The following is a 72,089-nucleotide window of genomic DNA, read 5'->3' on the forward strand; positions in this document are numbered from 1 at the left end:
ATTGTTAAATTTCTTTTTGTAGCTGCGTGTTCTAAGGCACCATGATCTAGCTTCAAGAAGTGGGGCACTGCCCCTTGAGTTATCAAAGAAATCTTCCTTCCTGATCTGCATTTTCCACTTTCGGTATAATTCCACACTCTGTTTCTCTTCCATCGATTTTATCCAATGTTTACCTTCTGTGTTTTTCACCTGTTGCTTAATGCGCTTTATTTCTCCGTCATTGTGACTAGCATACTTATTAGTTAGTTTCCTAGTTCTTTTCCTCCATTGTGAGTCAACGCTTTTTAAGTAGAGGTATTTAAATACTTTAGCTGCCCATTTGTTACTGTCCAATTTCCTCAGGCGTTCCTCATATGATATTTTACTCTGAACTTCCCCTACTTCAAAAGATGCCCAGCCCATATCTTCCTGTGCCGCCTCCTTTGTAGTTTTGCCGTGGGTACCTAGTGCTAATCGTCCAACGGATCTCTGATTTATTTCTAATGTCGACTGTACCTCTGATTTTAGGCACAAAACCGCATTTCCAAAAGTAAGTGCGGGCACCATAATTCCTTTCCAAATACTCCTCAAGACCTTATACCTATTGTATCCCCACAATGCCTTATGCGTTATCCCGGCATTCCTTCGCCCTTTGGCCTTAAGTGATTGCTCATGCTTTCTAATGTATGCCAATCCTTCGTTTACCTATACCCCAGATATTTATATTCTTCTACTCTAGGTATTTCATGGCCTTGTATTTTAAGACCCTGATCAGTTGAGCCGTTGAAAATCATCAGACCCGACTTAACTGCGCTGAAACTGAAGCCTAGAGCGTCCCCTTCCTCTTCGCAATACTTAACTAGAGTTTGCAATTCTTCCAAAACTCTCAGCTAGCATCACCCATGTGTCACCCAAACGTCACCCATGTGTCACGTTATTGAGCATCGATGATCTGCAAAAACATCCTCCCGCAGCGTTCAGCTCCGCCAACGGTGGCGCCGAGTTATTTGAGGCGGCCGGCGGGGTCGGGTTGCAATCACAGGGCAGAGCAGTGCACTCCGACAGGACTGCAAAAGAATGCGCTTTGCTCCCTCCTTCCTCCAGCAATAGATTAGATAGATAGACAGACAGACAGACAGACAGATAGACAGACATGAAGGAAAGAAGCCAACAGTCGGCGAGGCCAAGGAAAGCGTTGGGGATAGCACTTTATGTCTTTTTTTTAATGTTTACTTGGATAATCACAGAAATTAGTAATGTAATCTGTTTAGGGGAAAGTTAATTAAACACAAAGTAGAAGAAAAAACAACGTGCCGATGGTGGGGACCGAACCCACAACCTCCGAATATCGCGTCCGGTGCTCTTCCAACTGAGCTACATCGGCCGCTGTCCCCCCTGCTACTTGTTTGGGTATTTATGTTGTCTGTATACGAACCTTGAGAGTGTTCACCAGCGCCACCCTCAGCCATAGCGGCGGACGTGGAACGTCCTTTGTTACCGCCAGCGTCACGTAGAACGTGATCAAGAGCGAGGGCGAAAGCTGTGCTAGAACCCTCTTACGCTACCTATGGCTTCAAGACTGCCAGAACCGAGACCCCCGTAAGCTTGTAGGGCTCGTGGCGCGCCGCGCTCGAAGGCCGCGCCACTTCCCAATGCTCCCTGCGTGCGTGCCTGTTTCCCTCTCCCCGCTCGCGCGGGGATAACCGGTCCCGCGCGAGGGGGCTATAAAAGAAGGCACGCGCCGCCGTCTCGCATCTCTTGGTCCACCAACCAACCCTGCCTCCTCGTTCCTGCTTGGCTCCTGGCGCTCTCCACGGAAACGACCCGCAGCCACCCGGACGACGACACCGACTTCGACGATCCCCGATCCCTGCGAGATTAAAGATGTTTATCATACGGCCCACTGTGTGTTTGTCGTGCGCATCCCTCGGGTAGAGAAATCGCCCACAACTGGCACCGAACTGGGGCTGAATTAGCACCCATGTGGACGATTTCTCTGCCAGCATGGCGGCGCACGGCAACACGACGGGCCGGTCCTTTGTATGTTAGGCGCGACGCCATTTTGAGTTTAGGGCTATCGTGTGTGCAGATGACGCGGAGTGTAGTATAGTAGTGTTTGTACAGTGTTTTAATTTTGTTTTGGGTTATGTGTGTGTTTTTTAGTGTCGGGCGGTTTGTGTTTTAATTTTTTTGTGCATATGTTAGTTTTATGAAGTGTTTAGCTTTTGTGACTAGCCTCTTGATGCGGGCTAGGTGGTAGTCGTGCGCGTGTAGGCTCCCGGGCGGCCTTAGTTGTTGAGTGCAATGCCTCCGAGAAAAGACGTGCCAGATAGGGCCGCCGCTTCGGACGCCAGTGCGTCCGGAAGTGAGGTGAGGGACGCGGTAGAGTCTGCGCAGGTTACCGATGCGGCCGCCCTGATGAGGCAGATGAACGAAGTGTTGTCGGTGTTCACCCGTATGCTCGGTTCGGTGGCTAGCGCCAACCAAGCCACAGCTGCGGCGACAGTCTCGCGTCCGCGGATAAATGTAGAGGTTCCCTCCTTTTCCGGCTACACGGACGTGAAGTCAGTCCACGAGTTCTTGCAAGAGCTCGAAGACTATCAGACGGCACTGGGTTCCCCAGACGACGTGGTGCTAGCGCAGGTAATCCCCGTGGCACTTGTTGAGAGCGCGGCGCGGTGGAGACGCTGCCAGCCGGCCTTCCAGTCGATGGCAGACTTCACAGATCGCTTCCGCGCCGAGTTCTTGCCGCCCGATTACGAACGCCGGATGCTTGAGGAGCTAGCGTTGCGCATACAGCACCCAGAGGAGAGCCTCCTCGAGTATGTACGCGCAATGCAGGAGCTCTACAAGAGGGCAGATCCCACGGCAACCGATCTAGAACAGGTCACGCGCGTGATGAGGCAATGCCATCCGCGCTTCAAGCCGTATTTGCGGGGACGTGGTTTTGCAAACCTCGAGGCCCTAGCACAGGAAGCGAAGGTAGTACAGGCTGATTTACTCGCTGAATTGCGCTACCAGCCACCCCCCAGGCCAGCCGAATCGCTAGAGCCGCGATGCGCCTGGGCCGGAGGCCAAGACTCCGCGCCGCGCGCCAGAGGCGCAGACGTAATGACGGTAGAGCAGGAAAGGCCAGCGGAAGGCTCCGCGATTCCTCGCGCTCTTGACCCGTACGCGCTCGAGCAGCGGCGTCGAGCTGGGCTCGCCAGCGACGTCCGCACAGGCGCGGAGAGAGGGGAAAGACGTCCCCAACTGCTTCGTGGAACGCGGCATCCCCCGACCGCGCGGCAGGTGAACGATCGGCTTTGCTGGAATTGCAACCAGCCGGGCCACGTGGCACCAGAGCGTCAAGCAAGGCGTATGCAGGGAAACGCGGACCGCCGGCGGCCATAATTGGTAACACCAGCCTGTCGCCGTCGGCGGGAGAATTTCGTGGTAACCACGGCGGAAAATGGGAAATGTACTCCCACGCCGCGTCACCGGGCGACCGCCCCGGGGGCGCAGAGGCTTTTGTCCCCCTCGCCTGTAGAGCGCAAGGAATGTTGTCGCGCTCGAGCCCTTTTATGCTAGTGCGGTTAGTTGGTCAAAGCTACTCGGCACTCGTTGACACGGGCTCAACTCTGTCACTGGTCAATGATGATGTTTTCGAGGCCTGCCGTAGATGTAACATCCGTGTCAGGCCAGCCAAAACCCCTTTGAGCTTAGCAGCAGGGACGACAAAAGCTGAGGGAGCGGTACGTCTGGTCCTACGTTTTGACGGCAGGAAGCGGAGGCATCGCTTCGTCTATCTGCCCGGCTTAGCCATACCAGTGATTCTGGGAAGAGATTTTCTTTCGAGCGAAGGCATTGTGCTTGACATGGGGGAGAACGGCTATCGCTACAGCCCCTTCACCCCTCTCATTCCCTTTGTTAGCGCGCCCAAACAGGAATGCGTCGCTCAGCGAGCGAGCGTCCACGCTTTTGTGGCGGACGGCTCCCCCGCGACACTGAATGGTAGCCCATTAGAAGCAATTATCGCGTCCTTCTCAGGAACCGGTAGTCAGCGCCGAAGGCTCGTGGAAACTTTACTCCCGTTTTCGGATTGCTTCACAGAGAAACCAGGCAGAACCGACTTGCTTCAGCACGAGATCGAAACGGGTGATGCGCGTCCTTTCAGATGTAACCCGCGGCCGTTAAGCGCGCATAAGAGACAGCTTCTCGACAGCGCCCTTGACGAGATGATAGATACCGGCGCGGTGAGACCCTCACAAAGTCCCTGGGCGTCCCCAGTGGTTCTAGCGCCAAAGAAAGATGGTTCGGTCAGGCTGTGTGTTTATTATCGAAAGCTCAACTCACTGACGCCTACGGTTGCGTACCCTTTCCAGTCGATCGAGGCTGTGATGTACGCGTAGGGAACGCAAGGTTCTTCACAGTCCTGGATGCAAGCAGAGGGTACCTGCAGATTGAGGTGGCGGAAGGTGACATTCAGAAAACCGCATTCACCTGCCACCGCGGGCTCTTCGAATTTACTCGACTCCCGTTTGGTTTGTCTAATGCACCGAGCACGTTCATGCGATTGATGGACATCGTGCTGGGCGATGCAAGGTTCAACTACGCGATGGCGTACCTCGACGACGTCGTGATATTCTCACGGTCGTTCGAAGAGCATCTCATTCACCTGAATTCCGTTCTTGATAGAATGAGACGTGCGGGTATAACGATCAACCCAAAGAAAGTGCAGTTGGCATCAAAGAGAGTGAACCTCTTGGGATTTGTGGTTGATGATGGCACTTTGAGACCGAACGATGACAAACTGCAGGCAATTCTGAACTACCCCTGCCCGACGGACGTGAAAAGCTTGCAGAGGTTTTTGGGAGTGGTTGCCTTCTACAGACAATTCATCCCTAGTTGTTCAGAGCTCGCTAGGCCGTTGAACCAGCTTTTGCGAAAAGGCTCGAAGTGGGTCTGGGGCAACAAACAGAACGACGCTTTTGTTGCCTTGGCTCGCGCGATAGCGAACACCGCTAGTTTGCGCCTCCCCGACCTGAACAAGCCGTTTGTCTTGCACACAGATGCTAGTGATGCCGGTGTAGGAGCTGTTTTGCTGCAGGAACACGAGGGCAAACTGCGCCCTGTCGCGTTCGCTAGCCGCACGCTCACATCGGCGGAGCGGAATTACTCCGTGACCGAAAAGGAATGCCTGGCGATAATGTTCGCATTGTCAAAGTTCGACATGTACCTAGACGGAGCGGTTTTCACCGTGCAGACAGATCACCAGGCACTTTCGTGGTTAAAGAGGCTGAAAAACCCCGCAGGCAGACTCGCGAGATGGGCGCTGACGTTGCAACGTTACGCGTACGCCATTGAGTACCGCCGGGGCAGCATGAATAAGGTGGCCGATGCTTTATCGCGCGCACCGTTGAAGGCTGGCAGAAGCGCAGAAGAGGCGCAGACCAGCATTGCTGAAAGCGGCGTCGCCGCTAGTGGAGAGGAGGAGAGGGCGGACGCGAGTGTCGCGCCCTGCGTAGTTAAAGAGAGAAAGGAGGCGGACAGAGTTGCGGCGCGGTGCTGCGAGAGAGAGAAGGCGCAGCAGCTGGTGGCGGCGACTACTCGCCTGCCAAGAAACGAGGCAGAGAGAAATCTGTCATGGGGAGTAGCGGTCAGTAGGGAAGAGCTAATTGAGGCCCAGAAAGCAGACGGTCTATGCCAGCGGGTGCTGACAGAGCTTGCGAGTGGTGCAGCTTGCACCGGGAACGCTGAGGGCAAGTACGACGCGTATCTGCTGGGCGATGACGGCTTACTGCTCCGCTACATCCCCCAACTTGATGAGGAAGAGGCGATTGCATCCCCCTTCCGAGTCGTGGTCCCGAGGAAGTTGCGGAAACGATTCCTCCAGTACTTCCATGACTCAGCGCTGGCAGGCCATGGCAGCGGCATTAAGACTTACGACAAGTTATGCCGTGTCGCGACCTGGCCAGGTATGAGAAAGGATGTGCTGGGTTACGCCCGTACATGTCCTGTTTGCCAGGTAGCCAAGCCTCGGGCGGGGAAACCCGCTGGCATGATGAAGCCGGTAGTTAGCAACTATCCGTGGCAAGTGGTCGCGTGCGATATCATGGGACCCCTCCATCGCTTCGCGCGCGGACACCAATATATCCTGGTAATAACGGACCACTATTCCAAGTGGGTTGAGGTTTTCCCCCATAGGAAGCTTGTGTCAGAACGGATTTGGGAGAAACTGTTGGAGACATTCACTCGTTTCGGTTTCCCTTCCGACCTGATTACAGACAATGCCTCGTATTTCACAAGCAAAGTCTTTGTTGATTCCTGTCGGGCGCTTCAAATCCGCCACAGGAAAACGAGTCCCTACCACGCTCAGAGCAACATAACCGAGAGAGTGAATCGGAATGTTAAAAGTATGCTGGTCGCGACGACCGAGCAGCACAGAGATTGGGACGCACGGCTGTCCGAAATGGCTTTCGCCACTAGAACAACCGTGAACAGGTCAGTGGGTATGACACCTGCTTACTTGAATTTTGGGAAAGATATCGCTTTTCCGCTAGAGAACGCCCTACTTGACGCGGCGGGGCCCGCGCCACCTCCGCTTACACAGTACGCGGCAAAGTTCCGCGAGCGCCTTGAGGCAGCGCAGCGCGCGGCTCGTGAAAACCTCGATGTCGCGCGCATGGAGCAAGCGGATCAGTACAACAAAGGTCGTCGTCACGTCGTTTTCAACACGGGCGACTTGGTACTGAAAAGAACGCACCCGCTTAGTAACGCAGCGCGTGGTTTCGCCGCGTCGCTAGCGCACAAGTGGGTTGGACCGTTCGAAGTTACGGCACGGACTACGCCACTCACCTACCAGCTGCGGTTGTTGGCGAGCGGTGAAACCGCTGGTCCGGTGCACGTCGCAGACTTGAAAGCTTACCACCTTCACAAGGACGATAACTGCGAAGCGGGGGAAGCTCAAAGTGATGCAGCGATCTCCCCCAAAGTAAGGCGTACAGGTAGCAACCCGGTTCGCAACCGACGCTATAACCTGAGGCCAAGGTAGTGCACTACTTTGTCTAACGTCTTTGCTTCTTTCAGAATGCATTCTGATAAGATTTTGCAGCAGCCAGATGAACTACCGTCGCTGGGGCGGCAAACAGCACCTAGCGCATGGTTCAAGGAGGGGCCACTTAAACAGGGAGTACCCCCCTAGTTTGTAGTGGTTTGTGGCCCATCATTGTGACCAGCGCGGCCATGCTGGCCGTCTTCAACGAGTCTCGATTGGAGCCCGCTGCCCAGGCCTGGAGAACGGGCCGCAGGAAGCCAGGTGTGCCCGGGGCGGAAACGCCTGCTGCAATGTGCGTCCAGCATGGCGCCACGTGGAAAAGGGTCAGCAATGTAGACTAGCAGCTCAGGGCCGCTTCCAGGCGTATCCCTGGCCGAGCCCAGCTGCGCTGTGACCCCGAGGATGTGGCCGCTGCCGGAGAGGGACCAGCCGGAACATTCCCGCCATGCCTGCTGCTTCTCCCGTCCCACGGACCAGCTGAGATGGCATCCCGCCAGAGCCAGGCGACAAGCCTTCATATTTTACGCTGACCCGGGCTCGGACATGGACATGGCCCGGCTGTTGGCGGAGCCCGGGTCGGACGCTGAGGGGGGGGGGGGAAGATGTAGGGCTCGTGGCGCGCCGCGCTCGAAGGCCGCGCCACTTCCCAATGCTCCCTGCGCGCGTGCTTGTTTCCCTCTCCCCGCTCGCGCGGGGATAACCGGTCCCGCGCGAGGGGGCTATAAAAGAAGGCACGCGCCGCCGTCTCGCATCTCTTGGTCCACCAACCAACCCTGCCTCCTCGTTCCTGCTTGGCTCCTGGCGCTCTCCACGGAAACGACCCGCAGCCACCCGGACGACGACACCGACTTCGACGATCCCCGATCCCTGTGAGACTAAAGATGTTTATCATACGGCCCACTGTGTGTTTGTCGTGCGCATCCCTCGGGTAGAGAAATCGCCCACAAGCTATAAGCAGATCAATTAAGGGGAAATGAGGGTGCTCGTTATAATACATGAAGGAAAGAAGCCAACAGTCGGCGAGGCCAAGGAAAGCGTTGGGGATGGCACTTTGTCTTTTTTTTTTTATGTTTACTTGGATAATCACAGAAATTAGTAATGTAATCTGTTTAGGGGAAAGATAACTAAACACAAAGTAGAAGAAAAAACAACGGGCCGATGGTGGGTTCGGTCCCCACCATCGGCCCGTTGTTTTTTCTTCTACTTTGTGTTTAATTTCTCCTATCTTCGTGATTCCCTCTTAACTCCTCGCATTCGTACATCACGCCGTCTGTTTAATTCCAATAGCGTCCAAAGACTTCATGGTTCCACTAACGCTTTTAACAAGTCTTTCTTCCCGACCGCAATTGAAGAATGGAACCTGCTGCCCGAACCAATCACTAATGAGACTGAAGCGACTAGGTTTAGAGCAATGTTATTAAATTACCTTCTGGACTGACATTTTGTTTCTGCTTCAATCCATGTTCATGTATTTTTCCCCCCTTATACTGACCTTTTCTGTTACTCACTGTGTTCTCACCTTGCTGCCCGGACCTCTGCCAACAAATGTGATGCCCGTGGTACCAAGGCGACGTTTTATAGCCCTTGTTCATGGCTAGCGCGTTCTTTGCTTCTTTTTATGTTTTGTGTTATCTTGTTGAATTTATATTGACCTTTGCTCTGTACCTATTTTTGTTTACGCTCCCCCCTTAAGTAATACTCCAACAGGGGCCCTCAAGGGTAAATAAATGATGATGATGATGATGATGAAATAATGCGAGCAAATGATGACAACGATGTTATCTGGACGGCGGTCCTAGTCTACAGCTGTACAAGGAAGAAAATGGTTTGAGAACGTGACGGTCTGTAAACGCGGACAGACAACTTGTAACTCGGCGTGCGCGATGAGATATGCGCGCTAGAGGAGGAATATATAGGGAGTGATACGCATGGGGAGTGTGTAAAAAATCGTGAAATAATGACAGGCTAATATTCTAGTCGAAACTAAGAACAAGAAATGGGCATGGGCAGGGCATGAAGTTCGGAGAGGATAATCTATGGTCTCTAAGACTATCCAAATGAATTCCGAAGGAAGGGAAGCGTAACAGGGGGCGGCAGAAAATTAGGGGGGTGTATGAGAATAAGAAGTTCGCAGGGGTCAAGTGGATGCAGCTAGCACAGGACCGGGTTAATTGGAGAAATATGAGAGAGGCCTTTGCCCTGCTGTGGGTCGGGCTGATGATGATAGTAATGATGATGATGATGATGATGATGATGATGATAGGCTGGTAACACGACAGCCGAGCGATAGGGGGATAATCTGGATGCTGCTTTAAGGAAGAAGCGCTGATGTCATAGAAGTAGATTGAATGAATAAAATGAGCGGCGGGATTTTGAAGAAACTCGGCGGCACTACTTAGTTAAGCTTGATGAGGGTTCCAAATGAGGTTTACAAATTCTAGTTTAGACCTAGCAAGTGATTTTTATGCTAGAAGCTTTACATGTTGGGGAGAATAATGAAGATTGCGTTTTAAGGAACATAACCTCCTGTTTTTGACGAAATTATGTTACTAACATGCAGATTCTAAGACAGATTGCTAGAAATTATGTCTAAATACTTGTATGACTGAACTGGCTATACGTAAACATTACAGATTACGTAAGGAAAAAAAAAGAGGATTACGGCGATGATTACGTGAAGCGAGTTCCATTAGCCACTCGTTACACCAGTTCTGAAGAGCATTAAGATCATTTTCAAGTGAAATTTGGTCGGCAGTGGTGAGAATAGTGCGGAAAACTACACAGTCGTCAGCGAAGCGCGCTAGAGGGAAGATCATTGATGTACATGGAAAAAGTAGTGAGTCAAGCACAGAGCTCTGTGGGACGCCTGGCGTTAATCACTGCGAGTTCTTATTGTTAACGCCGACTATCCGATAACGATTAGTAAAAAAAATTTTCAACCCACCTAAATATACAGGGATGTAAATTTAAATGGGAAAGCTTTATTAGTGTCCATTTATGGGGTGCTTTTTTGAAAGCTTTTGCAAAATATAAGAATGTGACTTTCATCTGCAGGTTAGTGTAGAGCATAAATGCATTTCATGTATTAATGTAGCAAGTTGCATCTCGCAGGAGTAACCTCGGCGAACTCCATGCTGAAGGATAGAAAAACTTATTTGACTGAAGAAATATCAGGATGTGGGTATAGAGGACACGTTCCATGATTTTACAGGGGATGCTAGTTGACTATACTGGACTGTAATTTAGTCGCGACTTTTTGTTACCTGATTAGTGGATTGCAACGACCTCCCCTAAATTCCAATCCTCGGGCAGTTTACCTGGGGTGAGAGACTCAGTGAACAATAAGCGCAACAAGGATGAACATAATTATTTATTTATTTATTTATTTATTTATTTATTTATTTATTTATTTATTTATTTATTTACTTATTTATTTATTTATTTATTTATTTATTTATTTATTTATTTATTATTTATTTATTTATACAAACTGCAGGCCAGCACCTTGGACCAAGCAGGAAGAATATTGCATAAAAATACAGATATACCAAGCCAACACACTAAAACAATGTTCAACAGAACACTAAAAACAGATATCCCATTCACTCTACAATTGTTTAAAATGAATTCCCAGTATTTGCATACAAGCATCCGACTCAAATATACCAACGGGGAGGGAATTTCAGTCTGCAACTGTTCGCGGGAAAAAAACTGAACTTATGAGCGTTTGTTTTGGCAGAAATTGAGGCTGATAAATGCTGATGAATGAGTCTAGTTTTTCATACAGTCAGGCAACTGGATAATAATTTTACCTGAGAGGCTGTTGTGAAGCAACACAAGACAACTGATTTTTTTTCCCTGTATTTAGCATTTGGATATTATTTTTGTTAATTAACTGAGTCGGTGAATCACTCCTTTTATATTTACCGAAAATATATCTCGATCGCCTTCCTTTGTACTTGCTCGAATTTACTAATGTATTTCTGGGTATAAGGGTCCCACACTACATCTGCATATTCCAGTATTTACTGCAGCACCTTTAAGCTTTCTTCTAATGTACCACAGCTCCCTTACAGCCGCTAAACATTTATCGGAAGTGTGCGTTGACGATGTAAGATTGTTAGTAAGAGTAACACCTAGATATTTGTACTTACCAACCTATAAAACAGATTTACCGCAAAGCATTAAGGAAATCTACTAGGATATTTTTTTTTTCTGGTAATGCGGAGCAGTAAATTTTTTTCAAGGTTCAGTTCCATCCCCTATTTAATGCACCAACGAGTCACTGCTTCGATAGATTTCTGAAACCAATCATGATCTATTGGAGACTATATTTCCCGAAAAGTTATGCAGCTGTCTTCAATCACATGGACACATCTTCTGGGATAACAGCTACTAAATCATTGATATAAATTAAATATAAAAGTGGCCCTAGCACACTTCCCTGCGGAGCACCAGAAATAACATGGCGAAATTTATAACAGTGATTTCTGATCACAACAAATTGTTCTCTGTTTCTAAGTTAATCACATATCCATTGAATAATGCCAAAAGGGGGACCTATACACTTTGATTTCTGTACTAACTCTTGATACCTTGTTAAAAGCCTTGCGATAGTCTAAAAAGAAAAATCAATTTGTCCGGACATGTCTAATATTTGCGAAAATTTATCTACTGTAGTCACGAGTTGGATTGCAGTAGAAAGCCCTCTCCTGAACCCGTGCTGATGTTCAGATAATTCGTTGTGATCATTGAGGATGTCATGAATAAATCTTGCAACAACGTGGTCTAAAAGTTTCAAACAAGTACTCGTAATTGATACTGTGCGGTAGTTTTATACTAGTAAACGGCCTTCTTTTAGTGAATTGGCATGACTCGTGCTTACCTCTAACTCGAGTGTATTTTTCCTGTTAATAATAATATCGCAAAAAGCTTGTAAAGCATTTAGCTATGTACTCCGCGTAACGTCTCAAACATTCATTTGGAATACCGTCAGGTCCGGCAGATTTTTTTAAGCCAACATTTAAAAGCATTCCTAAAACACCCTCCTGAGTAATTACAAGACCGTCGATCGAGGCTCTGTTCATGCCGCTAGGTTCGAACTCTTCAGGACGTGAAAAGACGCTCTGAAAATAAATGTTGAGCTGCTCCGCAATGCTATGTGCATTGGATATAATTACATGATTAACTTTTATCTTTTCTATTTCTTGATTAGTTTCACTTAAATGCAACAAAACTTTCGGCGTGTCACTTGAAATAAAATCTGCAAGACTGTGCATGTGAGCCGATGATAAAAGTTTGATGTTTTCTATTAGTGTCAAAATTGCTACCGAAGAAAATGTAAGAGGAGGCAGAGTATCCTGAAGAATTGCGGGGTTTCCAGGATATATACGGTCCGTTTCATCAGAAAACATGCTTGAAAAAGCTGTGCTTAAGTTGTGGCGCATCCAGTTTCACAGAGGATAGCACCCGATGCGTCTGTGCGGGGGGTTAAGGACTTGCCAGACGTTACGGGGGTTAGCAAACATTTTGGGAAGATCGGAATAAAAAAGGGTGAATTTGGCTTCTAAATTGGATTTTAAATACATGTTCTCAGCTGCGCAATGCTTGCTCCAAGCATTTTGACTAGGACGTAACTTGGCCGAGCGAAAAAGACGCTTCTTTTTATTTTCGACACGTATCAGTGCATTAATGAACAAGAGGCTTTAAGTGTTAGTGCAAATGTTGTTTGGAATAAACCTGTCGACCAAATCTCAGACTTTCCCCTTGAACAAGGCCCAGTTATCAAGGATGAATCTGTATGAAAGTTAGACTGAAAACCTGGTAGAAATGCGGTAAGTTTGTTAGTTATTGCAGTATAGTCACCTTCATCATAAAGTCGCATAGGTACCGTCTTTGCAAAAAGTAACCAGGCTGATCCGAAGGCTGCCGGAGCAAGCGCGCGGCCGTGTGGCTACGTTGCGCTCGCTCTGGCTTATCGGTGCTCGTCAGCTCCGAGGGTACAACAGCTGACGTAACTTCGCACCCTCACTCTCGCCCGTTGGATGACAAAACCTAGGCGCGTATGATGTGTGGGCTGCGGTTTTCACGTGTGCGAAGCCTGGTTGTGCCCAGCGAGGGCGCTCGTTATAGTGACGGGGCTATTCGCTCTTCTCGGCAACTGCGGAAAACCGAAAAGCAGGTGATAGTAGACACGGTGAGCTGTTGTTCGTTTTTAGGACGAATATGTGCTAGATTTGCCAGACAATGCTGCTCTGGAACAAGGGTTCCGCGAACGAGAAAGTAATCATATGCATCTAATATGGCTTAGCGGGAGAAAGGTTTCATTATAGTTCGTTACTTAAAACAAAACTTACCTACAAGCAAATGCAAGAATTTGTTAGAATCAATCATTGCATTTATTTATACACAGCCTCTCCAAAAGGTTAACACAATTTTGCAGCCCTAAAAGAGAGATAAGGTGGCTTGAACGGGTTAACAAGCTCTCCCATACCTTTGTACCCCTCCACCCGGAAAAAAGGGTGGAGGGGTAGGTGTGTTGATACACCAGGGAACAAATTGGCAAAGAATTAAATCATCTTAAAGAACATATCTGGGTTTCAGGAACGACTGTCGGCGTAAGGACATGGCAAGGGGTAGTTTATTTAGGAGCAGGACATCAATGCAGGCAAGAAAGCAAGGATCTTGTTGAATGTCTCAGTATCAATATAAGCCAGTTTGGAAACGGGGCCAATAATATTCTACTGGGGGACATGAACGGCCACATCGACGATCTGGATGGATACACGGATTATAACGGCAAGCTAATGCTAGATTTCTGTGAGCGACACGATCTAGTCATAGTAAATAGAGAAACAAAATGTGAAGGCCAAATCACGTGGGGACTCCGCAACAGGCAGACGACCATTGACTATTGTCTAATGTCGCAGGAAATTTATAGCAAGGTCATAAAAATGGAAATAAACGAAGAAGGGGAGTGTAGTCTGGGAAGTGATCATAAACGTATTAGTCTGCAGATGGGGCCCTTGATGAAAAGATAAATGGAACTTAGACAAAACGTAAACGCGAAATTAAACGACTATCAAATAGCGCAGGTAGCAGCAGAAATAGAGGAAGCAATAGAAAAAAGCCCCATGGAAGGCTGGAATTATGAACAGGTAGAACTACTCATAAGGAGGAAAATTCAGGAGGTTAAAGTAGCAAACCGCTGGAATGGAAAGAGGAGGCTACGGAGCTGGTGGAATAAGGAAATCAGGGAAGCTATTGAACAACGACGGGCTGCTTCAAGGGAACACCGAATGGCAAAGAAGGCACAGGTATCTCAGGAGGAAATCGACCAAAAATGGGAATCATATCGACAAAAGAAACTTCAAGTGCAGGCCCTCGTCCAAAGTAAAATAAGACAGTCCACCGATCGCTGGATGGCTGATATACACGATGCCTCTAAAGGCGGAGCAAGAAAATTCTGGAACCATATAAGTTGGCTAGGGAAGAAGAATCAAAGAAAGCAGGATCGGATTCAAGATAACGCGGGAAATAGTTTAAAGGGAGATAACGCAGTGAACTACATTACATCAGTATAGCCGAGTCATTTAAGAGTGACGATAGGGTAATCTCCGCAAATCAGGAAGCAACACAAGGTAGCAGAATACAAAACAGCTTAGAACTGACAAATCTAAACTGGAAAAAGGCCGAAAAAATATTCCTAAAAACACATCTACAGGAATAGATGGAATTCCGATCAAGCTGATTAATGAACTCGGTCCAAAAATTAAGGAAACGTTGTTAAAAGCTCTGGAAACAGTCATAACGAATAAGCAAATTCCGGACAGCTGTCGGCAGAGTAAAAGGAATTTGATTTATAAAGAGAAAGGAGATAGGATGCACATAAAATCCTACAGGCCGATTACCATAACATCTGTTATGTACAGGTTAGCCATGCAGGCGGTGAAATTAAAGGTGCAAGCATGGGTAGAAAGTAACAAGATACTCGCAGAACTTCAGAACGGCTTTAGAAATGGTAGGCGCTTAGATGATAGCCTGTTCGTGCTTACCCAATGCATCGAAATATCTAGAGTGGAAAACAGACCTTTGTATTTGGCCTTCCTGGACATAAACGGGGCGTACGACAACGTAAGCAGGGAACTCCTGTGGAACATATTAAAAGAAGAAGGTATCGGTTATGAGATAATAGAGTTCCTACAGGAAATATACCGGGATAACAAAGTAGAAATTACGTGGGAAGGGATAAGAAGTACGGAGGATTTCAAAGTATGCAAAGGATTAAGACAAGGCTGTCCTCTATCACCGGTGCTGTCCATGCTTTATATGATAAACCTGGAACGGAGGATACAAGACAGTAACCTAGGTTTTAACCTGTCATATAGATTAGGTGGAAAGGCGGTAGAGCAGCGCCTCCCCGGTTTGATGTATGCAGACGATATTGTGCTGCTAGCGGCAAGCCTGGAAGAATTGCAAACTCTAGTTAAGTATTGCGGAGACGAAGGGGACGCCCTAGGCTTCAGTTTCAGCGCCGTTAAGTCGGGTCTGATGATTTTCAACGGCTCAGCTGATCAGGGTCTTAAAATACAAGGCTTTGAAATACCTAGAGTAGCAGAATATAAATATCTGGGGGTATGGGTAAACGAAGGATTGGCATACATTGGAAAGCATGAGCAATCACTTAAGGCCAAAGGGCGAAGGAATGCCGGAATAATGAAGCATAAGGCATTGTGGGGATACAATAGGTATGAGGTTTTGAGGGGTATTTGGAAAGGAATTATGGTGCCCGGACTTACTTTCGGAAATGCGGTTTTGTGCAAAATCAGAGGTACAGTCGACATTAGAAACAAATCAGAGATCCGTTGGACGATTAGCACTAGGTGCCCACGGCAAAACTACAAATGAGGCGGTACAGGGAGATATGGGCTGGGCATCTTTCGAAGTGCGGGAAGCTCAGAGTAAAATATTATACGAAGAACGCCTGAGGAAGTTGGACAGTAACAGATGGGCAGCTAAAGTATTTAAATACCTGTACCTAAAAAGTGTTGACTCACAATGGAGGAAAAGAACTAGGAAACTAACTATTAAGTATGCTAGTAACAAGGACGGAGAAATAAAGAGCATTAAGCAACAGGTGAAAAACACAGAAGGTAAAAATTGGATAAATTCGATGGAAAAGAAACAGAGTGTGGAATTATACCGAAAGTGGAAAATGCAGATCAGGAAGGAAGATTTCTTTGATAACTCAAGAGGCAGTGCCCTACTTTTTGAAGCTAGATCAGGGTGCCTTAGAACACGCAGCTACAAAAAGAAATTTAACAATGGAGATGACACATGTGCTGTATGTGGAAACTCCAGTGAAACAATTGACCATATTATACTCGAATGTAATGGTGTCTATCCGGAAGTTGGTGCAGGCGCAATCACTGTTCCTGAAGCTCTGGGCTTTAGAGATATCAGTGGCCGGGTGAATAAACCGGCGGTGGAAACTAGCAAAAAACGACTGGAAGATTGGTGGCTTAAAAGCAGAGAAGTGACATAATGAATGTAGGAACAAAATTTAATAAATAGAATGGTGGTTTAGTTAACCATTCTAAATCAATAATTAAGATATAGGGAGAAAAATGAGCATGATAGCTACTGCTACCACCCTGTTTCAAAGGGGACGCTCCTATATTCCATCCATCCATGGGAAACCGCTGGTTGGTCCCATTCGTCGATTATAAGCACCATTTCCGACAGATCTTCTGTTTCCGCTTGCGGCTCCGGCAGCGATTGAGGCAAACGGCTTAGAGCGTCAGAAATTAGCATTTGTTTTCCAGGTTTACAAATGAGCTTGTACTTGTATGCCTCTAGCAAAAGCGCCCAGCGCTGAATTCGGGCGGCAGCCATGACAGAAGTTTGACGATCCTGTCGGAGTAGACCTAATAAGGGGCGGTGGTCCGTTACAAGCGTGAACTCCCGGCCCAACAGGTAATCGCGAAATCGTGTCACGCCAAACACCAGGGCTAAAGACTCTCGCTCAGTTTCGGAGTAGTTTCTCTCAGCTGAGGTGAGCGTCCGTGATCGGAAAAGGGCCTGTCTTCACCATTTATTCGGTGGAAAAGGCCAGCACCGACACCGTAAGGTATAGAATCGCATTCCAACATCAACTCCAGCTGCGGATTAAAGTACGTTAGCACTGGGGCTGAACACAAAGCATCCTTAGCCTTCTTAAATGCCGCGTCTTCTTTTTCGTGCCAAACCGATTTTGCACCTTTTTCAAGAAGGCTGTACAGGGGTGCAAGCATAGTGGAAAGATTTGGCAAAAAACTTGTTGTAAAATGTAACCATTCCCACAAAGGATCGCAACTCGGCAACATTTGGCGGTAAAGGGGCTAGCCTGATTGCATCCACGTGCTTCTCGAGGGGGTGTAGCCCTTCAACATCAATACGATGACCAAGATACGTCACCGATTGTTCGCCAAACTTGCACTTGTCATAACGAAGTTTGATACCGTTCTCGCGGAAACGCTGTAGCACCGCTTGCAGATTTGCGTTATCAGCATCGCTGCTCTCGGCTACCAGGACATCGTCTAGATAAGCCTGAGTCCCTTTTAGTCCATACAGCACCGATTCAATCTTTCGTTGGAATATCGCTGGCGCTGATGCGATGCCAAAGGGTAACCTGTTGTAGCAAAAGAGCCCCTTGTGTGTGTTTATCACTGCTAATTTCCGCGAGTCTTCATCTAGCTCAACCTGATTGTAAGCATCGCGAAGGTCTAAAGTACTGAATTTTTTTCCTCCACATAGATTTGCAAAAATGTCGTCTATGACAGGCAAGGGGTACTGCTCAACCTCGCACACAGGGTTTAGTGTAATCTTAAAGTCGCCGCAAATGCGCACTGTTCCGTCCTTCTTCAAGACTGGCACGATGGGCGTTGCCCATTCAGAGTGAGGAACTGGTGACATTATGCCAGCCGAGACTAATCTGTCAAGCTCTTTAGACACTTTATCACGAAGTGCAAAAGGAATTTTCCTTGCCTTAAAAAACTTGGGGTTTGCTCCGGCCTTGATGTGCAGTCGGGCTGGCGGACCTTTCGTGAGACTAGCGCCTTCAGTGAACAGGTCGCAGTTTTGCTGGAGCAGCATCGGCACGTCCTCCCTGGCTTGCTTTGATACGGAAGGCTTCGAATACATGGTCAGCACCTGAATGCGTTCGTCTGTCAATTTTTTCAGCAGGTCCCGACCGCAAAGACTGGGGCCATTGCAGTCTAAAACCGTCAGACTGCATTGTACTGTGGTACCTTCATAGGAAACTGGCATGGTCAGTGTACCGAGGAGTGGCAACTTTCCGAGATAGCATGAAAGCTGTACTTCCGACTTTTGCAGCTGCGGCCAGTGATGGGAGTGCACTTGGTAAATGCTTTTGGGAATGACGCAAACAGGGTAGCCGGTATCAATATCCATCATTATTTCGATGCCATTATATGCAAACGATTTTCTGATGGGGGGTATAAGAGAGCGCGTGGTGGTCAAGGACCAGATTTGGGACGCGCTACTATCACTCTCTTCGGTTTCTGCAGTGGCGTCTGTGCTGTTAGTGCTAGCGTCCTGCTTGTCTCATTTGCCGCACACATTCGCGCTAAATGCCCTGGCCGTGCACACTTTTGATTAGTCGACAAGCCTTTGTATTATGACCATGCTTACCGCTACATTTGCATTGTTGCACGCCCTGTGACTTCGTGCGCGATTCGTATTGGCCAGAGAGCTTTAGCAATCTCGCTTGTTCTTGGTCAGTAACAATCCCTTGCGAATCGCGTTCAGCGTTCTCTGCGGCGAGGGCAAGAGCCTCGGCTTCTTCGAGATTCAGATTTTTCTTCGCTAACAGCTGCTTCTGCAGATTCGTGGGTCTGACACCACACACAATACGGTCCCTTATCATTCTGTCTAGCACCGTTCCAAAATTGCAAATGTGTGCCATCTGCCGTATTGCCACAATGAATGCATGTACAGATTCCCCTTCTTGCTGGCAGCGATGGAAGAACTTGAAACTTTCAGAGATTTCATTCGGTACCGGGTCGTAGTAGCTGCTTAGCGTCTCCACAACATCTTTGTAGGTAAGGTCGTTAGGCTTTCGCGGTGCTACCTTCGCGTTCAAAATTTCTATTGTCCTTGTTCCAAGCGCCGCTACCAGCAGGGCTCTTTTCTTAGCATCGTCTATCAGATCATTCGCTTCGAAATAAGCTTGAACCTTGACAAGGTACGGCTGCCACTTATCTTTTTCGTCTTCGAATTCCGGTAGCCTGTGTGCCATGGCTGATCCTTGGCGGTGGGTTCCTTCTGCGTGACTGTCGTGCTTGGGCGTATTGCTGGTTTCCTTGCTGCAGCAGAATCCTCGTCGCCACTGTTGCGTTCTACCGGCCAAAGGCAGGCAGCTACGCGATGAAAACCAGGCAGGTTCACAGAGCGAAAAGACGACGCTTTATTTCCGGCTCGGAAATATATAGAGAAGGAAAGAAAGGAGGGAAAGAAAGAAAGAGGGACTATCTACGCATGCGCTGGTTATCTGCAGCATTGTTGTCAGCAGCATAAGGCTATTCAGGAATTCGCTGGTAGCGTCAAAAGGAAAAACGATACGCCTCCAGTTTTTTGTAAGGCGAGACCAGTACCATATGCATCGCGCGAACAGGTGGAACATGAATTGCTTGAACTTGAGAAGGCTGGTGTGGTGTACAGAGTGGGGCACAGTGAGTGGGCTACACCGCTAGTGATCGTTCCAAAGAAAGTAGAAAAGCAGATTAGGATAAGTGGGGATTGTGACTGGAAATCGGGGTATTGAACTCTTCCACTATCCGCTGCCTCTGCCAGAGGAAATATTCGCGTCACTGGTTGGAGAGAGTGTGTTCACGTTACTGGATTTGTCAAGGCTTACCTGCAGCTTGAGCTGGATGAGCAGGCACGAGAATTGCTGACGGTGAACATGCACATTGGACTGTTCAGGTTCCGGCGACTGCCGTACGGTGTGGCAAGCGCCCCGCAATATTTCAGGCCGTGATGGACCAGGTGTTGCGAAACATACATGAAACTGCCTGTTACCTGGACGATGTGTTAATAGCTGGTAAACACCTAACTGAGTGCTATCACAGTCCGAGAAAGTGCTACAAACGCTCAGTAAGCACGGCATCCGTGTAAATACAGAGAAATGCAAATTTTTTTAGAAAAATGTCTGTTACTTGGGACATGAGCTAGACGAGCATAGCGTACACCGACACCAGAAAAAGTAAAGGCGATTCGAGAAGCGCCTAAACCAGGTAACGTGACTCTACTAAATGCATTCCTTGGCATAGTAAACTACTACGCCAACATTTTGCCTGACCTAGCAAACTGGCTAGAATCTCTCCATCAACTGTTACGCAAAAGCAGCACATGGAAATGGTCGAGCCAGTGTGACGCATGTTTCAGACGCTGTAAATATTTAATCAGTGAAGGAATGGGTTTGGAACTGTAGGATGTGAAGAAAGAAATACAACTCTGCTTACGGCTGAGGCGCAGCGCTGTCGCACGCGGTTGAGGTCGTAGAGTGACCGATTGCGTTCGCATCTCGATCAATGACTCCCGCCGAGCGTAATTACGCGCAGGTGGAAAAAGAAGCTCTTGCAGTAAAGGGATTTCATAAACATCTGTATGGACGTAAGTTGAACGTGATCACCGATCACAAGTCGCTCACCGCTGTTTTTTAGGCAAAGCACAAATGCAGTAGCTGAAGCTCGTGTGCATCGCTGGGGAATTTTCCTTGCAAACTACAGTTTTCGCATTTGCACAGAGCAGGAACAAAGATAGCCAATGCAGATGGCTTATCACGCCTTCCACTGCCTGAAGCCGGTGACGAGGCAGAAGAAATATTTCATTTTTCGCCTGTTAGTAAACTCCCCATAACAGCGAAAGATATCGAGCGGGAAAATGTAAAAGATCCAATTGTGCTGTTCGTGAAACGGGATGGCACGGATGGCCGTGTGCTGTGGACACACTTTATCAGCCTTTCTTTGTAAGGCGGTCGATTGCGGCTGTTTGGTGTGGAACAACAGAGTCGTTGTACCACAGTCGCTTTTAAGTGAAGTTATGTGCGCAACAAATCGGTATTGCAAAGATGAAAGCACTTGCGTGGTTGGTGGCCACAGATAGGCAACCGAACAGCACACGGGAGCCTTGCTTTTCGCCTCCATCGCTGTGCGATGTCACTGCACGGTGGTCGAAATTTCCGGAGTCCTCCACTACGACGTCTCCCATAGCCTGAGTCGCTTTGCGACGTTAAACCCCCCAAACCAAACCGAACAGTGAAGCAGTGTGAAATTTGCCAAAGGACAAAATTTGTGGGGCCACTAGCGCCGCACGCTTTCATCGTGGAAGTGGTGCACAAGTAGTTGGGAGAGGGTAGATGTAGACTTTGCTGAAAAAGAAAAAGTTGTTTCTTCTAGCTGTAGATTCCTATTCCAAATGATTGGAAATAAAAGTCATGACGTCAACGACCGCGCAAAGCACAATCGAAACGGTGCGCTCGTTGTTCGAAAGTCGTGGCCTGCGGACAGAGGTAGTCACAGATAACGGGCCCAAGTTTCGTGCAAATGAATTCGAGTAGTTTCTGTTGGTAAACGGGGTCGAGCACACGATTACTCCGCCTTATCATCATCAGACGAACGCCTCGAAGAACGTGCTGTCCAAACAGTAAAGCAGTCGCTTTTGAAGCAATTGCTGGAAGACCAAAATAATAGGAGTTCCAGGTCACTGCAGCACAGGCTGGATAATTTTCTGTCCGCTTAGGGAACAACGCCGCATTCAATCACCGGCCAATCGCCAGCTGAACTGTTCTTGAGGAGGACGTTGCGCACAAGGTTATCTTTGTTGAAACCGAATCTGCAAGATGCAATAAATGCCAGATCTGAGAGGAATGTCCGCATTGCAAACAAGCGAAGGAGTTCACCCAGATCATTTATTGTTGGTGATAGTGTCTGTGCATTCAGTGCATGGGGAACAGGTGGAGTGGCGTAGAGGCAAGGTCGCGGATGTGAAATCAGCAATGACATATACCTTGTGGTTGTAGACGGACAGACGCGGTTTGTGCATGCGCACCAGTTGCGACGTTCTTTTGTGAAGCCTGCTGTTGTGAACGAAAGTGATAACAAATTTACCCCTTGCAAGTGACTTTCTCGAAAGTAAACGCTCTCCTGCACCTGCCTCGAACCAGCCAGTGTTGGATCAGAGTGATTGCGCCCGAAATGCATCAACGTCGGAACAAAGCGATGCTGGTTTACCTGTGCAACCAAGGTCGTCATCGTCTGACGTACGATAGCTTCTGATTTTGTTCCAAGTGTTATATCCGCACTACGCTTATCAAGCTTGCTGTCGCCTTGCTACTGTATGCCGCCCTGATAATGTGCGCCGCTATCTGATGTACGCAGTCACGGATCACGTGTGCGACTGTTTGCACCCAGACTTCCTTTATAAAACGAAGCCACTGAATCCTTGTTGTCAGTATGTTGCTGTCCGAATAAAGTCTTGCCTTCTCGGCGTATCAGAATAACAACCTGCAAGATGGAATGAACGCATTCAGGTCGAGTATGTTTGCGCAGTCGTAGTCGGTTACGCGGGTTGGTGCAGATATCAATGGAACAAATTTAAAATTAAGGCAAATGTCAAGAAATTCACTAGCATTCCTACTACCTGTAGTGGTTTGATTATGCAAATCAAACTCGGAAAATAATGTATTTGAGCAGGAGACAGCAGGTGCTATGGTGCTTGGTTTTAATTTCATTTAATGCGTTATTAGGCTTTTGAAAAAAGTTTTGCTGAAACGACTGTAAAAATACCTATTGCAACTTGCTCTGGTGAAGCATGAGAAAACACCTATATTTTGATGTGTGATGAAAGGTGAATGGCTGTGCATGATAGATGCTGTGCGGTTGCAATCAGTACCCCCCCTCCACTTCTATCTGGATGATCTTTGCGGAAAACGCGGAAATTAGGTAAGTCGACAAGCACTTAGGTATCAGAAATATCACTGCTTAGCCACGTTTCGGTCAAGATTAATACGTTGCTGGCGGATGATGTGACGATGTTGGAGACAATGTCTTGTTTTGAAATGAAACTGCGGACATTAGCAAAGATTGTTGGCAATGAAAATGCTGGTTGTTGTACATGCCTAGAACGCTCTACATATAGGCCATGAGATGATTGCTATTCTCCCTTATTTGACAGTTTGTGAAGATTTTTCGAATGTGTAGCGTTTGAGACCAATATGCAATGTTCTGAAGCGGTAGAAGAATTAGTCGGATACCGGTCTGGCAAAGACTACAGATGTTTGCTGGCTCCCCAACACGAAGAGAAACGTCTTCCCAATGTTTAAGTTGGTGCTTTTTAGTTTGTTCATAATGAAAATTTGCTTTCTTTAGTTTTCAATTAGGTGAAGTTCGCGATAATTGGGATGTTCAGTTGAGCGGGGCCTGAGGTGGTAAGCACGCTCGGTTGCTAGATTCGATGGGGAAATTTAGTTCAGCGGAGCAATGGCGAATGGCTGTATATTCAGAGCCTGCATACGTTTGCGCGGGGTTAGTGTCGGGAATATTGTATAATATAAGATTGTTACGACAGCGATTTTCAGCATCCTCCATAGGTACTTTCAGTTTGTCAATCTTGCACTAAGTTTAGTGTTGAATGTTTTCATGGCGTCTATTTTATTTCATGGTCTTTCCAGTTGTGATGTGTGGATGCGAGAGTTGAACTGTGAAGAAGGCTCACCACCGAAGAATTGACGTATTTGAATTGTGGTGCTGACGGAGAATCGAGAGTTCCTTGGCCTGCCAGAAGATCAAATCAGTCGATATTGTCGACCATAAACCCTGACTGCTCATTGGAGGGTCAAATCCTAAAGTTAATGCTCAACTGCTTTGGTCATCTGATGAAAAGAGAGGAGTCGCTGGAGAAAGATTTGATGTCGGGAAAGGTTGAGGGTCACCGGAGAAGGGGCAGGCAGCGAACGCAATGATTAGATGGCATCCTCGAGGCGCTGCAGATGAAGTTATGTGATGTTAAGAAGATAGTGAGAGACCGGAAAGCGTGGCGGGATACGGTCCATAGGGTCATGAAGAGTCGGACACGGCTGAACGACTCAACTGAACTGATTTCAGAATGTAAAGTAGCCTGGTGAGACTCAAGAGCAGCCATGCACTTGTTTACATCGGTTAAGGTTTTTCTATACAGTTTTCAGGCATGGACACCTGGAACGGACGCCCAGTGGGGTCAGATTAGTCTATGCGTGAATAGCCTGGTGACGTCTTGACCAGTCGTGGCGGCTCATGGCGCACCCCTTGTCGAACACAACCAGAATTCCATTGAACGCATCAAAGTTCACCGGCGTTCTATAATTTGTTTACAGCAAATTAAAGGCGCAATATTTGTCACTCTTGGAATGCCGCTATTCTCACGGTAGACAAGGGGAATTATAATGAACGTTTCAGCATCGGGGGTGTGGCGCAGTTGGTAAAGCGCTCGGTTGCGGATCCAAGGTTGAGAATCCAATTGCTCACTGTACAAGCAGCCAGGACAAGGGGCGTGTCAGTGGTGATGGCGTGGACTGCCTTTATCGTACATTAATTGAACAACCTCCTAAGAAGCCTTGGTTAAAGTACATTGTCAGCTTCTTCAAAGAGAACGGCCTTATAATCATGCAGGCTGATAAGGAAGGCGGTTTTTTCGTTATGCGAGAACGAATGTTTGGGGAATAAGCGATGCAGGCTATCATGAGAATTTGCAGCCGATAGAATATTTTGAGAAGAGTCAAAAGAACACGACCAGGAAGCTCCTTAGGAAGGCTAATCTCGACTCAATGGGGAAAAAAGATCAAGGAGGACCAGAATCGGTTCCTGCACGCGTTCTTCACCGGGAGAGCACACAAGGTGAATTGCCCCCTTCCAGTTATAGTTTCTGAGAAGGACAGCTGGCAGCGAATGATGGCAGATTTCTTAACGAGCCACTTGAATAAAGTAGTGGGACCAGACCCGTTTTCAGTCCGCAGCTCATAAGAACTTCTCATCACTCTAGAAAACGACATCTGGTGTGCCAACACGGCCTTCTTCGTAGATATAGACGACTTATTCTACTTCATTCCCCATGATGCCTTGTTTGTAGCCGTCAGGCAACAAATCAAAGAACACGGGGAAGTTGGCCTCCGTAACAGTTGGCATGCCTTTGGAACAATTCCTGGAAGTGTTGGACTTTTACCTTGCCTCGACCGTGATCTGCCATCAAGGAAAGTTTTACGTGCAGAAAAGCGGTATCTACATTGGGTCCTCTGTTGCACCTGTTTAGTGTAGTGTATTCCTTTCTTGCTTCGACCGGCGCATGGAATATCGCCTTGTTGACCTGCATGTTGTGCGTGTATTTCGATATGTCGATGACTATCTCCTAGTCGTTAACCTTCCTTCCACATCTAGCCTCCCTGAACACGTTAGCAACGTTCTTATGTTTTCAAATCTGAAGGAATAGGGCTTAACTTCCCGCATGAATTGCCTAAAGAGAGTCAAATTCAGTTTCTTGATGTCAGCTTGCACTTCACGAGCTCACATATTCTTTATTCTTTATTCAGGGGTACCCCGCTTTGCTCGAGGGCGTATAAGCAGGAGGTTTACAACATGGCAAAGAACAGATATTCATTAGTACAGCACAGATGGTCACGAGAAGTATTATTCCACTCTGATACGGTTCTTACAAAAATGAATTAGCATAAAGGTTCTTTGTAGTCCGGTATTCTCGAATTTTAAAGTCATGATCAGTCCTCTTGATCCATAGTGCGGTTGTTTAATATAAATATCTTTATTATTGCCAGTCCCATTGTGCTATATTATAAAAACAATTTCAAGCGCAATTTTCTTCGGCGACTCGAGAGCGCTTTCCATTCTACTTCTTTTTTTTTTATTTCAGTGCAGATATCACCTCGATTGTACCGCCCGAAGACGTACCTTGCCGCTCTGTTCTGTATTGTCTCCATTTTATCTATCAAGGTTTTCCGGGTGAGAGTTCCACGCACAGCAAGTATATTCTATGATCAGACTAATGTATGACCGATAAGCAGCGTTTTTCAAGGTACAAGACGAAGATTTTAGGTTCTGTTGAATGAACGTTTGAGCTCTGGAGGCCTTTGAAACTACTTCACCCACATGGGCATTCCAGGAACAATCATTCGAAAAGGTCACACCCGAATTTTTTTACATAGATTGCCGATAAATAAAATCAGTATTCAAATAGTAACGAGTCTCTAGTTTCTTTTTTTTTTTTCGTGAAGGACAGATGCACACATTTCTTTATATTTAGTTCCATTTTCTACTTCTCACACCATGCAACAATTTTAGCTATATCAGTCTGCAAATCGAGAGAATCCTGATTACTTTTGACTTTTGTGTATATGATACAGTCGTCGGCAAACAAACTTTATCACGAGGATACATTGGTATCAATTTCATTAATGTAAACCAAAAATAATAAAGGCCCTAAGACGGAGCCTTGAGGGACTCCCGATGTGACCTCGACAGCAGGAGAAGAAACTTCGTATAGTATGACACATTGGCGACGCTGGGACAAGTAATTGGCGATTCAGTTTCACACTTCCTGTTTTATATTTACCACGTGATGTTTGTGAAGAACAATGGGTTACACACCGTGTCGAACGCTTTGCGAAAATCCAAAACAAAAAAAAAAAAAAGGCGAAGCCTGTTTGCCCGTTTTCATCTACCTCTGATACTAAGTCATAGCAAAAACAATGTTGCTCGTCAATTAGCAATCTGTGTTCTAATAAATGTTTCATTATTTCCTTGTATAAGACATGCTCCAATATTTTGCACGAGAAGGATATGGTAATACCTGTAATTGTTTACTTCTTTTTTTGGACCACCCTTATGTATCGGAACTACATGTGCCATTTTCCAGTGGAAAGAGATTTAGAGTATATTAGGTAAAGCAGCACGGGATAGAACAGGCACAGCGCCTCAATATACGGCAAGAAATACCTTATTTTTCTCAACAATGCTTCAATTCCGTTCACACTAAACTCTACAGGTGGCATTGATGGCGCCGCACACTCACATGGGGAAGTCAGAAAGCTTGTTTTGGGCAAAATATACGGAATGAAAAAAAAATTAAAACAAGACGGTTTAGCTGTATCATCAGATAAGACTTCATTGTTGTGAACAATTTCTTTTATTCCAGTCGCGTCAGAACCACAGCTTCTCGGTTTTCATATTACGGTTGCTCCTACAATCCGTGATTGAAAAAGCAGTCCTACCGTTTGACAGGGCTCAATTGAAGTTGGTAAAGAGGGCAATTATTCACCTAACGTGCCGTCCAGCGCTTGACAAATCATCCTTGCACAATTACGAATACAGCCTTAAAATGCAGATAGAGAGACTGTATGTGGTTATCCACTGCAACTAGTTACTAACGTTTGCGAAGGCCTGCACAAACGATTAAGAACAGGAACTCCAAAAGCTGAGAAGAGGAATGAAACCCAGTATGCGTCATGCCATACATACATCGTGTGCCACATAATCTGAACAAAATTGCATTCAAATATGGTGTCCGGATTTTGTTTTCGGCACCTTGCAAGTTGTCTAAGGTGTGCGCTACGATGAAAATTAATGGTAGGCAACAAGGTTGCAGATTAAGCCACAGCACCATGTACACAGAACGCGCCACCGAAGTTGTTTATAAAGTTCAGGTATTACGTTGCCAGATGTATATTAGCCACACTGGGCGTTGCTTCAATAAAAGGATGAGTGAGCATGAGCGCAATTTGTCAAGCAATTCAGGAGGCAATCTGGCCCTTCACTGCTTGAAGTGCAAAAAACGCGAGTGTTGTGAGTTTTTAGAAGAAGCTGAATTTCTCGCAACAGCGAGAGGCAAGACAGAAATTGAAATAATTGAGGCCTTTCTAATTGCAAAGAGTGCAGATCGATGTGTGAGCACACCGTCCATTCATCTTTCAGATAAAGAAATTGAGTTTCTAGAAGGAAGCAATGCATACCGTCATGTTTAGCTGGTCACCTTCCTGTTGGGTTTGTTGTTTTCATGCTTCACTCTTTCAGGTGTATCATGTTTAGGTCCTAACCTTTACTCTCGTCTCATGTTTTTGTTATTTTTATAAACTATAGATTATATTAGCTCCAATTTTAGCGGTCTCATCAACGTCTTTACCCGTGTTCCTGTTGGGTTTTGCACTTTTCAGCTCCGGTGTTAGTGGTCTCACATTGCCTTTTACCGTGCTCCTGTTGTTTGTCATGCTTTTCATATGGTCTCCTGGTTGTAAGCCCGTCTTGTGGGTTGCTGTCTCGTCTATAAGCTTCTTGGCGTGTTCGGCTTGTGGTGACCAAGGCACGTGCACGCGATCTTTGTATTGATGAGGTAAACGTTTTGCGGTTTCTGAGTTACTTGTGTGATGGTCAGGCGCCTGTCCTTTATCGCGGGCTGAATGGGACATTCTAAGCTGATAACGCGCCCGAGCTTTGAATGTTACGGATGGTTTGGTTTGCTTTGTTGCTGGCACCTGCAGAGGGTATGAAAAGACTGCTGTAATCTTTTCGAATAAAAGTTGGAAGTCAGCGCTCTGTGTGTGTTCCTGTGTTTCTCCCTCTGTCTTTCTTTTATTTGAGCAGTTTTGAAAAATGAAGGATTTACGCCAACTAGCCCGCCAGAAGACATGTCTGATCGCTGTATGAAAAATGTTGTCGTATGCCTTCGTGATATCTCTTGCTACGACTGTGTGAACGAGATGGCTGTGAGGTGAAAAATGTTTTACGTCATTGGCAAAAAGGTGACCATCCTCAGATCCGTACCCAGGTCGGAAGCCAATATGTGGACACGAATATTTCTATGACACTCAAGCCACCAGGAGAGTCAAGCGGCAAGTATCCTTTCGTACAGTTTAAAGATAGTTAGTGTGAGGGAAATCGGGCGTAGTGCGGCAAGAGTTGTGGGTGATTTTCCGGGCTCTAGTACGGGGACTACCAAAGAATGTTTCCAATCTGGTGGCATTTCGCTGGACATCCAGATTTCGTTGAAAATTCTGAGAGGTGTGGTAAGTGATTCACCTTCCAGATTGCAAAATAGGGCATAAGGTACACAATCATGGCCAGGTGCAGTGTTACGGCAGATGTCTTCAATGACAGCCATCACCGTGGTGAAAGGGCATGTGGTCTTATATTTTGTGTCATTGTTGGAGCGACTGAGTGGAAACCGGTGCAGTAATAACTGCGGAAAAATTCAAGGGCTGCTTGCCTAGCAAATTCTTCTCTTGGAAAACGCAGGGCAATTTGGATATTCTCGGCGTAGTCTTTAACGTAGGAGTAACGTTCCATAGAATTAAAAACACGCCATAAGTGGCGGTTCTCGACTGGAGTGCTTCGATGATAACACCAGTCTGTGTAGAAGGTGCTTAGAATACCCACGGATATAGCGGTTATTGTATGAAGTTCTGTTGTTATTAATGGACGGATGCTGACCGACATATAGATCCAATTGATTGCGCCGTGTCCAGAGATTAAGGAGGTGGGGGTAAAATGTTTTGGGTTTTCGTTGATGGTTTAAAAAAAGGTGGGTTGATTTAGAACATGCATGAAGGTCAAACGTGCTCCCACTTGCGACACCACTAACCAGCATCTAATATGGACATGCCCAGGTAATTCGCTTGTGCGCAATACTATTCTTCAAATGTCAAGAATTTCGTCAGCTAACGGCTCTCATTTGCCGTTATGGATAACGAAGAACATTTATGCTCGCAGTTTATGTAATTTTTTACATATGATTGAACTGCGCAAGTTCTGTAACGCGCCCCTTAGTACCACGTTTTATGCCCTTTTGCGTACTTAGCGCCATAAATAAATTGTAAAGAAGAATACCTGATGATGAATAAAATGGCCCGTTCTCCTTTCTTGTCTGGGACACGTCCAGCCTTTTGCCTGGTGGTGGAACGCGACAACTGTGATGATACCCCTTGCCATATACTAGTCGTTGCGCTCACTGCTACTTCTGCTGATTCATCTCCAACAGACATATTTGCCAGCTGTATTGACAAAAAGCTCACACCGACTCAACAGACCCAGCTTCTTGTCATGTTTGACCAGTTCCGTGTGTCCTTTGATTTGTCAGATCATAGTTTAGGCCGCACATTGGTTGTTACACATCGGATCGATACTGGTACCCATTCGCGCCAACGACATTACCGCTTTTCCACGACCGAGCGTCAAATCATCAATGCTGATATGCTTAAGCGTGGCGTCATTCAACCTTCACACAGCCCTTAGGCCTCTCCCGTCGGACTTGTCACCGAAAAAGACGGCTCCGTCAGCTTTTGCGTTGACTATTTGCGCTTGAACAAAATCACCCGTAAGGACGTCTATCCTTTACCTCAAATTGACGACGCCCTTAACTGTTTCGAAGGCACCGAATTTTTCTCATATTTGGACCTCCGGTCTGGATACTGGCAAGTCCCGTTGATCGAAGAAGACCGTACCAAGACAGCTTTCATGACGCCAGACAGACGTACGAACGCTCTCTGCAAGTTGTGCGAACATGCTGTTGAAAAACGTGTACAAAAGCAGGTAGAGCACTTAGAAGCGGCCAGTTATTTTAAAGTTATTGTTTCATTCGCTGAAAGTCTGCTTCGCAGAATGAAAGTCGCGTCGCGTAAAAATTATGAAGAGAGAATAGAAAAGGAAAATTGAAGAAAACAGAAAGAAAAGGTAGCTGGGATGCCCCAAGCTTTCCCACAATCAAAGGAAAGCAGGGCAACGTTCTGGCGTCAAAGCGGTATATTCGGCAGACAAAAAGGTTTTGAGTGTATGCAAAAAGAGCTGCCTCACACGAACACGGAACCCTGAATGCAGAGTTAAACATAAAATCCTTAGATGCCCTGCAGGAAGGGTTGTCTACAGAATTCTGCTTTCAAGTGGTAGGCATTACATAGGCCAAATAGGCAGATGTTTGAATGTGCGCCTCCAAGAGCACAAAAAGTGGGCAACATTAATGCCGCAGCCGTCTGGCGGCTCACTAGAAAACGTGCGAAGCGAACCCACCTGTCCATTCCTTGCTAGATAACACAGTTACTTTATATCGGCACCGCGACGACCTCAGAAGAGAAGTAGATCAAGGAAGCGGCTAAGATAGCATGTGTAGGAGAGCAATGTATCAGCAGGCCGTCTGTAGCGCTATCAAGGAAAGAGCTTAAATTCTTAGGATGATGGCAAGTGGCGTGCTTGTTACAATTTTGCCTTTCCCCAACAGAATCAGATATGTGTTCATATGTCCTCTTTCTACTATAAACACCGTGTGGCGCTAGTCCTGTGTTCTCGTTCTCCGTTTTTCTCGCGCTATGCTTCCCGAGTTATATTATGTGTCGGTGTTGGTCTGTAGTGAAACCTGACATCAAAGCTGATTTGTTTCATGAGTGACTAAGGCAGGTAAAAGATTTTCTTCAACGGCCCAACTAGCAGTAGTGGCAATCCTACGTGGAATGTTTGCCGAATGTGACATAGTGAGAATGGGTGGCTGTAAATGCCATCTTTTTCCAGTTTCTATAGAGATTAAAAGAAATCTTCCTGGCTACATAATACAGGGTAAGGTTTTTAGACTGTACAGAAGTGTTACTTCGTGTGGAAATTGAGTTGAAGAACACTAAAAAAAATTCTCACCGCCACTTCGCTGACTGTCATCGGCAATCACTTTGTTTTAATTATTGCTGTCCCAACGCTGGGCTGGAATTTGTGGGATTTACCCCAGAGACTCAGAGTGTCATAAAAGGCCCCAACCACTGGTCAGTGTCAGCCAAGTGCTGTCAGAGAACTTGATTTCGTCCAGCCGAGTGTACTGTTGCCTCTCAGAGTTCCCTGAAACAGCTAGCCGAAGATATATATACCATTAATGCAAAACCGGCCATGATTGCGCACCCAGTTTTGCAGCAGACATGGTGTTGTCGGTTTATGACGTCACGCATGTTGCTTCAGTATGATTATCAATGCCAGGGGGGGGGGGGGGGAGAGGGGAGGGAAGCATAATAATGTCGTGCCTAGCAGCTCCGAAATGAAATTTCGATTTTTTTGGTAGATCATATCATGACGCATCTAAGTTTATAATTGACAACCATTAACAGGTTAACATAATACATTTTTACAGAGGGGCTGGCATTTAACATTTTAGGTGTGCATCAACTGAGGCTGCATTTAAATTTTGAATGGTGCTGTAGCTAAGGGATGCATTTGCTGAGTGAAGCTATGCAGAACTTTTATCCGCATATATATATATATATATATATATATATATATTTAATTGATAATGCATGTTACCTAGGAGCACCTTTCAGTGCTATACCTGAGAAGGACTCTTGAGTTTGAATTCTCAGACCCTAAGCTCCCCTTTAGAAATGTAATAACAAAGGCATATCTGACTGAAGGCATAAAGGAGACACTGAAATAAACAAAGAGAAATTGCACGAGAAGATAGCACATCAATTTTACTGTTAAACAGAATTAGGCAACAAAATAAAAAAGAAAAATGTACTTCTGGGAAGTGGAAGTCTGTTCGGTCCTTTCATATTTTTAATTAGGGAAGCTTACATATCGCACAAGGGTTACCAAATGAATAAGCTGTCTACCACAATTCCGACCGTCAGAATGGTGAGGCTGCAAAGTTTACAGCCATCAATTTACACGCAAGAGTTGGCCGTCATGGTGTTTGGTTCTGACGTGCTCACCAACTCGTGCCTCAAGGGCTCCGGACCTGGCAAGCAAGTCCTTGAGAAGAAAGCCGTGGATGATATTGTTGGTGCGTATGAGTATGTTATTTTTTACATAGTGCTACGAAGATGACGAAGCGGGCAGTGGAGCGGAGCGGAGGGCTCGCGCTAGGCCCGCTGGCCATTAAAGCATATTTCATCATCATGTCAGCACGTCGTTCTGTTCCTGTTGTGTCGCCGTGTTTCATCGCTTGTCACGCCACCACGTAACATTTGGTTGGAGGTGCGGTTCATCCCTATCCTCGCCTTGCACCGTCGAAGCCAACCGTTCGCCGGGTCCATCGGCCGAGAGCCCGTGGAGATCGCCGCCCAGCTTTGCTTCAGCCCTTTATGTTCAGACCCGACCAGGCGCTCTCCCCAGCCCCGTCCCCAGCCCTGACCACAACACACGACGACCAGGAAGAGCCCAAAGCCGACCCGACCGACCCCACGACGAAGCGACTTCACGACCACTAGAGCGAAGACAGCACCCCCGTTCAAGCCGTTCGGCGTGTCCATGAGCCTTGGCCTTCGGCAAACGGTGACGATTGGACCTGATGCTCCGGGGCAAGCATTCATCCCATCTTTGCATTCATTGTGGTCTTCAGCGTTTCATGTCCTAATCCTGTGTCTGTGTTCATCTTCACTTCATGCAATGGATTTCTAGCAATCGATCGGGACGATCGCTCGGTGGCCCCGGGGTAGTGCTACGAAGACGAGAATCGGGCAGTGGAGCGGGGCGGAGTGCTCGCGCTCACTCTTAGAAAAAAGGTACTATTTTTACTAACTTTAGGGTAGCAACTGCTTGTCACATATGTGACTACCTTGTTAGTAAGTGCAGTTAGCAATGGGAAGGTTAGTAACTGTTACCTTCCTGTTGCTAACTTCAGTTACTAATTGAGTTAGTAACCCATTTAGTTAGTAAGTGCAGTTAGTAACGGGTAATTTAGTAAAAGTTACTAACCCTGCCGTTACTAACTGCAGTTGCTAAAAGGGCAGGAACTCATTCAGCTAGTAATATGTATACATATAAAACTTTTAAAATCCCTGCTGCTCACGTCAGAACTGCCTCTTGAGCTGAATTACATGGACAGGGAGGGCACCTTTTGCTCTGCAAGTAATAAGAATAACGAATATAAATCAGTATTACATTTTGAATTAATGCAGTCACATAATTGTAGCCCATTAGTATACACAAACAATTCTGCTGATGCACATTTTGTACCAAGCCATACTTATAACTACAATGGATCCATATTCGGTGCTTCGCACTTGGTGAGGAGCAAATGTTTTGCTCTATTTCGTTCTGCTGTAGAAATACAGCATGCTCACAAATCAAGTTATGCGCACGCTTCTGAGTAGGTGCATCCTAAACGGCTGTACATATAAATTTTGTTCGCATAAAATATTGCATCATCTCATCCCCGGCTTCTATGTTGCAAGCACAACGCGCGTATTAATGTTCCACATAAAAAATATCTTTCCATTTCCGTTCTATTGAACCGTTCTATTGAAATAACCGTTCTATTGAAGTCGATTTTGTGACACCCATCTGTCGCAGTGTTCGGACACCACACTGGTTGACTATGCATTTATCAAACTTCCGGTCTGTGTTGCTTCATGCTTTCCTCGAAGTTTTTCGTTTCGTCTACATATGAAGCCAGGCAGACCGAGCAGGGGTTTTGTAGACCATGATTTCAATATTTTCTTTAGGGTGGCGGTCCTTCGGCCTAGAGAGGAGACGTTCGATGCTGGTTGCCAGACCCTTCCCTCTACGCATATCCATGGTTTGCGACCATTGGCGCGGAGGTCGTCAACACAACGGCTTAAAAAGCCAAGCTGTGCCTCGATTAGAATCACACCATGAAGGAGCCCAGTCTGCTTCAAACCGTCGTGTATTTCTGTTAAAGAACTTAGATGGGGTTCTTCACCTGTACCTTGAATGAGGACAATGTGCATTCATGCGAGAAAGAATTCGGAAAAGGAATAAATGTAGCATCCTGCTCACCATTTCCGCATAAGATAGAACAGGGTACTTTCCGATAACTTCGGCTGTTGATGGCTGCGTGTCTTTCATCCACTGCCTCCTTGATGCACTGGTCTGTTTCACCAATTCGGATAGCTTCGCGTTATGAGTAGAGGGCCGCTTGACCTCTTTTTTCATGAGCTCCACGTGTCCATTACCGGTCAGTTCACCATGCAGAATTGCTGTGTCTGGTGGGAGATTTGTAGTCTGAAAAGAAACACCAAAATGAAGAGCTGCAGAACTGAAAAATCTACATCTACACAAAAAGTGCAAGCCTAACATATACTGTTTCTAACGTTTCTTTGAATTACGTTGTATCTTTTCTGCTACTAGATATACGCGACGAAGCTGTTTGCACTGCACTACTGGCCCAATCGCATTAGTCACAACCACAGTAATTACGCAAAATAACCCTATGCAAGGGTTATTTTGCCAAGGCAAAAACAATCTAAGCTAAGCATTTTCTTCCTGTGTAAGCTATTCACAAAGAAAAAATGCAGTGTTCACGGAAATACATCAAGTTAGAATGCCCTGGGTTGAACATAGCCGAATTGCAGCAGAATTACTTTCGATATTTATCCCTTTAATGAGAAATATTTCTGTATGCTTAAAAATGCTCATGTAAATCTGTAAGTCTTACTTTCTACTGAAAAACATGTCAGAAACCCATGTTTTCATCTGCCATTCTGATCGAGGCTAGATCAGGCAAGACATCAACGGATGCGCGTATCAAACATCGCCGATCGCTGCCTGTCACTCTGATAAAGGTACCCTATTCAGGCGGCAGTCCACATTGCACATTTTAGGTTCAGAAATCACTTACCTCCATCTTCAAAGCATCCGCAACATCGGCCTGCGTTTGTTCTTTAACACTGATTATCTTTTTGAGCTCTTTAAACAATGGTATTCGAATGAACGGAGTTCAGTAGCCGTTCTGACACGTGGATAATGTTCTGATCAAACGCCTACAACATGCTTTGCAAACACGCAAGCAGGCGAAACGGGCAACAAGCGGCTTCCCGCGCGACTGTGCCCCGACGTAACGTAACACAATCGTGCAGGTGCCTCACCCGACGGCGCTGTCAGCGCCACCACCGCCGTCCACCGGCCAGTTTGGTGTCTGCAGGGGGAAGCGTAGCAGGCATGGCAACAGGAGCCGGCGCGCCGCTGCTGATAGCTGCCTGATTTCAGCCTGCCTTGGGGTTGACAGGTATTTTTCGGGGCTCAAACATAGTTAAATGCATCAAATATTTTGAGTCTGGACATGTGCATCATGTGAAAGACTTTTGCACAGAAAACGGAAGCGAAGTGTCTGGCCGATGCATTGCACAGACTTGTGCCTCAGCGTCCTCGAAATGCATCAAACTGACAGCAATATTATTTCCGTCGCTGTAAGCAAGGTTTAAATTTTCCTTTTTCTACTCAACTGTCAACCGACCAGGCACCTCGGAGAAGCCACCTGCAGCTGCAAGGCAGGCATTGCAGGAAAATGAAAACACGTTGCTGCTGTGACAGTGTTTTTAAAGCGCAGCGACAAGTTGCCGAAAACTAGTCATCCGCAAGCCTGGGGAATACCAAGTTCCAGAAAAGTACCCGAAGTTTTCGATGGTCACGAATTGAAACTAGAAGGAATCAAAAATTATTCTCTCGCGAACGATACGCTTTTGTTTAAAAAAATGTATACATGCTACTACGTAGGACAGTCATTTTGATCATGCCACCTCACTCTGGCCACTTTCGGCAAGCTGCTGTTCGTGACGTTTCTGCTCAACGATGACGAGAAGGGACGGAAGCCGAGTCGATGGCGAAGGTCACACATAGTCATTGCACCGCATATCGTGGGAACGCACCGCCGGCGGGTTTCATTGAGGTGAAGACGAGACGCCTCGTCCGAAACGAGAGCAGCCGGCGCCGATCGCTCGCTTCAAACAACCACTGCCGTCAATGCCGTGTCCGCCAAGAACAAAGAGCCCTTCCCTCGCGGTGTTGCCTTGCGCGCGCTGCGGCGTCGCCTCCTCTGTTTCCGAGGTCTATGCAATGGCCCTGTGGCCGCGTGAGTTTTAGAGGTCCTCCTTTTCGACTTGATCGTTTTGCTCGCTTGACATATTTACTTTGCCTTATTTGCTGAGCTTGTTGGCATTCATATCGTATATTATTAATAAATGCAACACCTAGCCCTACTTTTCATTTATTTTCCTTATGGATGGATGGAAAAACATTTATTTCATCGGCTTTAAGAGGTTCAGTTTGATTGCTGGCCGCGCCAGATGGCCGCCAGTTGCGTCCTGTCGGCGATCTCTTCGGCCCACTCAGTGACCCGAGCCTGGATGGCTGGGTCCGAGCAGCACAGCACGGCCTCCCACTCCTCCAGAGATGGAGCTGCAGCAAATCGGCAGGTGGCGGGTAGGCCGCGCACCCCCCTGTAATGTGGTCTAAAGTAGCGTCGACGCCACACTCTTTGCATTCAGGGTCAACCAGCTCTTTGAATATACTATATGAATAAACTTTGGGGCAGGGGAAGGAGCGGGTTTGTAGCTGGCGCCAGAGTATCTCCTGGGCCTTGCTTAATGAATTGTGTGGTGGAGGGAAGATGCACCTTCCCAGGCTAAAATGGCGAGTTATATCATGGAACGAGAGCAAGCCCTCCCTCGCGCCCGCGGGAAACGAGGTGCTCACCGCCCGGCCGACGAAACCTCGGGCATATTCGTTCCTGGGATTCGTTCCTGGGATTGCCCGAGTCAGCCAACACATACCAGTTCTATCGTCCTATCAGGGACTGGACGGTAGCTTTTAAGGATATTCGTGGCGGCAGCCGACAGACGGCCCCTCCCGCAATTCCGTACGGCTCTTTTGGAATCACTGACCATAACGTCTGCTTCGGTAGAAGCGATAGCCAGCGCGATAGCTGCTTCCTCTGCAGCCTCGGAGGTTCTGGTGCGTACAGTAGCTGAAGCTAAGATGTTGGTAGGCGTGGACTCACGGGCCCCAGTCACCGCACAAATCGCGAAACCGCGGTCCGTTTCTTCATATCCGGCCGCATCTACGTAAGCAACTGAATGGTTTCCTTTGTATTTGGTGTGTAGTGCACGTGCGCGTGCTAGTCGCCTCCCTTCGTGGTGAATGGGGGGCATAATCTTAGGGAGGGGCTTGATAACAAGCTCCTTCCTGATTGCTGTCGGTATTTGCCTGCGTTCGTCCGCCATGGGTTCGGCATTGATGCCTAGCCTCAGAAAGACAAGCCTCCCGGCTTTCGTGCGCGCCAGTCTGGAGTACTGCGCTATTAAATGCGCTTCCTTGAGTTCATCAAGTGTGTTGTGCATTCAAAGATCTAAGAGCCTATCGGTTGAGGTGTTTCTCGATAGTCCTAGTGCTGTCTTGTAAGCTTGCCGGATAAGACATTCAACCTTTTTCTTTTCGTCTTGGTAAAGGTGCAGATAGGGCAGGGTGTAGACTAGCCTGGTGATGACGAAAGCCTGAATGAGTCGACAGGTGTCGCGTTCTTTCATGCCCCTCCTCTTGTTGGCTATTCGCTTGATTAGTCTGGCTGTTTGGGTGACTGTTGTGGTCAGTTTATCTAATGTTCCCAAATTTCTGTGGTTACTCTGAATGAACATGCCTAGGATTCTAATGGTGTCTACTTGTTTGATTGGCAGTCCTTTGAGCTCTACTCTGATTGCAGGAGGCGGAGGTCTGTTATTTCGATTGGGGCCCTCTCGAACTACAAGGAGTTCGGACTTAGAGTGTGAGCATTCAAGACCCGCCCTTACAGCGTGTCTCAATGGTGTCGACTGCTTCCTGAAGCACACTTTCTATTTGGGCATCACTTCCCCTGTTCACCCACAGGGTAATGTCGTCCGCGTAAAACGTATGCTGTAGCCCCTCGATGGCGGAGAGTCTGGGGGGAAATGTTATCAGTGCAATGTTGAAGAGGGACGGCGACATCACAGAGCCTTGTGGTGTTCCCTTTCCGCCCAGAGATATGGGGTCTGATTTGATCGCGCCGAGAGTGAGCTCGGCCGTCCTGTTCGTAAGGAAGGACCGGACGTACCCGAAGACTCTCTCTCCAGGATTCAAAAGCGAGAGGTTTTCTAATATCACCTCGTGAGAGACGTTATCGAAGGCTTTACAGAGATCAAGCCCAAGTATTGCCCTCGTTCCATGACAGTACCTGCGATCCATAACATCCCTCGACAGCTGGATCATGACATCCTGCGTGGAGAGGTTGGGTCTGAATCCTATCATGGTTGAGGGGATGAGGTCGTTGTCCTCTACATAACCCTGCAGCATGTTGAGAACGATGTGTTCCATTAATTTGCCTAGGCACGACGTTAACGAAATGGGTCTTAGGTTTTCTATGTTAAGCTTCTTCCCTGGTTTCGGTATGAATGTCACTTTGGTATGTTTCCATTCTCGCGGTACCTCTCCTTTCCTCCAGTAGGTGTTCATGAGGTCAGTTAGAGCCGAAACTGAGCCGATATCTAGGTTTCTGAGGATTTTGTTTGAGACGCCGTCTGGTCCCGCCGCCGAGGTAATCCTGAGTTGTCCAGCACTTTCACGTACGGCTCGTCTACCCCCTGATTTCGCAATGCCTGCATCACCGCCGAGGTTTCAACTGAGTCAAGTGCTTTTTCGTAATCAATGAATGATATGTATAAGGGCTGGTTATATTCCGAGCAGTTTTCTATCACCTGATTGATGGTATGGATATGATCGATAGTAGAGTACCGTTTCCGAAACCCTGCTTGATCCTTTGCTTGATTGAAGTCTAAGGTTGTCCTGATTCTATTAGCGATTACCTTAGTAAATACCTTATACGTAACAGAAAGTAAGCTGATTGGTCTGTAATTTTTAAGGTCCTTAGAGTCCCCTTTTTTATGAATGAGGATGTTTGCATTCTTCCATGGTTCCGGTACCGTCGATGACACCAGGCACTGCGTATACAAGGTGGCCAGTTTTTCTAACACGATATCTCCCCCGTCCTTCAGCAAATCCGTAGTTATCTGATCCTCTCCAGCTGATTTCCCCCTTTTCATAGTTTCTAATGCTTTCTTGACCTCGTCCTTCGTCATTGGTGGAACGTCTGAATGTTTTTCCCTACCGCCAATCTCATTACGGTCCTGACTATTTTGGCTACTGTAGAGATTTGTATAGAGCTCTTCGGCTACTTTGACTATCTTATCCATATTCGTGATGACGTTGCCCGCCTTGTCCCTTATCGCATACATCTGGTTTTTGCCTATGCCCAATTACTTCTTTTTCGCTTTAAGGCTTCCCCCGTTCTTTACAGCAAGCTCAATTTTCTCCATGTTATACTTCCTTATATCGGCCACCCTGCGCTTATTGATTAGCTTTGATATCTCGGCCAATTCGGTCCGGCCTGTTGGATTGGAAGCTTTCATTCTCTGGCGTTTCTTAATCAAATCTTTCGTCTCCTTAGACAGCTTACCGGTATCCTCTCTAACTGTCCTACCGCCTACTTCTACCGCTCACTCAGTAATGATATCTCTGAAATTATTGTTCCTTGCTTCTAGGGTAATGTCGCCATCCTCGGTTATTTATTTATTTATTTATTAGTACCTCACAGGCCCCGAAGAGCATTGGGTGAGGGGGGCAAATCGGTACAAGAATATCGTACAAGAACGCGGTACAAGTCAAATACAAGAAAGGAACAAGAAACTTATACAAAACCGAGTTAAAATAACATCAGACACGAGACACGAAAAACAACGTTAAGAACAAATGAAACTGTTGTACATTTCGAACATCACTATGGCAATAGATGTATACATAGATGTTTTTTAAACTCACCAGGATCAATGAAAGAGATTATGTTGTCAGGAAGATCATTCCAGAGTTTTATTGCTCTAGGTAATGCAGAGGAATTAAACGACAGGGTCTTCCCATATATCCGGTTGAAGCTGAGTTGATTGTGTAAGCGTTGTGAAGAGCGGAAAGGTGATGCCAGAGGTAACAACGAAGGACGGGTGTGAACATATTTATGGAATAAACACAGAAGTGAAATGGAGCGACGAATTTCAAGTATCTGTATGTCATTAAGGTTTTTAAGCTGGGATACACTTGCGAGGGGACTATAATTGCTAAAAATGTACCGGGCAGCTCTGCTTTGAATGGACTCGAGCATATCTATGAGATATTTCTGATGGGGAGACCATATAGGTGAGATAAATTCCAGCTGTGGGCGAACAAATGTAAAATATGCAAGTTTTCGAACGGAGCTAGGTGAGTTTCGAAGGTTCCGGCGTATGAAACCCAATGTCCTCGACGCTTTGTTGCAGACTTCAGAAATATGAGAAGACCATGAAAGATTTGGTGTGAACTGAATTCCAAGGTATTTGTACGACGTAACCCTTGATAGAGAGGTATTATTTATAGAGTATATGAAGTTAGAAACAACATGCTTGCGGCTAAAAGTCATTGATTTACATTTATTAGGGTTAAGAATCATTTGCCAGTTTTGACACCAATCAACAATAGTGTCAAGGTCATTTTGAAGGGTCAGGTGATCAGTCTCAGAAGCGATCTTACGGTAAACAACACAGTCGTCTGCGAAAAGGCGTAAACGGGATGAAATGTTAGTGGGAAGGTCGTTAATGTAGATTAGAAAAAGTAAGGGTCCAAGTACGCTTCCCTGTGGTACGCCTGAGGTTACGTCACATAGGGATGAGGAAGAGCCGTTGACAACTGTGAATTGCTGACGTAATGAGAGAAAGTTTCGAAGCCAAGATAATGTGAGGGAATCAAGGGAAAGGGTAGATAATTTTGTAAAAAGCCGGTCATGTGCAACTCTGTCAAATGCTTTTGAGAAATCTAAAAAGATGCAATCTGTTTGCTGGTTATCATCCATGTTGAAATGCAGGTCAGTAGTAAATTCAAATATCTGGGTATCACATGAGTAGCCTTTCCTAAAACCATGCTGATTTGAAAAGAAGAAGTCATTTCGTTCCAGATGGTTGTAAATGTGAGAAGCGATAATATGCTCAAGTAATTTACAGCATATGCATGTTAACGAAATAGGCCGATAGTTATCAGGAGAGGTTTTGTTACCCGTTTTGAAGACAGGGATGACTTTGGCTTTTTTCCAGTCAGTGGGCAGTTCTCCGGAGGATAGTGATTGCTGAAATATATGACACAAAATCTGGCTGGAAATTGAAATGGTGTTTTTAAGTATCTTCGAATTAATGTTGTCCACTCCGGCAGATGATGATAACTTTAGATTTTTAATTAGTGATGCGATACCCTCAGCACTAATGGTGATGGGCTCCATGAATGGAGACTCGAGAACAATTGGCATACTGGAATAATCTTCCTTAGTAAACACTGATGCAAAAAATCTGTTGAACGCGGTTGGACATTCAGTGTCAGCTAGCGGCAAGCCATCAGTATTGTGTAGTTGTATGATGTCATGTTTACTTTCGGGAGATATAGTCTGCCAAAACTTCTTAGGATTAGTCTGCAAAAGTGACGGCAGATCATGAGTGAAGTATTTGTTTTTGGCAGCGGTAACAGCAGAACAGTACGCTTTCAAACACAGTTTATATCTTTCCAACGAGGTAGAAGAAGGAGCAGATCTAGCTATTCTGTATAGGCGCATCTTTTTATTCCGTAATCGACGGAGGGTCTTGTTGAACCATGGATTTTTTATGTCATTAGCTATTGCAATCAGAGGAACATGTTTCTCTATCAGTGCAGATTGTTTGTGTTTGAAGAGCAACCAGTTTTCTTCGGTAGATCGTTCGTTCCTTAGCGGGAAAAACACCTCATTGAAAAATGAGGCAAGTTCCGTGTTAATTTCATCATATCGTGCTTTACTATAATCTCTAATTTTTTTAGTTGTAATACCTGCAAACAAGCTCGGAACTAGAATATCAAACTGCAGCATCTTATGATCGCTAAATCCGTCAAGATACATAACCGGCCCTATGGTATCGGGAGCAGTGGATAGAGCTAAATCAAAAATGTTAGAACCACGCGTATTCTGGCTAATCACTTGAAATAAATTGAAATCTAGTGTTAGGTTGATGAATTCTGTTGCAGCATGACTAGTTGAAGACAAAGAAGGCCAATCTATTTCAGGAAAATTAAAATCACCCAACAAGTAGATGTTGCTAGGTGAACTGTGTTCGACAGCGGCAGCAATGCTAGACCGAAGATCATGAATGAAAGAAGTCACACAATCGGGCGGACGGTAACACACTCCAAAAAGTAAATTCGAAGATATAGTTTTGCAGGCAACCCAAACTATTTCGAGGTCTGAGTTAGAATTGATAGCAGTGAATGGTAACGTTTTTTTAATACCAAGAAGCACCCCACCCCCTCTTTTATCTGCACGGTCATGTCTGTAGATATTGTAAGCATGGGCGTCTGGAAAGATTTCATTGTCTTTGATACCGGTGTGCAACCAAGTTTCAGTTAAAGCAACTATATCAGATTCACTGTCTTGCAAAAAAGAGCAGAGATGATCACGTTTAGGCATCAAGCTTCGGATATTAGAAAATGAAAGGGACAGCGTCGAAGCCTGGAGGCATGACGTGGACTGAGGACAATCACGCAATCTAGGTGCATTGCCTAGCTATGGTGATACTAATATGACCGAATCAGTGGCTCGGTCATACGCATATGTTTGTTTGTCCATTCTAAGTTTATCAAATGCCAGTTTATAAGACTTGGATTGTGACTTTGCAAATTTGGTCAACTTGCTTCTAGCCTCACGAGTTGTAGCGGAAAAATCCTCACGGATTGCAAAACTGGAGTCCTTCAATTTGTGGCCATTTGAAAGGATGTTCTGCTTGTCTTTAAAGAAGGTCATCTTGGCAATGATTGGTCTGTGCCTATCAGTTTTGAATTTGCCTAATCTATGAACCCTTTCAAACTGTGAAGCAGTCATAGATAAATCTAGGTGCTCTGAGCAAAATGCAATGACTTTCCCTGAATACCTATTCTGTAGCGAGATCCTGAACTCCTCTGCCCTCCCCCTCACCGCTAATTCGTTGATGGGTTTCTATCTTACTAATCTGTTGCATTCTTTCTTCAGATTTAGGCTAATTCGGGACCTCACCATCCTGTGGTCACTGTATCGCACTTCCCCGATTACCTCTACATCTTGCATAATGGCGGGGGTTGAACACATTATGAAGTCGATTTCATTTTTAGTCTCCCCGTTCGGACTTTTCCATGTCCATTTCCGGTTCTTCCGTTTGCTGAAGAAGGTATTCATGATTCTTAAGTTATTGCGCTCTGCAAACTCAACTAGTAACTCCCCCCTGCTATTCCTAGAACCAATGCCATAGTCACCTACTGCCTTGTCTCCTGCCTTCTTTTTCCCTACGTGGGCACAATGAACGCTGCCTTCGGCGCAAAAGCAAACCTATTTACGTTGGCCACATGATTCAACTGATATGCTGTCCACCTCTGCGCTGGGCGCTGGAGCATTGTTGCACGCCACTTGTTCAGTGCCGCGAGACCTATCTCCACACTGAAGCAGCAGCTCCACTATGAAGCAGCAAGATTGCGATCCGGTGTGCAACTGCCAGGGGACTCTGCTCGGACTCCGTGCTTGCGAACCACGCCTCTTAGAGCAAGTCACCTTCCTGAGGCTTTTTCGCTAATGGAGGTGTCATGGAAATTATGTGTTGATTTTACTACTACATTATTGTTTCCATGGCGACAGGGAATTAAGTCGGACATTTCATAAGCAGTGGCTAGCTTAAAAGCACTTTTGTAGTGAAGTTGCTGCTTCAGTGTGGAGATAGGTCCAGCGGCAGCGAGAAAGTTGTGTGCAGCAATCCCTTAGCGCCCAACGCGGATAGACAGCGTGTCTGTTGGACCATGCTGTCGGTGTAAATGGGTTTGCTTTTGCCCTGCAGCCGAGCATTGAGTTGGCTTCCTATTCCTTTCTAACAGAAACGGAACGAAACGTCACTGGTATGTCTACACCCTGCATAGTAAAACATGTTACAAGAATCGGAGCAACTGCATATGTGGCCTCTGGCCCAAACCATCGATTCCAAAGTGCATGTAAATCATTTAATACACAATGGCCTTATAGCGCACAGGAGCACCCTGTCCAAACTAAAACACCTTAATGCTGGGTGGTTTTAAAGCAGGACTCTCCAAGATGAAAGCAAAGTGCTTTTAAATGCATGTGAAAAACAATTACAGCCGATTTACACAGTTAATCAAATACGAAGTAGGTGCGTAGCTCTGCTTATCTCTGCTTGTGCTTCTAGGTTCTTGAGCCGTGTAGCTGCAATATCAGAATCAGTAGAGTCGCGTTCCCACTGTCTTCGTAATCTTTGCACTTCAGCACTTCGAGCACGGCAAACCTGCGCCGCAGTGCCAGAAGGTCCAGCCTCATCCATTGCGACGCGAAGCAAACGCGCGACGCAGCCACGTCCTCAGCTTTCTTTACACCATGGCCATTGGATCTTATTACAAATGAGCTAGAAAGGGGCACAGTGTATCGCATCCCTCTTTGGAATGCACTGTTCTGCGGCTGAAAGGTTTGAGGTGGGTTCAAAGGGGGAGAGAAAGAGAGATTTGAGGACGAAAAAAGGTAATCCAAGAGCAGGGTAATGCGCTGGTAGGCAAGTGCCAGTTAAGGCGAGGAGGTAAGCACAAGCTGCTTCACAACGCGGCGAGCGGCTTGAAACAAAGGTCCAGGGAGCACCACGCATGAACGTCTGCTGGCCTTGAAGGCTGGGGAGTTACTGATGCGACGTGAGAGATGCCGAAGTTGAGGACGCACGAGCGACACACCACTGCACAGTTCGGAGTAACACAACAACATTGCCCAGTGAAGGCCGCGATGTCCGCAACTGTGACACGCCCCACTCTCTCACTGATTGGATCTGTGGGGCCGCTGCGCCCCCTCACTGCTAAGTCGCCTGATGTGGATGTAGCCACCTTCTCTTTTTTCAAGTTCACGGCGAGACGGACAGAGAGAGAGAGTTAGAGAGAACGGCTTCGGACAGACATCGGCGAAATCCGCGATAGCGGCTAGTAGTGCTACGCACTAAAAGTGTGTTTGATAGCGGCTAGTAGTGCTACGCACTAAAAGTGTGTTTGATAGCCAGTGTAGTGTTTGTTTACTGTGCAGACGGGCACATTGCTAGATTACCAAAGGCCTTCCGAATTGTGCCGCTGCTCCAACTTTGAAACAGCTAGAGAATACTGTCGACAGATTTTTAAAAATAAGTTATGTTCACTAGATATCAAGTCCAATTTAGAATATTCAGGCAATGTTTCACTACAACAAAGCTACGCTTGAACAAAATTTTTCGCTGGTTCCATAAATTGCATTCAGTGGGATTCGACTGTAGTGCACTACAGCTCATCAGACAAGCATTAGGTGGTTCCAAGTATTGTACTATCTATTTACTTTTTTTTTTCTTCACATAAATTTTGCTGCCACATTTGTCACATTATTATTTTACTTGAGCCTCATTTACTTCTTGATTGTTTTCTTTTCAGTCCACGTCATGAAGAAATTCAGTGGTGTGACGGAGTCGGCCGTACGGGTCTTCTTGCGCCGCAAGTGTAATAACGCGGCATCAGCGCAGAAGAAAGGCCTTGAAACAAGTTTAAAGTAATAAACAAATCGTGACAGGAATTTACTTGCATACTTCCCATGTTTTTTTGCTGAAGTAATATGCTTTCGAGATTATTGCTTGCATCCCTCTTTCTGAAAAGTCACTATTATACCTACGTCAAACTCAGATGAGAAAGGTAGAGGTCCACTGTGATTGCCATTACAGATTGATGGCTTAGCCCTCGTCTCCATTTCAGATGGGGCCCTTCAGGCGTGACAGTTTCTTGTTCCAGCTATGATGATCACACATTTGCTTTCTCGTTCACTAACCGACTAGATGGGCTGTTTGCAGCTATTTGTGCTTGCCAAGTGCGCTCATATCAGAGCTAGAAGGTCCAGTAGTAAACCACCTAATTTTCAACTCTTTTGGACTAGAATGCATGATGCCGTTTCAAGCTTTGGCATTGGGGGCACGGTCTGTAATAAATGTATAATTGAATTCATTCCTTACAAACAGCCAGACACTATTACAAAGGCACCCTGCCGGGATGGCGCAGTAGTTACGGTGCTCGACTACTGTTCCCAAGGACGCGGGATAGAATCCCGGCCTCGGCGGCAGCTTTTCGATGCAGGCGAAAAGAAAGGCACCCGTGTGCTGTGCGATGTCAGTGCACTTTAAAGAATCCCAGGTGGTCGAAATATCCCGAGTCCTCCACTACGGCGTCTCTCATAGCCTGAGTTGCTTTGGGACGTTAAACCTCACAAACCAAACAAACCAACCAACTATTAAAAAGGCAGTGCTTAATGTTACACTGAGGTGGGTAGGGGGAAGATATTGACTAGTGCTCAATATTCACTACATCTGTGTCGCATATTTAGTCTTTTTTTTAAATAATTACCTGGAAGGTGAATAAAAATAAGGAAAGGTGACTGAGAACATTGCGGTCAAATGACATTAAAAAAATGCTGAGGCTTAGCTAAGGTTAAGCCTAGTCAGATGCGAAGCATATTGGTGGCTAGGCTTGGAAATGCACGGTTTTTCCTTGGTTAAAGTCAGAAATACACGGTTTTCCTTGGTTAAACTCGGCAATAGCATGACTCGTTCATCTCGAAAATACGGTAGTATAACTGTGTTACCGACACACAACGAACATGACAAACCCCGGGCCAAAGTTGATCGATTACCACTACGCGAATTTGTACGCGTACCAAAAGCTCTTAGAAAATCGACGTGCTGAAGGGATCAACGATTATGAATTTTTCGGCAACAACACGGTCATATGGGAAAGCCTCCCCGTAAACTACCCATGTTCATCTCCGGCTGCCCATCTCTCCTCTGCTCTGACGTCACGCATCACGTGGTACTCCTTGGTAGCGACGCCGCGCTCGACCGCGCGAGCCGGCGGCCCATCTCTCCTCTGCTCTGACGTCCCGCATCACGTGGTACTCATTGTTAGCGACGCCGCGCTTCATGGCGCGAGATGCAGTCCGGTGTCTCCTCTGTCGTGACGTCACGCATCACGTGGTTCTCCTTGGTGGCGACGCCGCGCTCGACGGCGCGAGATGCAGCCCGGTCTCTCCTCTGTTAGGGTCCCTAGAAATATTGCTAGTCTGTCGTCCGCCGGCCGCGGCGGGGGCTGCCGCTGAATGATCGCCGCGGTGGCGCTGCGGTGAACCGGAGTGCGCCACTGCTGACAGAGCAGACGACGCGCGCGCCCGTGCGCTTCGAAATGCATTCGCTGCATGCTCATGTCAGGTGCCTTGTACATGCGATGCCGCTCTTTAGTCTTTGATTTCAGTTTAGCCGTAATATTGAATTCGCAGCCGAGTAGTTGGCATAACCACGGATGCGACTTTTTTTTTTTCGTGAGCGAAGTTTTGCGCGCATGCCCCTGAGCCGATGTAGAAACGAAGCTGCTTTTTATACCCTATTATCCTGCTGAAGCTACCGCCGTGCCGTATTGTAATGAAGACTTCTGAGGATTTTGTGCAAACAATTGCGCATGCATGGAGAACTATACCAGACGCACATTCTAGGCTCCAAGGACCATGTGTGCGAGCAACAGAGCGCTGTCGCCGGCGTTTTCATTCACGCTATAGTTTCATCTTAACTTCTTCGGACGTTTAGCTAAGTTATAACACGTATGTAGAACTAGAAACTTTCGGATGCATGCACAATTAAAGCACGCAAGATGGGAACCCGAGCCCTTCAAATCGCACCGCGCTTCAGGCAAACTGCTTATAGGCATTCTTTGGTACTTAGGAAGCCTAGTAGCCACTCATCAGAATATGCCATCACTTTTGTTGACTTCCGTTTTGCAACCTCTAAAACATATTTTAACAGCTAGCTGTTAGTTGAGAGGGCACTAACACTTCCTTCAAACTCTGTCCTTGAAGGTGTTCATTTTCATTTTTCATTTCACCGAGAGCTTTTACCAGCTTTGCCACCTTGTCCTTCGATCGTACGACAAACTGCTCGAGACATAGAAGTCTGTTTCTTAATTTTTTCTTCTTCTTGACAGGGTGTTCTGAGTTAACTTTCGCAAGTATTTGCAGGCTATATGCATGTTGCATCAGAAATAATGGTACAGTTCGTCGCAAATTAAGCAACGCCCATTGTAGGTGGGAAAGGTCTTTGTAATAGGCTTCAATCCGCTGCCAGGACACAAGCTGAGTTTCGCAATGTCCTGAATAAGATTAATTACCTCTTCTGTCGACTTTACAGCTATCTCCTTGACTTTGTTTCCTCGAATACACTCAGCAGCATTCATGGCAGCTTCACCACTGCGATGGAACAGAACTCGCCGATGGCAATTGCCTCCGGAGATTCGTCCTCGCTTGAGTGGCACTAGGCGAATGTTCATTGTTCAACATCAGAAAGATCGACATTTGTCCCCAGTGGCGGTGGCATGCAGCTTTCTGCATTCCTGGAGAAGGCTCACGTCACACGATCCACCACCGCTGTATTTTTCAACTGGCTCCACTGATGCTTCAGGATCAGTGCACTTTTTTTCTTCCTCTGCAGGTCTCCCTGCTGACTGTTTTTGCTCTTACAAGTTGCGCTCCTTTCTCTTGAGAGGCAAGGGTTTCAACAAGTATTTTGGAGTGTCAGGAAACAGCGTTGAGATGGCATCCTTCGTGAGTTGCGTAACATCCCGTGCAATCTCAATTGCCTTTACCTGTCTTGAAACTTCGCTCAATAAAGCAGGGTTTGATGGGTCGCTCACAAACATCAACACTAGCTTATTCGTGTTACAGTAATGTGAGGGCAACCCCGATCCGGATCATCCAATATTTATATCAACGTCCAGGATTTCCTGTCTGCAACTCACAAAATAATGAGGAAGATATTCATCACTTGTGGGTTTGCCCGCCACTGAAGCCGACAATATCGGCACCTGACGGCAGTGGGCCTTTCACCGAGCAACCCATCTTCGTACATTGCTTGCACGCAAGGGCCTTATCATCGTTCTCTCTTGAATTTTATTAGAACACAGCCAGTCTATTTTCTTTCATTTATTACGCCTTTTAATTTTCGTTTTGCATATTCCTTTATGCCCTAGCTGAGACAGTAAACAATGTTATTGCCTTTGCAGCCGCGCTTGATGCTGCGCTCCCACTCTTGCCTCTTCCCTGCGTCTTTCGGTGTCCTGAAGAGAGAACATTTCACCTTGCACGAGCGCTACCCGGTCTTGCACCTGGGCAAGAAACACGTGCTATCACGCTTACCCCGTTTTCTGGACATGACGCGATCACATATCCATAAAAAAGGCACACTTGCACATATGCTAGCTAATTTGCGCGCATTCCGGCTCGCGAGCGAAAAAAAGTGCACGTGGTGCACGAGCCTTGTCACGGCACCAACGGATCAGCGCGGCGTAGATTCGCAGTACGGCACAACCGCCACAGGGCCACAGCACCACGTACACAACGCGACCACGCTCCGAATGCATACAGCGCCCCCTGCGCTTTCATCCGGGAAGCGGCCAACCGGTTCCATAGGGAACCCCGCTCGGACGGCAGACTAGCAAATACTTCTAGGGACTCTACCTCTGTCGTGACGTCACGCATCACGTGGTAGGTCATGAAAGGTGAATGGTGGCGACACCGCCGCGCTCGAGAAGCTGAGGCTTAGCTCTAGTAATATGCTTCGCATAAAAGGGACTCAGGCTATGAGAGACGCTGTAGAGTGACTACAGAAATTTTGACCTTAACGTGCACTTACATCGCACAACACACGGGCGCCTTGCTTTTTCGGCACACCGAAAAGCGGCCGCAGAGCCGGGATTCGATCCCGTGTTTGGGAACAGTAGTCGAGCGCCGTAAACACTGCGCCGCCCGTATTATATCAGTGCATGAACCGCCTAATTTAACACTAACCCGCCGGCTGAAAAGCACCGTCCCGGTGCGTACTGGCGTCCAAACCAGGTTCTGTGTAGTACGGCTTGAGGTGTGCGACACGGACCGTCTCGGTGCGTGGTGTAGAGGTATGACGTGCGGGGTTTAAGGGCGGAATTTCGTATGTCTCTGGAGTCACTTGTCGTAAAATACGGTGCGGTCCTTTATAACAGGGCAAAAGTTTTTGCGAGAGGCCAACGCGGCGAGCTGGGGTCCAAAGCAGCACGAGAGAGCCGCAAGAATACTGGGTGTTGCGATGACAGGAATTATAGCGACGTTTCTGGAAGTACTGGGAGGCTGCGAGTCGGCTGCGAGCAACAACGCGGGCAGCGTCAGCTCGGGCTATGGCGTCGTGAGCATATGAGTTGGTAGTGGCGAAAGAAGGGAGCAGGCTGTCAAAAGGAAGCAGAGGCTCACGGCCATATAGAAGATAAAAGGGGCAGTAGCCGGGAGTGTTGTGACGTGACGAATTGTATGCAAATGTCACAAATGGCAGCGTTATGTACCAGTCGCGGTGGTCATTAGAAGCGTACATAGACAGCATGTCAGTCAGTGTCCGGTTAAGGCGTTCGGTAAGCCTGTTCATCTCATAGTAGGCAGTCGTGAACGAATGACGAACGTTGCAAAACCGTAGGATCTCGTTGACTATACGCGCAAGAAAGCAATGACCATGGTCGATGAGCAGTTGGCGGGGAGCTCGATGGACGAGTATAACGTCGCTGAGGATGAAAGCAGCAACATCAGTTGCTGGAGTGACCGCGTATAGCGCTTGCTGTAATCAGTGGCCACTGCAAACCATTTGTTCCCCGATGTGGACAGTGGGAAAGGCCCTAGAATGTCGAAGCCCACTCGAGAAAATGGGTCTATGGGGACATCGGTCGGCTGTAGAAGTCCAGCTGGTAAAAATGATGGCTTTTTACGATGTTGACAGTGGTCAGAAGCAGTCACGTAGCGGCGGAATGCACGGTAGAGGTCTGGCCAAAAGAGCCGACGGCGCACACTGCCGTATGTGCGAGAGACGCCTAGATGACCCGCTGTGGGAACGTCGTGAAGCTGTACAAGGATGGCTGTGCGTAGGTGCTGAGTGACTACTAGTAGAAGGTGGGGGCCATCAGGTCGCATATTATGCCGGCATAAGGTGCCGTCGTGGAGCACAAACAAAGGGAAGGGCCATGGCGATCGGCGCTGAGGCGATTGATAATTTCGCGGAGCTGAGGGCTCTGGCGTTGCTCACAGCGAATGTTGAAAAAGTCAGAAATGTCAGAAATAGAGAGCACGCAAGCGTCATTGTCGCATTCAGATTGGCATGGCGGGTCGACTGGATGACGGGACAGACAATCGGCGTCTCGATGCAGCTGGCAGATTTATAAACTACTGTAAAGTCGTACTCCAGCAGGCGCAAGGCCCAGCGTCCAAGGCGGGCAGTAGAGTCTTTGAGTGTAGAAAGCCAGCACAATGCGTGGAGGTCAGTGACTACTGTGAATGGCCGCCCATACAAGTAAGGGCGGAACTTCGTAATGGCCAAGACTAGGGCTAAGCACTCACGTTCAGTGATGGAATAATTCTTCTCTGCCGCAGAGAGGAGTCGGCTGGCATACTCGATGATGCGAGGGGAACCGATCTGAAATTGTGCGAGAACGGCACCAATTCCATGACTACTTGCTCCTGTGCGTACTTCTATGGGTGCTGACGGATTGAAGTGAGCCAACACTGGCGGACTTGTGAGATGGGCAATAAGAGCGATGAAGGCGGCCAATTGTTCGTGGCCCCAGGAAAAGGAGACCTCTTTTTTCAGAAGCTGCGTGAGTGGACGGGCGATATCCGCTAAGTTTGGTAAAAATCGCTGGAAATGTGAGCAAAGTACGAGGAAGGTACGCATGTCACTGCTAGATTTCGCATAGGAAAACCACTTACAGCGCGAATTTTGTCGGGGTCCTGTGGATGCCATGGATGTTGACCAGATGTCCTAGGACCTTGAGTTCCTGGCGGCCAAAGCTACACTTCTTTGAATTCAACTGAAGGCCAGCTTGTCGGAAGGCGCCAAGTATAGCTGAAACACAATGGAGGTGGCCCTCAAAGTTCGATGAAAATACGATGACATCATCGAGGTAGCACAAACAGTGGTCCATTTGAACCCGCGTAGTAAGGAGTCCATCATGCGCTAGAAGGTCGCAGGGGCATTACGTAAGCCGAAAAGCATCACCTTGAATTGGTAGAGGCCATCCGGGGTGACAAAAGTTGTCTTCGCACGATCTCTGTCGTCAACAGAGATCTGCCAATATCCACAACAGAGGTCGATCGATTAGAAGTAGTTGGCACCATGCAGGCAGTCGAGGGCGTCATCGATCCTAGGAAGAGGGTACACGTCTTTCTTTGTTATATTGCTTAGATGTCGATAACCTACGCAAAACCTCCAGCTGTTGTCTTTCTTTTTGCCGAGTACTAACGGAGACGCCCAGGGGCTGCTCGATGGCTCAATCATGTTGCTGGTAAACATTTTCTCCACTGCTTCCTGAATGATCCGGCGCTCGGAAAGAGCAACTCTGTAAGGACGTCGGAGAACAGGGGGCTGGCATCTCCAGTATCAATGCGATGTGGGACGACGGACGTTTGGCCCAGGGATCCTTGACCGAAATCAAAAATGTCACTGTATGAGCACAAAAGGTCGCAAGGGCACAGGCATATTCGGGACACCGGTCAGAGGCAACCATGGCTGAGATGCGCTCCTCCGGACTATGTGAGGAGACAAGTTGTGCAGGTACCTCAGCGTGACGGTCGGAAAGCACTGCAGAAATAGTAAATCTGGACAAAGGTGACAGCTCAGCAAGGAAAATGCCCTCCGGGAAAACTTGGGAAGACAAACTGAAGTTGAGTACGAGAATGTAGGTGAGGTTATTCTCCACGTGTACAATGTTATGAGGTAGGACGATGTTGCACTGTAGAGTGACGGCGGTGATGGGGTTACCAATGTAGTCGCCGTCAGGAAGGGAGAGAAAAGGTGACATGGGAACGTATACTGCCGCCTCGGGAAGTAGGCGAGTAAATGTACTGGCGCGGAGGCGAGGCTGGGAATTGTCAGCACTAGGGTCGTGAACACAATGGGGCAGGGCTAGACGCAGAAGCCCAGAGGAACAGTCAATAAGAGCGAAAAGGGCTGTTAAAAAGTCGAGGCCTAAAATGACGTCTTGAAGACAAGTAGTAAGGACGGACAAGGCGACCGGCAATGCTAGCGCGTGCAGCGCACATTCCGATGATGGTAGCAGTGTTTCCACCAGCAACACGAACTGTAGACGTCTTAGCGGATGTAAGAACGTTTTTGAGGCGCTGGCGGAACGACTAACTAAGGACTGAAATAATGGCTCCAGTGCCAATGAGAGCGGGCACAGGGACTCTATCTACGAGCTAGGACACTGATCAGGCTGCTGCGTGGTGCGATGGTCGAAACACAGTTGGCTGTCCGGATTGGTAACGCAGCGTCAAGTCCGGGCGCGGCGTTGCCTAGTTCCCGTGTAGGAGCCTCGGTACGTTGGGGACAAGCTGCGGCGAGGAGTAGGTGATCGGGAATGGTGGGCTTGTGGCGATGGTGAACGGCTAGGACGACGGGCTTGCACAATGTTCTCGGTACGAGGCTGTGCTGTGGTGACAGAAACGCGCCGTGGTGTATAATAGTCATGGCGGACAGGGCTGTGAGAGGGGGGAGCCGGGCGGCTGTGGCAATGGCGGGACGTATGGCCAGCCCGACAGCAGACGAAGCAAATAGGACCGTCGTCAGATGTGCACCACTCCGCAGGATTGCGGGTAGGGCAGCGCGGTGTGTGGGGCGGAGTTGTGGTAGCAGCAGCAACCACTGGTATTGGTTGTGGTGCAGGGGGTGGCGTGGGTGGACTGGAAACGCCCACATTCGTGAAACACCCAGCACTTCCACCAAGGTGCTAAGGGATAGTTCAGCTTCGGAGTGCCCAGAGCAGACACGGAAGACAAGGCTTTCAAGAAACAGGCGTTTCCTGCAGGCACCAGCCCACACTGCTCGAACGTTGTCTTCTCCAAAACTGGCGAGATTCTGCTTCCTTCCTTATGCACATATGCATAAGGAAGGAAGGTGCATGCACCGCCTAATGTAACAATATTGTTACGGACGACAAGGAAGAAGAAGCGGGCAGTGGCGTGGGCAGGATTGCACGCGCTAGGCCCGCGAACATTCATTAAACGTCATCTACCATCGTCATCGGTCATGTCCTGTCTCCTGTCTTCATCGGCTTGCCGCTTCGTAACATGTGGTGGAGGTGCGGGGTACGACATCCCCATCCTCGCCTTGGAGCATCGACGCCATCTTCAAGCCGGGACCATCACCGAGGTCCCAGGGACATCGCCGAGCAGCTTCGCCCCAGCCCTTCAAGCCCAGACCTGAACAACTACCACCGCCCAGCCCCCCGCCCGGACCTGAAGACAAGTAGAACAGATATACCGATCAGAACCGAGATGAAGGACCCGAAAGACCCGCATGACCCGAAGGAACCGATGGACACGAACACGCAACCCCCGCCTAAGCTGCCCGATGTGACCTCGAACCATCGGTCCCATGGACTCTGGTGACAGATGGTTGACAGCTCCAAGGGAGGCGGATCACCCACGCATCAGATATTGTACCGGCAAGCCGTTCTATTCTTCCTTCTTCCTCTTCTTCAAGCATCCAGACACGCCCATCATCACGCCATAAAATCATTAACATCGCTAAACTTCCTCGTCCACGATCGGGACGATCGCTCGGTGGCCCCGGGTCATGTTACGGACGACAAGGAAGAAGAAGCGGGCAGTGGCGCGGGCATGAGTGCTCGCGCTAGGCTCGCGAACATTCATTAAACGTCATCTACCATCGTCATCGGTCATGTTCTGTCTCCTGCCTTCATCGGCTTGCTGCTTCGTAACAATATTATGCAATAGTACTAAACATGTATTTGTAGTGCATTTCTTTGGCTTGTTAGTGCATTTTTAATGTTGTGCAACTCTATTAAAATTGTATTTCTGATGCATTTTTCGTACCTTTTAAAATTTGAAAATACACTTGCAATAGATTTGTAATGCTCTGAAAAATATAACCATCCTATTTCCTGCACATTTTGTGTGTGTTCCTCGATTAGCACAAATTTATGCTTTTGACATATTTTCAGGACACTTCCTGCCACCCTGAAAAATTAGTGATAAGTAAATTAACAATGCTTTTAAAAGAATGCCTCCCATTCCATTGGTAGTACATTTCGAATGTGTTCATTGTAAGCTGAACTAAACTAAGTTTCTTTCTAATGTGCCAAAAATATATTGATGAGGCAAAATTTGTATTTTTGGTATATTTTAGGAAAGTTACCGGTTATAATTCTAGCAGATTGAAAAGTACTAATTTTGGTTTTCAAATATGGGGACAAAAAATACATCATTAATTCGAAATAAACACAATGCATTTGCTGTAAATTTTTACCACACAGTTGTTTTGCTAAGAACACCAAGCGCAGTTCCGTGAGGTACCCCTGGAGTTGCAAGGAGTCAGGAAGAACAAGAACCGCCAATCTTCACAAACAGCATTCTGTGCTGCAGCTAAGCTCTAATTCATGTAATGAAAGGGGCTGATAGACAGAAGAGCTTCAATTCGACAGCTAAATTTATAATTAAAGCTAAATCATATGCAAAAATTAATATGTATGGGGACCAAGCGCACTACCCTGAGGGATCCCAGGGGTTGAATGCTGTGAGGAAGAACAAGAACCGCCAATCTTCACAAATGGGAGAGAGTAGTATACACAAGAGCTTCAATTTGACAGTATAATTATTAATGAAAGCTAAATCATCCCATAAATTAATATGTATATATGGGCGCGTCAGGGGCCACTGGTCAACACCATGACAAACCCGTTCCTGCTTTTTGTGCAGATATTTTTCGGCGTTCAGGTAGTAACCGCAGATCCGGACCATGAAAAAAAAAATAACAAGAAGAATAAGATTGGGATGGAGCGCATTTGGCAAGCACTCGCAGATTATGACTAGCAGCTTACCGGTATCGCTCAAGAGGAAAGTATACAACAGTTGCATCTTGCCTGTACTCACCTATGGGGCTGAAACGTGGAGGCTAACCAAGAGAGTTCTACTTAAGTTGAGAACAGCCCAGAGGGCTATGGAACGAAAAATGGTAGGGGTAACATTAAGAGAAAGAAAGCGTGCAGAGTGGGTGATAGAAATAACTCAAGTTACCGACATTCTAGTAGAAATTAAGAAGAAGAAATGGACATGGGCAGGACATGTAATGCGAAGAGAGGATAACCGATGGTCGCTGAGGGTAACAAACTGGATTCCAAGGGAAGGAAAGCGTAGCAGGGGGCGGCAGAAAGTTAGGTGGGCGGATGAGATTAAGAAGTTCGCAGGGGTCAAGTGGATGCAGCTTGCACAGAACCGGGTTAAGTGGAGAAATATGGGAGAGGCCTTCGCCCTGCAGTGGGTATAATCAGGGTGATGATGATGATGATGATTTTTCGGCGTGACTGGACCGGCTAGCATATGAAGCAAAACGTGTCACTGCTGCCCGACTCTACGGAGTCTGAGCGCCACAACTGCCACCTTACGTCGACGTTCGGACGGCACCACTCTCAACGTCCTCGGCCCCGGCCTACATAAGAAGCTCGTCCCACAGCAATCACTTGAGTGGGCATGTCAGCGGGCCAACGGTCAACACCATGACAAACCCGTTCCTGCATTTAAGGCGAGTCTTTAATGGCTCATGATGTGGACAAAGTGTGTCCCGCTTTTGCGGCGTTCTGATTGGCCGAGGCGGGATGCGTCCCTGCCATTGCAATGTCTCACTTGAACGCGGGCCCAGGAACGCCACGCAGCAGGAACGATGGTGCACCGTCCAAACTCACACTTGACGGAGAAAGTGGGATAAAGACTGCGCCTTTCCTTTTCTGTAAACCAATTATAACTATATGTAGCACTGCAACAATTGCCGACAAGAGGGTAACGATGGGAGGCAAATTACTGCATATTAAGAGTAGGCTTTCGCCATTCTCCTCTTAAGAGACATCTAAGAGACCCTCTGATATTTTTGCGCAGATATTTCTTTGCTTGACTCGACCGGCCAGAATACCCGATGAAGCAACGAGTGTCACTGCTGCAGGACTCTACGGAGTGTGCGCGCTACAATTGCCACGTTACGTTAGCGTTTGGATGGCACCGGCCTCCACTTACTCGGCCCCACCCAAGACGCTCGTCACACAGCAATCACTTCAGTGGGCACGTCAGCGAGCCACCGGTCAACACCATGACAAACCCGTTCCCGCTTTTTGTGCAGGTCAGTAATAAAAGCTAACAACCGTTGTTTGGTATTGCTGGCGTGCCTCAAAGATGTTCCTGCGGTGTATTTATACGTACAAGATATTGTGTTCTCATTGCTGATGCTTTGTGGCGATGTCGAGATTAATTCTGGACCAAACAATCTGGAGCTACTGTTGCAACTTTTAGATGGTCAAAAACGTATTAAGGAAAGGCTGGACACAATCGAAGCAAAGAATAAACAGGTTGAAGAATCAGCAGCGGTAGTAAAGGAGGTGGGCACGAAGATCACCGATATGGAAAATACAAATAAAACATTGGAAAAAAAAGATAGTAGATATCGAAGACAGAAGTAGGAGAAATAACCTCATTGTGTTCGGCATTCCTGAGCGCACCGATCAAAGGTACTCTTCCCTTATGGCAGATGTGGCCCATGACTTGTTTAAAATACACTCGGCGTACAGGTATCTTCTGTGGAAAAGATACACATACTAGGCAAAAGGAAAGTAGAGAAGCTTAGACCAGTAATTTTAAACTTATTGATCACCGAGAAAAGTGAACGTTATTCAAAACTGCTACAAGACAGAAAAGGAAAAGAATATAGCTGTTGGTGAAGGCTTTTCGGCAGCCACAAGGCAAATAAGAAAATGCTTATGGGACAATACGGCTGATATTAGAAGGCAGGGATGAAAGGTAAAGTTGATCTAGGACAAAGTTAGAATTCACTTAAAAATGCTTAAATGCTAAAAAATACTAAAAAACTGCACTCCTGTCTGCAAGGACACCATGACCCGAGCCTCCCGTTAAAAGCACATTTTGTTGCCTCAATGTGAATGTATGCAGCATAAGTTAACAAAAGGTGCAGCGGAGGCGTAGCGGTAAAACATCCGCCTCGCATGCAAGCGGACCGGGGTTCAAATCCCGGTGCCACGCAATTCTCCACCGGATAAAAAAAAATCCGCGTGTCGGTGGAATTGCATAAACAGGTTTGGGGTGAGACCTGATGCCAGTGAACAACTCCGGCAACGCACTCCCTCACCAGAACAGGAGTGACCACCCTGGTGCAGTAATTGGCCGCAACCTCCTATAAGTTCCATAATACCCCGGCCCTCAGTCACCAGCGGCTGCGGAACAACTGACCACGGCGCCGGTCAGACCTGTGACGCAGCAGGGAGGCTAAGAACCTCTTGCTCCGCTGGACAGGCCGCCATTGGAAACTGACTCTGGCAACGCTTAACTTTAGAACCCTAGCTAGTGAAGCTAGTTTAGCAGTGTTGTTAGAGGAAGTAGAGGGTATGAAATGGGATGTCATAAGGCTTAGTGAGAATAGGAGGCCAAATGAGACATATACTGTACTGAAGGATCGGCATGCTGTGTTATCGAGGTTTACCGAAGAGGCGAGAACTAGGAATAGGTTTCCTTATCAATAAGTATATAGCGGGCAATATAGATGAATTCTATAGTATAAATGAGAGGGTGGCAGGTATCGCAATTAGGCTTAATAAGCGCTATAAACTGAAGGTAGTACAGGCCTATGCACCCACATGTAGGTATGATGACCAGGCAGTTGAAAGCTTCTACGAAGAGGTAGAATCGGCAATTAGTTGAGTTTGCAGAGCCCAATAACTTAGAAATTATGAATACCTTCTTCAGCAAACGGAAGAACCGGAAATAGACATGGAAAAGTCTTAACGGGCAGACTAAAAATGAAATGTACTTCATATTGTGTTCAAGCCCAGCCATTATGCAAGATGTAGAGGTAATCGGGAAAGTTCAATGGAGTGACCGCAGGATGGTGACGTCCCGAATTAGCCTAAATCTCAAGAAGGAACGCAACAGATTGGTAAGAAAGAAACCGATCAACGAATTACAGGTGAGAAGTAGAGTTTAGGACTCGCTACAGAGTTTAGGACTCGCTACAGAATAGATATTAAGCTCTAACCGAGGATGGCGACATTACCCTAGAAGCAATAAACAATAATTTCAGAGATATCATTACTGAGTGCGCTGTAGACGTACGCGGTACGATAGTGTCACGAAATCGGCGCCCATTTTCATCAAGCCGGTACGGCGCGAGGCCCGCACAGCGTCGCGTGGAAGGCATGGAGAGAAAAGCCCCCCTTCCCCGCGCGGGAGAGCGCGTAGCTTTGTACGCGTTGCCGTCACCCTCTTTCCCATTGCCCGGGGAGGACGGTGGTTGATCGGACTGGAATCAGCCGGAAAATTCCAGCATCTTCTATGGGACCTGGCCAATGGCGACGCGCGGCTCGACGGGAGGAAGAGAGAGCGCTATAACCAGCAAAGCTAAGTGTGTGTGCGCGCTAGCTTTGACGCGTGCTAACAAACAGACGCGGCGCGCCCTATTTAAAGAGACCGCGCCGCTTGATGAGTCAGTCAGTCAGTCAGTCAGTTCGTCAGTGTTTTGCGACGTGTTCGCCTGTGCTTCGGCTGGACTTCCGGGGATCACCCGCTGCTGGCAAGCCCACGGACTTTCAAGGGAGCGGCGCTCGTCTCGTATGGCGGCCACATCGTGACTCTTGAGGCGTCGGACTGCAACAGTGCCCGGTGAACGATTTGGTGTTTGTTTATGTAACTCTCTCGTGTTTAATCTGTTGTAAAGCCTGTGTTATTGAATCATTCTGTAGTTGCATGCTTAGCGTTCGTATTCTGTGAACCTCTCGTCTGTTGTATTTCAAGTGATCTTGTGTTCCTTTGTATCGTCTCTTGCTGTGCATAAATTGTGTTTTGTTTGTTACTTCTGACTCCGATCCTTTCTCTGGTTTGAACCGGCGACCGCTGGGCACCAAACGACCACCCCCTTCTGTCACTACAAGGTAGTTGAATTCCGGCTGAGCTTGCCACGCAGGTCGAGGGCATCTCCTTTGCGACCGGAACAGCTACCCCCACTCACTCAAAGGGTGTTTGGGAGTGTGCGCACCGTTAAGGGCGCATCGTTAATAATAATACCTCCATAATTATTAACGGGTGACAGATAGTCAGAGAGGATACCAGTAAGTTGTCTAAGCAGACGAAAGATTTGATTAAGAAACGCAGAGTATGAAAGCCTCCAATCCAGCAGACCAGACTGAATTGGCCGAGATATCAAAGCTAATCAATAAGCGGAAGGTTGCCGATATAAAGAAGTATAACATGGAGACAATTGAGCATGCTGTAAAGAACGGGGGAAGCATTAAAGCAGTAAAAAAGAAATCGGGCATAGGCAAAAAACAAAAATATGCGATAAGGGACAAGGCGGGCACCGTCATCACGAATATGGACAAGATAGTAAGAGTAGCCGAGGAGTTCTAAACAGATCTCTACAGCAGCCAAAGTAGTCAGGACCGTAATGAGATTGGCGGTAGGGAAAAACAGTCAGACGTTCCACCAGTTATGAAGGATGAGGTGAAGAAAGCATAAGACACTATGAAAAGGGGAAAATCAGCTGGAGATGATCAGATAACTACAGATTTGTTAAAGGACGGGGGCAAATCTTGCCAGCAAAACTGGCCACCCTCCATACGCAGTGCCTGGTGTCATCGACGGTACCGGAACCATGGAGGAATGCAAACATTTCTTAAAAATTACCGACCAATCCTCTTACTGTCTGTTACGTGTAAGGTATTTACTGAGGTAATCGCTAATAGAATCAGGGCAACCTTAGACTGCAATCAAGCAAAGTATCAAGCATATTTTCGAAAACGGTACTCTACTATCGATCATATCCATAGCATCAACCAGATGATAGAAAAATGCTTGCAATATAACCAGCCCTTATATATAGCATTCATTGATTACGAAAAAGCATTTGACTCAGTTAAAACCTCGGCGGTGATGCAGGCATTGCGAAATCAGGGGTTAGACGAGCCGTACGTGAAAGGGCTGGAAGATATATATAGTGGCTGCACAGCAACCATAGTTCTGCATAAAGAAAGTAACAAAATTCCCATAAAGAAAGGTGTTAGGCAAGGAGACACGATCTCCCCAGTACTATTCACAGCTTGCTTAGAGGAAGTATTCAGAGACTTGGAATGTGAGCAGTTAGGGATAAGGGTAGATGGAGAATACCTCGGCAATCTGCGATTTGCTGATGACATTGCCTTGCTAAGTAACTCGGGGCATGAACTGCAAATAATGATTGATGACCTAGACAGGAAAAGTAGAGATGTAGGCTTAAATATCAATATGCAGAAGATAAGGTAATGTTCAACAGCCTCGGGAAGGAACAGTAGTTTATGTTAGGGTCAAATTCTAAAGTTAAAGCTCAGCTACTTTGGTCATCTGATGAGAAGAGAGGAGTCGGTGGAGAAAGATTTGATGTTGGGAAAGGTTGAGGGTCGCCGGAGAAGGGGTAGGCAGCGAAAGCGATGTTTAGATGGCATCCTCGAGGCGCTGCAGATGAAGTTATGTGATGTTAGGAAGATAGTGAGAGACCGGAAAGCGTGGCGTGATATGGTCGATAGGGTCACGAAGAGCACGACTGAACGACTGAACTGAACTGAACTGAGCGAAGCACTAGAAGTAGTAGGCGAATATGTCTACATAGGACAGGTAGTCCCCGGAGATCCGCACCATGAAAAAGAAATAAGAAGAATAAGATTGGGATGGAGCGCATTTGGCAAGCACTCGCAGAATATGAGTTGCAACTTACCATTATCGCTCAAGAGGAAAGTATACAACAGTTGCATCTTACCTGTACTCACATATGGGTCTGAAACGTGGAGGCTAACCAAGAGAGTTCTACTCAAATTGAGGACAACCCAGAGGTCTGAGAAACGAAAAATGGTAGGGGTAATATTAAGAGATAGGAAGCGTGCAGAGAAATAACTTAAGTTACTGACATTCTAGTGGTGATTAAGAAGAAGAAATGAGCATGGGCAGGACATGTAGTGCGAAGAGAGGAAAGCCGATGGTCGCTTAGGGTAACAAACTAGATTTCAAGGAGAGGAAAGCGTAGTAGGGGCGGCAGAAAGTTAGATGGACGGATGAGGTTAAGAAGTTCGCAGGGGCCAAGTGGATGCAGCTAGCACAGAACCGGGTTAATTGGAGAAATATGGGAGAGGCCTTCGCCCTGCAGTGGGTATAGTGGGTATGATGATGATGATCGGATGTGGAGTCTTGCGTGTTAGAAACTACATTAGGGGTCCCTGTTTTTGGCGGTACCCCCTTCTTAATTTCCACACCCGATATAATAGCTTTACAGGAAACTAACACGACACTGACACTGAGGGGATATACGTGCTACGATACCGGACGCACGGCAACCCTGGTGATTAAAACGTTGGTAACCATCGCCCATGACCCAATTCCCAACACAAAAATTAAGCACTTAGGGACGGACATTATTCCCCAAAAAAGCATGAGGAAAAGAGTGTCTTTCTCGTAAACCTCTATAGCCCGCCTCGCCAGTGGGACGCGAATTTTCATAAACTCTTTCTATGGGCCAGAAAACTTGCTAAACGCAACACGCTGCTCATTGTAGGCGACGTTAACGCTCGCGGACAGCAATGGGGATACCCCACAAATAATCAGAAATGTATAGACGTCGAGGATGCGGCGGAAGCGATCCAATGTACCCTCTTAGAAGACGAAACTCAACCCACGCGCCTTGGCAATTCTGTCTGCCAGGATACGTTTCCGGACTTGACTTTTGCCAGGGGGGCAAAACACGCAACGTGGGAGAATCTGCTGGAGAATCTAGGCAGTGACCATTATATCTTGAAGATCACGATAACAGCCACCAACATCAAGCGCAAGCTCGGCACGGCGAAGATCACCAACTGGCCGGCCTTCCGCAAGGCATGCACGGATCTGGAAGGGGGGATTACTTCCATAGATGATTAGTGTCAACAACTCAAAGACGTCCAGAAGCAGTACACCCAGGAAGTGGATCGCACCGACCAAACACCACAGGTGGACCCTCGGCTCCTCAGGCTATGGGAGGCACGCCGAGGCCTCACCAAGCGCTGGAAGAAGCAGCGCTTTAACAGGAAACTCAAGCTGAACATTGCAGAAGTCACTAAGATAGCGGAGGAGTACGCAGCCCAACTGGCCAGGCAGAGCTGGTAGCAGTTCAGTAGGTCGCTGGACGGCACCCTCAGCACGGCCAAAACCGTCGCTTATACTCAAGACCCTCCTCGACCCTATCCAAACCAGGGCCGAAAGCGGGAAAGCTATCCGCAGACTCATCCACACCTTCGAGGCTACGGAGGAGGAACTGCTAGATAAAGTAAAAAAGAAATTCTACGGCACGACCTTGCCTGCAGCATACGGGAAACCATACGTGGGGAGGCCGAACACCCACCTGGACAGGCCGATCACCAGGGAAGAAGTCTTCGCTGCCAGAAAGGTATGCACGCGCAACACTGCGGCGGGTGCAGACAAGATCCAGAATGCACTCATACGCAACCTCAGCGACGAGGCGGTCGACCGGTCGACCAATTGACCACCTTCCTCAACGGGCACTGGGCCGCAGGAACGGTTCCTGAAGAGTGGAAGCATGCAGAGGTCGTAATGATCCCAAAACCGGGTAAGAATGATCCCAAAACCGTCTAAGGAACTCCATATCAAAAACCTTCGACTCTCTAACTCACCTCCTGCCTAGGCAAGCTCTACGAGCGTGTCGTTACTCGGAGGCTCCAAAATTACATGGAGGACAAAGACCTGTACTCCCACAGCATGCTCGGCTTCCGAGCTCGCCTCTCCACCCAGGACGTCCTCATACAACTCAAAGAGGAAGTCCTCACCAATGTCCCGAGCGTAGGCGAGAACGCGGTCATGACCCTCGATATTAAGGGGGCCTTATACAACGTTAGCCACGCGGCTGTAATGGAAGGACTAGACAACCTCCACTGTGGCGAGAAGATTCACAGCTATGTGAAGGCCTTTCTCTCCAACCGAACTGCAACGGTTGGGCTCGGAGACCATCGCAGCGATAAATTCTCGATCCCCAACAAAGGCACACCTCAAGGGTCCGTCATCTCACCACTACTTTTCAATGTGGCTATGATCGGACTCGCTAGACCACTCGAGAAGATCGAAGGCATACAGCACGTCTTGTGCACTGACGACTTCACGGTCTGGGTTACCTCCGGGTCGCTCGGCCGGAAAGAAGAACGACTGCAAGCAGCGGCTACTTGCGTGGAAGAATATGTCCGTGCACGAGGTCTTGCCTGCTCCACAGAAAAATCCGAACTCCTGCGAGTTCACAAAGGGAAACACAAAAAAGGGACCCTCAATGTCTGCCTCGAAGAACAGCTACTACCCGAACGAGACAAGATACGAGTCTTAGGAATGTGGCTCCAGAGCAATCAGCGATGCGGCCATACGCCCGGCCTTTTTAAGCAATCGACCACTCAGGTCGCCAGGATGATCACGCGCGTGTCGCAGAAGCGGAGCGGTATGTGAGAGGGGGATACTCTGCGCCTGGTTCAGAGCCTGGTACACAGTCGCGTGGGCTACGCCCTTCCGTATTTCAACCTCACAAAGGAGAAGTGGAAGGTGCAGATATCATCATCCGCAAAGCTTAAAAGACAGCCCTGAACCTACCAATGAACACCTCCAACGCAAAACTACTAGCTCTTGGCGTTCACAACACCTTAGAAGAGATCAAAGAAGCCCAAGTGGTCACGCAGATAGCCAGGCTCCAGCAGACTCCTACGGGGCGCTCGCTTCTTAGGCAATTGGGGCTAGGTTGAACTGCGGAAATCGAGAATTGTGCTGCGATACCAGACGCAATTCGCCAGACGCTAAAGGTTAGCTCCCTTCCCCGGAACATGGACCCCTACTTGCATTTGGCCCGTAGGGCAGCCCGGGCGAAATATGTACACCAAAGTCTAGCTACAAAATCCACAATGGCATACACGGACGCGGCTCCGTATACAGGAAGCTCACATAACAGCTGCAGTGGCGGTAGCTATTGATTCCAACCTAAAGGAATTAGCTAGCGCCTCAGTCAGGGATTGCACGGTAACCGAAGGGGAGGAGCTGGCCGTTGCTCTATCGGTGGTAGCCGAATATCGAAGCAACACGTCCCTTACCGTTCTTACAGATTCGAGAGAAGCGTGCCGTAACTATATGAACGGCCGCATAGGTCGCGCCGCGCTCAGGCTCCTCCAGAGCGTGACCCTATCAAAAGTCACACACAACATCTACTGGGTAAGTAAGTAAGTGCTTTATTTTCCGTTTGCAAAGTACAGTTGTAAACGGAGAGGTTCGAGGAAAAAAGCTGCGGAAACAGTTTGACAGGTCCTAAAACCCGCTCGTTGGCAGCAGCAGCCGTGCGGAATGGCAATGCTTTCAATACAATAAAGCACAAGCATGAAGAAAGAAACAAAAAATAACAAACAAAAAAGGTGAATCTGCAAAGCTACATAGGTTAGTAAAAAAAAAATACAGCAGCATGAAAATAATCTCACTCAGTCACAAAAGAAGTACAATTGGCAAGGAACATATATAGTGCTGATTTACAATGACTAACCCAATGGATGACAATATAAATACACACTCAATATTAGTGGCAAAAATAATTGTGTAGAGTAGATAATGAAACATGTAAAACATCAATATTTTCCGAGATTAGTGCATTGAGTAAGGCAGGTAGGGTGTGAGCAATCATTTGCTTACCGTAATTAGTTCGCGTGTGTGTTACATACCAGTATTCCGGACATCGCGTTTGGTAGTGAAGTAGATTTTGTTTAAGATTGGCTGTTGAACGGATGGCAAACTTATTCAATTTGCATTCTTTAATGTATGAGTGTACTAACATGTAGTTGTATAAATTATGCACTTTCAATATGTTAAGCTCTTGGAACAAAGGTTCACTTGGGAAATCCCAGTTCACATTGCATATCGCGCGCAGAAATTTTTTCTGAAGGACAAATAACCGACCTACATTTGTGGCAGACGTGGTACCCCAGACAAGACAGCAGTAATTAAGGTGACTCATCAAGAGAGATTTATATATAATCAATTTTACATTACGGGGAAGATACCTAAGGGAAAAAATTAGTCCAACTACCTGGGATAGTTTGCTTACAAGTGATGATGATCATGGTCGAAAAAAATTCCTAAGCTTTTTACTGAATTCACTAGTTTAATTTTATCCATATTAAGTGTGATGTCTGCAGGTAGTGTAGCATTTCTGTTCTTGGCTTGGAATAATATGGCTTTTGTTTTAGTTGCATTTATTATGAGACCGTTTTTGATCGACCATACATGTAGTTTTTCTAGTGCTTTATTAGAAATTATTATTAAGTCTGAGGTATCATGAGAAGAAAACAGGAGTGTGGTATCATCAGCATAGATGATGTATTTGGTGTCATGATCAATATTAACAATATCATTAACATAAATATTGAAGAGGAGGGGTCCAAGTATACTACCCTGCGGCACTCCTATTCTTATGTTTTTTATTTGAGAGGATATGTTATTGACATGTGTATATTGAGCTCTTGAGCCCAGATATGACCTAATTATTTCATGAGCAACGCCACGTATACCATAGTAAGTTAACTTTTTAAGTAGAAGTTCATGATTAATGCAGTCAAAAGCTTTTGTAAAATCTATTAGTACACCGAGTGTAAGTAGACGATGTTCAATGTTCCTAAGGATAAATTCTTTTTGTTCCAAGAGGGCAAGCTGAGTAGACAGGTGTTTGCGGAACGCGTACTGGCAGTGAGTTAAGAAGCAATTATCCTCAAGAAATGCAGAGAGACGTTTAAATATTATCTTTTCCAGACCTTTTGAAAAACTGGCAGAATTGATATGGGCCTATAATTTGTTATTAGGGTTCTGTCACCACGCTTGAATAACGGGATTACTTTAGCGACTTGCATTTTCTGCGGGAAGATTCAGGCATTTAGGCATAAGTTGTAAACATATGTCAACACTGGAGCAATGATATCTAGGATATACTTAATTGGCATTATCTGCAGGCTGTCTACGTCCAGACTACGACTATTGCTAAGTTCAGGACACACCGACATAGCGGGAAACGAACGCGCCGACGAGGTAGCTCGAGGTACACGAGCCGAGCTTCCTCCCAATAGGACGATCTACCCGAGCGAGTCGGCCCTACGTACTCAAACATTCTGAACTACTATAAGCGGGCACTGATCCGCTATCCGCCGCCTCATCGGGATCTAAAACAACAAAAGGCAGTGCACTGGCGAATACTGCAGACAGGAACATTCCCTAACCTGCATATCCTATAAGCAAGATTTACCCGTCGCAATATCGGGACACCTGCCCATGGTGTGGTAGCAAACCTTCGTATACCACAACACGTGGCAATGTAGAAATAACGATAGCTTTTGTAAAGACCCGAGTGCGGAACAGTGGGAGAGCCGGCTCTCCAGCGGCGATCTGGATTGCCAACTAGGTCTGATCCAGCACGCCCAGCGAGCAGCGAAGCTCTGCGGAGCCCTGGAATAGGGGCACCGACCCTGTGAGGAGACTGAAGATGGACCTCTTCTGCTACTAGCACAACACCTTCCTAGAAAAATTAACGTATTTCCTATCCTATCCTATCCTAAGGTCATACATATGAATCCAAGAGTGCATGTTTTTGAAGGAATTTCTGACCACAAAACAGTGTCCCTTACCTTCTAATTGAAGAATGTTTTCAAGCTGAAACAGAGGGAGACTGTTGCACTCGATTATTCTCGCGCTAGTGATGTGGATGTACTCGATGCATTGGAGAATTTGTTCTCTTCTTTTGTTTCCAAGCATGAATGTAATAGCATATTCGTTGATGTATTATGATTATTCTTCAAAGGTGTAGTTACGCACTGCATAAAGTCTTCATTCCCCAGAGAAAGATACGTACTTCCAAACCTTGGATGACAAAAGAAATAGCCCGTGCAGGGCGTAAGGTTAAAAAAAATCAATATATACAGCGCCTTCTCCTGCGGACGCACATCACTTATCTGAACTGTGTCTGTTTCTAAAGAATGAAATGCGGACGCACATCACTTATCTGAACTGTGTCTGTTTCTAAAGAATGCAATATAAAAAAAGCAAATACCATTATCAAAGTGTACGTCTAAAACAGTTTCTCACCGAGTCCCCGCTAAACTTTTGGCGTCCCGTGTCGCTACAGAAGCAATCAGTTTTGAATCTCTTGATCAATTGTAATGCCGTATTGGATCGGAGGGTAGTAGCTGATGCTTTAAACCTTTATTTCTGTTGCGTTTTCACGAGAGATGATGGCGTCACTCCAGAGTTCAACGCTTTTGCCGAAATTCCTCCGATAAATAATCTAGTTATCAGTGAAGAAGGTGTACTAACTCTTCTCAATCTAAATGTTAAAAAATCATGAGGGATTGACGGCATTCCTGCTCCCTTTCTTTTCCGTTACGCTAAATGGCCCACTAAGTACTTATGTTTGATATTTGAAAAATCATTCTCACTAGCAGACCTTCCAATCGATTGGAAACATGCAAAAATTATCCCAATATCGAAAGCAGAGGACCGGATTCTCGTTTCATCATATATGCCCATTTCCTTGCTGTGTACTTGTATAAAGGCATTTCCACTCATTATATTTGAACACATTTGTACTTTTACTATGGAGAACGGCATTACTGATAGCCGACAGCATGGTTTCCGTCGAAAACATTCCACGGTAACACAACTAATAGAAACTGTCCATGATCTCGCAGCAGCATTAAATAGAGGTAGTCAAGTAGACATTATATTAATAGATTTTGAGAAAGCGTGTGATCGCGTGTGCCATCAAAAAGTGCTTTTAAAACCTATCATTAAAAATGATTTATTGCTCTCATGGTTAGCGGGATAACCCTCATTCCGGCGTCAAACTGAATCCATTGATGGAATCAGTTCTGATTTCGCCCTTGTTGATTCCGGCGTTCCTCAGGGTTCCGTCCTTCGACCATTGGTTTTTAGCTTTTTATAAACAACATTGCTTCCGAAATATCAATTAAAATACGCCTGTTTGCCGATGATTGTATACTGTAAGGCCGCGGTGAAAAGCGACTCGCACGTGGAGTCGAGCTGGCGGTCGAACCCCCCACGCGCCGAGGCCAAGGTGCGAGCGCTGTTGTTTTTTCTCCTTTTCTCCCCTCTTCTTGGGCGCGGGCGCGCGCGAGGCTTGGTTTGTTTCGTCCCTTCGCCACAAGGTGTCGCCAAGAAGCAAACGGCAGACGCATCCTTATCAGCCGGGAACAACAGCGGCACGCTTCTGCGAACCACTTAACGGCCGGCTAGTCCTGCGATCTCCCGCCGTGGCGCCAAGCATGGGTGTAGGGAGACGCCGGTAATGAAGCCTTTTGCACTGCCACACGCGCTCACTAAATGTCCTGCAGAAGGCGACAATAGGTGCGACCCTTGGCCCTCCCAAGTAGGGAATCAGCCCAGCGGCCTCCCGCTGTGTCGCCAGACATCGGATGCGAGCAACTGCGTCTGTACACTGCTCTGGGACAGTGCCCCCCCCCCCCCTTTTCCTCGAACGGGACGACTGGGTGGCCTAGTCTTAAGATCCCCCCCGGCGTTTCTTTCACAAAGGCGTCAGCTGCAAGGTCGCGTCGCAAACACGCTGAGGAGGGGAGGGAAGGACAGGCACCTTGTGAGAGGTTTGGGGACCAACGAGTGGAGAGAGTGTGTGTTTTGAATGTTGTATTCTTATTTGGCGTAATTAGGGACCTGGGTCCAAGGTTATTCCCAACCCACGGGGGTTGTGGCATGTTTTTCAATAATTTGATTTGCTGCGTTATTTTCGGGGCGGATCACCTAAGGTGACCGCCCTCGGGTCTTTGTTGATGTTTGTCATCAAAACGCGCTCCTCGGACCATCTTTGGCAGTCAAGATTGAGGCTCCGTGCTTAGCACGTATTTACAGTCCCTAGGCTTTAACCGAAATGCTCAGTAGAAAAGTAAGGGCTTGTAGAGTGACTTCTCTGTGTGAGAGTCTATTTTGTTTTAAGTTGCAGTTGTCTGTGTGTCTCTTGTTACTGTAACTTACAGTTTGCCAATGTATAGTATTTTTCTTCTGTAAATATAATTCTCCTTTTGACCATCATCTGATCATCGTCTACTTCTTCTTCACTGCCGAATGACCACGATTGGAGAGGCTTCAGCCGCTCTGAAGATTGGCAATGAACGAGCATAAAATTACTGGCGCAGCACGACAGGATTCGGCAACTTACGACACCGAGCAGACATCGCCCTCATCCAGCAATTTTCAGACATCACGAGACGCCCAGCTGGTAGCAGTCGTCCGGGAGGCCTGGAGGGAGCCGACTTCAGAGTACCAGCAAGGGAACAACGAACCCTGGCGCCCCGACCCTGAGTCGTCGTCTATCCCGCAGCCCCGGTCAAGGCGACAACGGAGAAGCAACGTCAGCCGCTACCGACACCAGCACGGGTGAGCGGGATTCCTTACGTATCATTGAGGTGGTTATGCTCAAGCGTAGAACGGGCGTATGGTGTTGACAAGAAGCATGATGGCGAGCTCAGCTGGCAGACAGCCAGAGGAGAATGTGTTACAGGAGAATGGTTTAGATGGCAATGGTCAGCCGGCTGAGGCATCACAACAGGATGCGACGGCTGGACCAGCGGAGGAGGCGGCGATTACCGAGCCGGTGGCAGGCGCGCTACGAAAAGTAACGGCACTGACCGAGACCGAAGCTACGGCAATTCGCCGCATGGAACTCGATTTTCAATTGGAAAAGCCCAAAATTATGTCGCGAGAACGCCTCGAGTTGAAAAAGCTCGGATTGGGTGCCACAGGCGGCGGGCAGTCCCCGTGATGTCGGAATCCGACGAGCAACGGCGATCGGGCTTTGACCCGATGTCCCAGTGTGCCAAGGTCCTTAAGGGACTCAAGCTACCATGTGACGCGGACGTACCCTTGTGGTTCGATGAAGTGGAGAGGGTATTCACAACGTACGATGTACCGGAATACAGCCGCGTACACTTGATCATGCCAGCGCTTACCGAGCGTGTTCGGTACCTGCCTCGCGGTCTTAGTGACGATGAGT

At 47.2% G+C, this 72,089-nt stretch overlaps 1 protein-coding gene across 1 annotated transcript; it reads left to right on the forward strand.

Annotated features, from left to right (window-relative positions):
• Positions 1–32,706: 32,706 nt before the first annotated feature.
• LOC146187575 (uncharacterized) lies at positions 32,707–46,442 on the forward strand. Its single transcript, XM_084608229.1, has 2 exons — positions 32,707–32,857; positions 46,324–46,442. The coding sequence occupies exons 1-2, from the start codon at positions 32,707–32,709 to the stop codon at positions 46,440–46,442; spliced, it is 270 nt and encodes an 89-aa protein (XP_084464355.1).
• The last annotated feature ends 25,647 nt before the right edge of the window (positions 46,443–72,089 follow it).

The sequence above is a fragment of the Amblyomma maculatum genome, chromosome 6 (genome assembly GCF_055883805.1).
Source record: "Amblyomma maculatum isolate TAMU_Amacu chromosome 6, ASM5588380v1, whole genome shotgun sequence".
Classification (NCBI taxonomy): Eukaryota; Metazoa; Arthropoda; class Arachnida; order Ixodida; family Ixodidae; genus Amblyomma; species Amblyomma maculatum.

Bases quoted from the DNA above. Each gene is read 5' to 3' on its own strand.
- LOC146187575 (XM_084608229.1), top strand. From the start codon at position 32,707: ATGGTGAGGCTGCAAAGTTTACAGCCATCAATTTACACGCAAGAGTTG. The intron at 32,858-46,323 runs GTGCGTATGAGT...TTTTCTTTTCAG, and splicing joins AGCCGTGGATGATATTGTTG to TCCACGTCATGAAGAAATTC.